General features: G+C 40.0%; 5 protein-coding genes across 7 annotated transcripts; 1 reads left to right on the top strand and 4 right to left on the bottom strand.

Annotated features, from left to right (window-relative positions):
• Positions 1-13,136: 13,136 nt before the first annotated feature.
• Positions 13,137-20,511, bottom strand: ruvbl2 (RuvB-like AAA ATPase 2). Its single transcript, XM_031310709.2, has 14 exons — positions 20,246-20,511; positions 18,984-19,038; positions 18,824-18,879; positions 18,368-18,509; positions 18,063-18,192; positions 17,912-17,978; positions 17,068-17,174; positions 16,873-16,966; positions 16,422-16,640; positions 16,221-16,339; positions 15,862-15,981; positions 15,650-15,779; positions 15,368-15,482; positions 13,137-13,500 (listed from the first exon to the last, which is right to left on the bottom strand). Exons 2-14 carry the CDS (start codon positions 19,036-19,038, stop codon positions 13,475-13,477), a joined length of 1,380 nt encoding a protein of 459 aa, XP_031166569.1. The 5' UTR covers positions 20,246-20,511; the 3' UTR covers positions 13,137-13,474.
• A 4,275-nt stretch (positions 20,512-24,786) lies between these two features.
• On the bottom strand, positions 24,787-31,135 carry ftr83 (finTRIM family, member 83). The gene is made up of 7 exons (XM_031311060.2): positions 30,469-31,135; positions 29,344-29,439; positions 28,923-29,156; positions 28,111-28,270; positions 27,915-27,971; positions 27,219-27,305; positions 24,787-26,317 (listed from the first exon to the last, which is right to left on the bottom strand). The coding sequence occupies exons 1-7, from the start codon at positions 31,042-31,044 to the stop codon at positions 25,791-25,793; spliced, it is 1,737 nt and encodes a 578-aa protein (XP_031166920.1). The 5' UTR covers positions 31,045-31,135; the 3' UTR covers positions 24,787-25,790.
• A 4,980-nt stretch (positions 31,136-36,115) lies between these two features.
• ftr82 (finTRIM family, member 82) lies at positions 36,116-42,073 on the top strand. Its single transcript, XM_031311020.2, has 7 exons — positions 36,116-36,934; positions 38,416-38,511; positions 38,700-38,933; positions 40,054-40,213; positions 40,312-40,368; positions 40,584-40,643; positions 40,741-42,073. The coding sequence occupies exons 1-7, from the start codon at positions 36,344-36,346 to the stop codon at positions 41,259-41,261; spliced, it is 1,719 nt and encodes a 572-aa protein (XP_031166880.1). The 5' UTR covers positions 36,116-36,343; the 3' UTR covers positions 41,262-42,073.
• Positions 42,074-45,358: 3,285 nt separating this feature from the next.
• Positions 45,359-49,508, bottom strand: atp5l (ATP synthase, H+ transporting, mitochondrial F0 complex, subunit g). Its single transcript, XM_031311077.2, has 3 exons — positions 49,290-49,508; positions 48,726-48,886; positions 45,359-45,563 (listed from the first exon to the last, which is right to left on the bottom strand). Exons 1-3 carry the CDS (start codon positions 49,339-49,341, stop codon positions 45,465-45,467), a joined length of 312 nt encoding a protein of 103 aa, XP_031166937.1. The 5' UTR covers positions 49,342-49,508; the 3' UTR covers positions 45,359-45,464.
• A 489-nt stretch (positions 49,509-49,997) lies between these two features.
• Positions 49,998-58,404, bottom strand: pdzd3b (PDZ domain containing 3b). 3 transcript variants are annotated; one of them, XM_035991030.1, is made up of 12 exons: positions 58,323-58,353; positions 54,377-54,474; positions 54,117-54,144; positions 53,077-53,141; positions 52,786-52,997; positions 52,506-52,710; positions 52,251-52,387; positions 51,864-52,068; positions 51,576-51,772; positions 51,175-51,369; positions 50,817-51,032; positions 49,998-50,714 (listed from the first exon to the last, which is right to left on the bottom strand). In XM_035991030.1, the coding sequence occupies exons 4-12, from the start codon at positions 53,096-53,098 to the stop codon at positions 50,679-50,681; spliced, it is 1,425 nt and encodes a 474-aa protein (XP_035846923.1). In that variant the 5' UTR covers positions 53,099-53,141; positions 54,117-54,144; positions 54,377-54,474; positions 58,323-58,353; the 3' UTR covers positions 49,998-50,678. The 3 variants fall into 3 exon arrangements, with proteins under 3 accessions (XP_035846923.1, XP_031166939.1, XP_035846924.1); XM_031311079.2 differs by lacking the exon at positions 54,377-54,474 and having other exon boundaries at positions 50,862-51,032; positions 58,323-58,404; XM_035991031.1 differs by lacking the exons at positions 54,117-54,144; positions 54,377-54,474 and having other exon boundaries at positions 58,323-58,349.
• Positions 58,405-61,946: the final 3,542 nt, after the last annotated feature.

Raw genomic sequence — 61,946 nt, 5'->3', positions numbered from 1 at the left:
TTGACAGTTGTAAGTTGTTCCTTTGCATAGCAATGAGTAAAGCCATCTACATCACAGCACCTGGTGAGTGGTATTCTTATTTCCTGAGCTAATGTTGTACTTCAGCTCGCGCTGCTGTCTGGCCAGTTGTTTACTTTGACCAACAATTGAAGTCAGTCGTTGCTAGTCGTTCATGCTTTCTGCAACATTGGAATGCTTTCATTACATCCCACTTAGAATATCGTAACTCACTGTATTCCTGTCTCCCTCATTGTCATACTCAAAATGCTGCAGCAAGACTACTCACAAATCCAATAGCAAAGTGCACAACATTACTTTGAACGCACGTTTGGCAGTGGCCCCTGATCATATCAGTGCCCATTTACTAACCCCTCATCAGCCTGAATGCAGCCTGAGATCCTCTGGCTGAGGTCTGTAATTCCCAGATCAGGACTAAGAACCAGAGGAGGCCGAGCCTTTGGAGGCAGGGCCCTACATCTCTGGAGCGACCTGCCGGAGGAGAGCACGAAGTTCTGTTTTGTCTTTCAAATCGCTCTTAAAAACATACTCTTTCAAAGTGGCTTTCTCTTGAATTGGGTATTCTAAAGTTTACCTTTTTTTTGTTTTACTGTGTTTTCATACTTCATACCTTGCTTGTTACTGTGTCAATTCTACTTTTAATTATAGATTTTCTGGTAAATTCTCTTGTTTTTATGTCTTTTTAAAGCACTTTGTAACTTGTTTTTTAAAAGTGCTATATAAATAAAGTTATTATTATTATTATTATTATTGACACATTTATGGATTAGACTTTAATATTAGAACTATTGAATGGGAATGGAAAATGCCGATTACTGTAGATAATAAGCCACTTTTGTTATGTTGCTTGTAAAAATGTTTACTATGTACTGTGCATTTCGGTTCCCAAATTGATACACTTGCCACTGATATACACCCATCAATATCTAAAGTCTACGATTCAGAGCAATTGATTTGTTCCTTACTCACCTCTTAGTATCTAACCCGTATGTTGTCTACCTTATTGCAAAGTGTTTCAAAGTCATCTATTGTTTTTAAATAGTTTATGCACTTCACGGTTCATAGTGAAGACACACAAGCATGAGTTTGGTCAAAGGTATTCATGCATAAACTATTTTATTTTAAAATATGCACCACTTTTGAGAACTGGATACTATTTTTCCTCCTCTCCTCATCTTTGCAGAGGCTTACAAAGTCTTGATTCTTATCACAGTGAGAGAAGGCCAGAGTGAGTCTGTGAATGAACTACTGTATTGTTCAGGTGCAGTCAGCCAGGCCTCTGTGAGGCTCAGTTTGTAAAGTAATCTTGCAGTCCCCAGAGTGGTTACAGACGCACTGACACATCACAGACATGACACATCCGTGCTGTGGATGCAGTGAAAAAACAACATCTATTTACCTTCACAGGAAGTGAGGAAGTCCACAGCTAAAGGCCCTCTGTGTGCTGACGTTCATTAGAAAGCCAGAGTTACCTAACATGGTAGCTAATAGCACTAATGGACTTGTCTATGACAGGGCTGCACAAATACAAAGAGTAAGTATACAGTGCATTTGTGACAAAAGAAGACTTCATGTTGGCTGTGAGGCCTTTAATTAGGCAGAGCTACATTTTAAACGGATCATTCTATCTGCTCAGTTTAAAGAGGGCAAGATTATAGAGGAGCCAGAGGAAGCTCAAAGTGGAGAATTAGTGTTTGGTCTGTGGATGACCAGGAGAAACCAACACCCTTTCCCACAGTCAGACCAATACGTACCCCAAAGTCAGATGCTCCAATCTCAAAGTCAACACACCTAGTCATGCAGCAGGCAGGAAACACTGGGGCGTAGACAGGAAAAGGGGAGCCATTCTATCGAGAACTGGAATTTCCATTTGCACTTTGCCACTTAAACTCACAGAGGACAAACTTTGTACAACACGCAGGGTAAATTTAGGTTGAAAAATAGCCGCCGGTGAATGTGAAGCTTTAAAATGTCAGCTTGTCAGGGGTTTAAAAGCAGTATTGTTTAGGCCATCCATTTTTTTTTAAATGTTACCATGCGTTATGAATCACAGTGGCTTGTTGTTTTGAAATGTACTTATGAAGAATAAAGTCAGCTTTCAATTCAACATGTTACACTTGAAAATGTCATTATTACTTTGAATGTGTCCATGTGTTATGTGAAATGGACATCTTACATTCAAAATGATAAATAAAATGCCATGTGGTCAATTCAAATGTCACATATTTCAAGCCTGTAAAGATGTGTTGATGTTGATAATGTTTCTAAACCTTCATCTGAACTACATTTTGACTTATGAAATCAATATTCAAAAAAACTATCTGTATTAAATACAATTATATTACATTATGTTAGTTCATATTAGTAAATCCTCACACAAAACTCTAACACTAAGTAACTTTCATGGACTGCCAGCATTAAACACACATTCTTAAAAACTTGTGATATATGTAACAGTTTAAACTGTAACCAGCTAAGAAAAGATCTCCATGGAGAAATGTTATAGTGGTGAGAACAGAAAAAAGAGTGTTGAAAAGCTAAACGCAGGTGGCGAAAAACTAATCTCTAGGTCCATTATAACACCTATAAAGAGAGACTTCGCATTTATAATTTGGAACTAAGGAATGCAAGGCGATCCTTCTTCTCTGACATTATCGCCAGAAACAATAATAATTCACGTGCTGTATTTGCTACTGTCGATAGGTTAACAAACCCCCCAGTACCAGTAGCATCTGAACTGTTGTCTACCAAGGCTTGCAATGAGTTTGCCTCCTTCTTCAAAGACAAAATTCAGAAAATTAGACAAACTGTCAGTGCTTCTGTATCAAGTACAGGGTGCTGTCACAGTGTTCACGCAAAACAAATTCCAATATGACAAAATTTCATACGATCAACCATAAAAACCTGGAGGACATTATACAACATCTGAAAACCTCCTCCTGTTGTCTTGATATTCTACCTACGGGTGTTTTCAAAAATGTTTCAAATTGTTTGGCTTTAGATCTTCTACAGATAGTAAACGTGTCTCTTCTCTCAGGTATCTTCCCACAGGCCCTGAAAACTGCAGTCATCAAGCCACTCCTAAAAAAGAACAATCTACACATGTCACTAATGAGCAACTATAGGCCGATATCAAACCTTCCATTTTTAAGTAAAATCATTGAAAAAGCGTTTTTTCAACAACTCAACCTTTTCTTGTTACTAAACAACCGTTTTGATGCCTTCCAGTCGGGTTTTCGACCACACCACAGCACTGAGACGGCTCTTGCTAAAGTCTTTAATGACATCCACTTAAACACAGACAGTGGCAAAACTACAATCTTAGTATTACTTGATCTCAGTGCTGCATTTGATACGGTTGACCATGACATATTACTAGACCGATTAGAAAACTGGGTTGGCATTTCTGGCTCAGTACTAAAGTGGTTTGAATCCTATTTAAAGAATAGGGACTACTTTGTGTCTATAGGTAATTATACATCTGAGCATACAAATATGATGTGCGGAGTTCCCCAAGGCTCCGTTCTGGGGCCTCTTCTGTTTAACATCTACATGCTTCCACTGGCTCAGATTATGGAAAACAACAAAATAAGTTACCATAGCTATGCGGATGACACACAAATTGACATAACCTTATCGCCAGGGGACTATAGTCCAATACAACAACTGAATATGTGCATTGAACAAATTAACGACTGGATGTGCCAGAACTTTCTTAAATTAAATGAAGAAAAAACTGAGGTGGTTGTTTTTGGAGCAAAAGAGGAACGATTAAAAGTCAGCACTCAGCTTCAAACGATAATGTTAAAAACAACAGACAAAGCCAGAAATCTTGGTGTAGTCATGGACTCAGACCTGAATTTCCACAGCCACATTAAGACAATTACAAAGTCTGCCTATTACCACCTTAAAAATATATCAAGGGTTAAAGGACTTATGTCTCAGCAGGATTTGGAAAAACTTGTCCATGCTTTTATCTTCAGTAGACTTGACTACTGTAACGGTGTCTTTACAGGTCTCCCTAAAAAATCAATCAGACAGCTGCAGCTGATTCAGAATGCTGCTGCTCGAGTCCTCACTAACACCAAGAAAGTGGATCACTTCACTCCAGTTCTGAAGTCTTTACACTGGCTTCCAGTGCCTCAAAGAATTGATTTCAAAATACTTTTGCTGGTTTATAAATCACTAAACGGTTTAGGGCCAAAATACATTTCTGATCTGCTACTGTAACTTTTATTCTCGTATTTCATCTGTTTTTAATTTTTTAATCTGTTTTCATGTAAAGCACTTTGAATTGCCCTATTGCTGAAATGTGCTATACAAATAAAGCTGCCTTGCCTTGATTAGCCTTAAAATTGTCATCTTTTCGCTCAGTGTGTTCATTTTAAAAAGTGCAATCCAAAATAGAACAACCCAGTTTTAATGCACGGCAGAGTATTCAACTGAAATCTATGGTGTTTTCCTACCTTAAAAGCCTTCCAACAATGTAATAAATCCTTCAAAACTTTATGTTTTACTGTTCCAAAGTGATAGGAAGTCAGTTTCATATTAGGCGGAGCATCTAAAGGGGTTTACGGGTGTAAAAACCCGTAAAAGGCTTAAATTAAAGACCTAAAATGGTTTCTATCATATATCAGTACTGAAACTGGCTCATCTTGGCAGCATCTTATTACAGAATTAGAACACAATAGGTTTATGTTGCGGTGACAACCACAATCACATTTGATTACTCTGTGACTTTAAAATAACAATCTGTCAAGCAACATGACTCACAGCATTCGCCAGTAATTTGCATATTCAACAAGAAGTTTAATCCATTTGATTTATATGTTTCCTCCTGGAATAACGGATTTCAGACAGATGTAATCACTGCCTTTACTCTCTGTAGGAATGTCTAAGTACCTCACAAAAATTTGGTTGCAGGCAAAGATGTCTGTGTGATAAGGCTGACCTGATGGTTAATGCAGATTAACCAGAACAGCACAAATAGAGGTCGAGGTAAGAAAAGGAGACGTGATTATTCGTCTGTATGTAGTAAAAAAAAAAAAAAAAAAAAAGCCATGAATAAGAAGTATCTGCAGTATCACATCTCCACTGTGAATCTCTCACCTTCTCTCTGTTGACACCCACCGACTTTTCCAATCTGCTTCACAGTGTGGAAACACAGTAACCTTCACTAAAGCAAGTGTGGTGGAAACATTACAGAAGTGTCCGATTGCACCTGGTGAGAGGTTTGTCATGTTCCCAAAATCATTTGATGTGAAATAGTATCATCTGTATGTGGATGTGAGATAAAGGATCTATTTTCCAGTGACAAATTTATTACACCAAGACCATTTTAGGATGGAATGTATTTGTTTTTAGTTCACAGTCAGTTCACAGCACTTGAAACCACTTAAACACGGATGAAACATTGATGAAATGAGCAAAGACTTCGGTACACACTGTATCGTGTGAAGACAAAGATGCAAACCGACAAACTAAGTCATTCACTGGCCCATGTAGCACATATTTCTTGCTACCAACGCGATTGAACACGAGGGATTAAAGGGAGAAACAGAGATTAGAGAACAACAAATGACTCTCCAGGCTGTTAGTGCAATCGAGGGGAAAAGGCAGAAATAGCTCTTTGCTTCATTAGAAGGTTCAGTTGAGGCGGGGACGTGCTCAAGTCTTCAACCACTCTTCAACCACTGTCATTACAAGAAGACACGATGGAGCTGACAATTGAGTGACCTCACATCACGCTGGTGGCAATAAAACACCACCTCTGAAAATGTAGGAAACCAGGAAATGTGACTTGCAGACGCAGAAAGAAGTCGTGTTTGAGTATGTAGTATTTTCATTGCATGTAAATCCTGAGTCAAATCAAAACACTTTCTGTCTATATTAAATTATACATGAAGACGAGAAAACCTCTTCAAACCTCTTCTTCTGTTGTACAAAGTGAGAGCTGCACATTGAACTTTACAAATTACTGCAAAAGGACCATACAGTATGTCCTCCTTTTCAATAATAATAATAATTATTGTTTAGTTTATATATAATCTGTCAACACAGAAAGACCATTTGCTTTTAATGGGTAGGAAATTAAATTACATCACATGAAAAGATATAGCCTACTGTAAGTTATCCTAAGAATAACCATGTAATAGGAGTAAAACAGTAATATCTGATTGGGAAGAATGTTATTACAGGTCCACAAAAAAGAAATAACTAATAATAATAATAATAATAATAATAAATAAATGATATCTGCAAAAATAAACTAGTTAAAGAAGATGCTTCGACCAACTTATTTTTTGGTGTAGTGTTTTGTAGTGAATTTGGGGTCAATAATTAGAACCTACATTTTATCAGTTTGCCTATAAAAATACCACAGTTAAACAATTAGCGTGGCCTGAATCACTAGATTTTTACTTAAATGTATAATAATAAATAGTATACCTAATAAAATAAAGAAACCACATGATCACATATAATTTGTCCTAACTGTAATGTGTAGAGTGAGAACAGAAGAGGTTCAAGAACTGATCCTTGAGGTGCGCCACATATTAATAACATAATCAACAACAAAAGATGTTCTTATTGGCAGATTAAATAGTATTACTAATAAAAGGGACATGACGTTCATTATCTAATGTAGATATTTTAGACAGGAAACCAGATTAACATGAAAGCCAATACATAAACAGCTGATTTAGGAGAAAATGACAAGGATAATTGACATCAGCAAAAGTATTGCACAGACAAGGTGCCAGATGTGTTACCCACACTGAATGTCATACAGCTGAGAGATTTTCCTCATCTTCTTCCTTTCCCGTTGTTGAGAATCTCTTCTGTAAGCATCACTTCTTTCATGTGTGAATGGACTACCAAGCCCGAGGAGCCAACTAACCCTCAGCTGTCAAAGTCTGCATTAATACACGGCTCTGCATGCGTTACTGTCATTAAAGAAAACGACACATGTTCCAGAGGAAGCATGTCTTCTTCCTCTTTACTGTCTGCCCATGTGGAATGAATAAGAGATGTGCTTCACGGTAGGCTGAGCAATGTCAATGAAGGAACCAACGCCAACGATTCAAGAAGACATAAATGGTAAGTAATGGTCAGGCCTGCTGTCATTGGAGCCACAGCAGCAGAAGACGTCATTACCCTACAGCCAGTTATAATGATCCCTCCTCGTCTCCCATCAGGCCTTGAAGCAGGGCTTCATTTCAAACTATACAAGTGAGGTCCCCAATGCGATGAGGAATTAATTTGATTTGCATGCTTACTAACAAGGATGTAATGTAAATTGACAGTGGAATAGTGTTACCGCAACTGTGCTTGTTATGTGCCGCAGTGGGTTCAGGGTGGGTGCAGCAAGTGTGAGTTATGAATACCAGAGTTTTATGAATTAAACATGAGCTTATGCTTGACTTGGCTAAGAGTGAATGATGTTAGTTGGCTTTAGTTGCTGTTTATAGCTCACATGATTCCATATTTAGAACTACCGTTTCCACTGCAGCATAACCTGGTTCAGAAATACTTCCAAAGTCTATTTATGCATGTGTCCACAATAGCATCTGCATTCATGTGTCCCACACATGAAGCAGAAGCTGGGAAGGAGCTTTGTGTGCGTGTGCGTGTATGTGTGTGTGTGTGTGTGTGTGTGTGTGTGTGTGTGTGTGTGTGTGTGTGTGTGTGTGTGTGTGTGTGTGTGTGTTTGGAAACAGCTCTGTATAGATGAGCATGTATGTATGCACATACAGTACACAACAAATAGCCATCTCTTTTAGGTTATACAGGTGTGTGTGCAGCCCAACAGGCCACAAATACACTGATGCACATTGCACACGAATAGATCAGCCCACACCCACAAGAACACACACACACATAACTTTGGATGCACACAGGAAACCACTCTTCTACAAGAGAACAAGAGGTCAAGTGGGTTAATTTCAGCATTTGTCGTCATTAAATATGGAAAGATAAAGAAATGCATTCAGGATATTCCGTTACATTGCGCTGTGTAATTAAAAGTGCTTCAATTCAGGAATACATTACACACACACAGCTAATATTGCACTTCCCTGGGTAATTAAGTGCTCTCCAAGTGGGCTGAATCAGTTATGCTCTAATACCTACAGCACACAGTAGTCTGAATACCTGCAATGCACACAGTCCAATTCTTCAAACCAGTGTATCATCATTACAGCTAAACCTCTTGGTGCCTAAGTCATCCATCACTTCGGTCCTGACTGAAATATCTAAACGATCGGATAGATTGCCATGAAATTTGGTACAAACATTCATGGTCCTCAGAGGATTAGTCTTAATGACTTTGTGATACCCTGCTTTTTCATCTAGTGCCACTACAAGGTTGACAATTGGGGATGTCAGTAAAATGTCTCAACAACTATTGGATATCGGATTGCCAGGAACTTTGTACAGACAATCATGGTGCCCATTGGGATTAATCCTAATGTCTCTGGTGGTACTTTGGCACATCAGCAGGTCAAAGTCCTCACATAGGCAGTACAACATCTCACACCTACTGGCTGGATTGGCACACAATTTTGTACAGACACATTCCCATCAACCTCAACTGTACTTTGTGTTTTCTAATTAGCAATGCATGCTAACAAAGCATGCTAACATGTTCAGGAACTAAGATGCTGAAAATGGTAAATGTTTACCTGCTTAACATCAGAATGATAGCATTTTCCTGGTAAGCATGTTAGCATGCTGACATTAGCATTGCATTGTACCTAAGTACAGTCTCACAGAGCTGCTACTGTGGCTGTACACAACATCATTTACTATTTAATGTCATGTTTTAGAGTATTCCTAAGTCATAGAACTGGCACACGGAAAGTCATTTCCATGCATGATGTTCAAAAACTACACACTGACAGTGTGAGTACAGATTAAATAAATGATCTAACTTTTTAGGATTTATTCATTACTGATTTGTCATCAGAAAGCAAATGAGTGAAAAAAAAACACCTCACAAATTAGGGCGTCTGTTGTTTACCAGTAAAGCATCACACATCTAAATACATCCTAGACCAGCATTGTCTTGTTCTTCCATTTTTGGTTCCTCTGTCATTAAACACAAGTCTCTGTCTTCTAACCTTTATTTAAATCAAATATTATCCGGAATTACTCTTGCCAAAACCTTAGCTGAACTAAGATGATTTGCCTCACTCAGGCTTCTTTTCACCCTCTGCTCTCTTATATCACCTCTTACACAACCAGAGGAATGAGAGGAGGGAGCTGCTAACCACAAAAGAATGAATGTCATTGAGGGAGCACTCTGAAATGACGGGGTTGATAGATTATTCATGAAGGTACAGTAGGTAACCTAACATGCACTGCATTCTGTCAGACAGTGATGTTGAAAATGTTGACTGTGTTGCCACTCAATCGTCCGATTAGTGCACCCAGAAAGGTTGTACATTGTCATCTGTGATGGTTTATACAGTCTGAAAAAATTTGCATCAAAGTGGAATGACATGTGAACTCATAACTTAAGTGCACTGTGGCAGCCCACTATTTTCTTTTCAAATAATTCCTGAATTGACTTTCTATCGGATCTAAAATGTAGCGTTGTGTCACTTAACCCTGTTTTTCAAAAATCTAAGAATATACACATTTACTACAATATAGTAAAGCACATAGAGTGTACTGTATGCACTTCCATTGACCTCATTCTCTTATGTTACCACAGGAATCACATGCTCGGCCCTTCACATATGGCAAAGAGAGAGAGGATTTATTTTTTCTAGGGAACCTCAGGAAATGGACTCGAATTCTATCCATTCACAAGCACCACATTCCAAATGGTGCGTACATCCTAAAATCCTATTAAGGAACATGAAATCAAAAAAGAAAATGTGGAAAGAGAGACACAATAAATAGTATAGGATAGGACTAGGAACACGGACAATATGCTAAAGGTGTTGGTAGGCTACCATATGGAAATATCTGATTCTTATGGTAAATGTCTATTCTTTGTGTTGCTATAGCAGTCTTTTTGCATTAAAAGCTAACTTGACTTTCTGCTCCTGACCTCCGTGTGACACTAAAGTCATCTCTGCTTTAAGTAGTACACCTCGCATAAACACATAGAAAGGTGCTTGAGTGTAAAGTCAAGTGTAACTCCAGATAGATAAAAAGAAAAGAGCTTCCAGTGTAATCAGTTCCCATGCTAAGTTGCTTTTCAGCCGGGAGCATCATCATGCCACATTTAAAGTCATTGCTTATTTGTGACCACATATAGTAACAATTAACTTAAATGTGTGATACGCAAATTGATTCACGTAATAACGCAATAGCTAACATTGCTACTTCAGTGTGTTTTTGCTTCAACATCCTGGCCATATGAACAAAAATATTTAAATCCTATAGATATTGGCAACATCTTTGATTCTGCTATTGTGACAATAGGAATTTCAAAAGGACTCTAATTGTGGTCAAAGATGAATGTCATGATCCTAGCTGACAATATCTTAAATCAATTCAATTGATCAACAAGTCAATTCATTTCATGAGTGATGGAATCGATTTTGATATGGATACGTACATTAGGCTAATGACATTCATATTGAACGCCTCATTAGACTGAGAATGTCCAATGACCCAGGTGAAAACCATTAGTACTGGCTGTGTTTGAAAGGTCCTTCCCTCATTTCTATTTCCTATAGAACGAAATTGTCTGGTGATAAATCTTCACCTTAAGAGATGGGAGGGTAGGGTTCTATGATGGGGACATTTGCAGAATGATAACATGGCCTGACTGTGGTGGAGAAAGGGCACCCAAATCTGTGCAGCAGGCAAAATGCCACAACATGTTAGCATGCTGTGCAGCTTTGTAGCCTGTGGACAGTGGTGTGTAGACAAAGAGTGGGAACCAATCCAAGAAACCCTGCTCTCATCCAGAGGGCCTGAGCTGAATATGATCTGTACACAATGCTTCAGACTCACAGCGACACTGGAGAAAAAGTAATGTCTTCAGGTCTTATTCAAACAGATATTAGATACATTGAGACTGGTATGATTGTGCCCAGAGGTATTGGGGGTTAGATTCTCTATGTGTTCTCTACATTCTGATTATCAATGTGTATGAGTCAGAGTCAGAAAATGGGTTTGTCCTAAGAGAGGTAGCGCACACACCCTGTTCAAACAACTAAAACTTAATTAAGTTTATTCCATCTTTAATCCAACCAGTGAATCCATCAGATGCGGTGGTAGGCAGCAGCCAAAAGCAGCCTTGTGGGACTGAGCGGGATTTATGGGATGTAGGCAGCAGGGTAATCCACGAAGAACTCTCTCCCACCAGCACTAAACATCAAATATTAATTTCCACGTATGAGACCGTCTGTGCTGTGCTCATACTATATGCAGGTACAATTGATTGATCTGCCCTGGTTATGATCTAAAGGTAGCTTCTTGGTAGAGGACGGTATGTAATATTCATCACTGAAAGTACAGCTGTGGTTTTACTAGAATTTAGAATAGATATAATAGAATACAATGTGTGAATGTTATATAATGTGAAAACTGTTATTTGTCAGTGACATTTTCAATAACATTTTCTCAATTGTGATTGAAAAGGCAACCGTTTGCAGATGAATTAAACACATGATAAACCTATAATGGAAAAACACTGAACAAGGTACTTGCGGAAGGAAGCATCTTATTATTGAAACACAGAAGGATCTAGGTGTGAGGAAATCTGTTCCAGTGTGTGTGTGTGTGTGTGTGTGTCAGAGCTGGGTAGCACCTGCAGTGCATCAGCCCTGGGTGTGAGATTGAGGTGTGGACTAGCTGCAGTCATTTACAGTACAAGCTCCCACCCATCATACAGAAAGGCATCTTTTTTATTTATTTATTTTTAGGCATTTCTGCCATTATTTGATAGGAAAGCTGAGATATGAAAGTGGAGAGAGAGGGGGGGAAGACATGCAGGAAAACCGTCACAAGTCAGATTCGTACCCTGGACCTTCTGCGTCGAGGAATAAACCTCTGCATATGTGCGCCCACTCCACCAACTGAGCTAACCGGCCACACGCAGAAAGGTGTCTTTAATCAACTAAATGATGCAAAAGAAATATATTTTTAGGCTGTCTGCAATGCTGTTTGACTTGCACGTTCAGGGCTTCCATTGATTTTATGACAGATTGCACAGTGGATTTGTTGTAGAAAACATGTCTAGAAGAGTGATCTTTGGGCTCCACCTTGTGGCAACAATTTCAAGCTACTACAAACTTCTGTCTGATGCCCATAATCATATACAGTATGTTCTGTTAACCTTGATTCTGCTCCTTTTGTTAAGGGTTGTTTCAAAAGTGTCTCAAGCCTCATAAGCCAAATTAATTTAAAGAACAAAGACAAGCAGACTAAACAATTAAGCCAGGATCTTAAAGGATGGGTTCATATTTTTAAGTCCATACTAAAACAATACTTACATGCCAGTATGTACATTGAAAGAGGTTTTGGTTGCTGTAATCTTTCCTACTGTCCAGAGTGGCAGTGAAGAAATCCCTTTGAAACACAATTCTACTGTAAGAAATGAGGGACAAAATCTACAGCCCTTAACCAAAAATGCATTCTTTCTCCAGGGGACAGACATATCATGTAGAACTCACTTTTTCTGTGCTTTTGCACATACATTTGGGTATCTGGAGTGCCTACCAACCCACAAACCATTAAATAAGACAACCCAGTCAGTTTGTTGTGGGCTGCCTAGAAAAAAATGGGATTTAACCAGCCATTCAGATCTGGCGTCCCTTCCTATTTTGTCTACTACGCACAATAGCTTTAAGTCTGAAGGGGTTCTTGCAAGGCAGTGTTCAAAGGGTTTTTCTAACCATATAAAATCTAGGGGAAATTATTTTTTACTCTAAGATTTTAGGGATCATTGTGTATATGGGGCAGGACATCGGTCTTGCAATAGTTTGGGTTTGATATGGTTCTAAGAACCTCAACTGAGTGAGGTTGTTGGAACTGGTACTAGTCATATCAAATAATTAAAAATGAATCAAAACTTGTGGTTTGATGTTCCAATTAATGTTTTCTCACCGATAAAATCGGTTTTGTAGCGTCAAAGACTGAGAGACAAGAACAAATCATCACAGTGTGCTTAGGAAAGCCTGTTTAATAATTTTCATAAAAATAAACCATGTAAAGGAAAACACTGACGGAATAGATATTCCAGCCACAAACAAGGCCTCGATGAACAGAAACGTGGTGAATTCAGAATTAAGTCAAATTTCAGTGAATAAATTTGATTTCAAACAATGAGAATTAAAGCTGAACAGAGAAGAAAAATGTAAGGAAATCAGTCAAGTTACATTTCAATGCTGAATTCAAATTAAAGTAAAATCCAGTTTTGAATTGACTCTGACCCCAGAGACGATTCGACAACATTAAAACTTCAGAGTGTAAGAAAACAAAGCAGTCATCTTCATTATGAGGTGTCCATTGAACCCGTTTCTGAAATGTAAGAACAGATACATCTTGCTTATTCACCATGTAATGTAAAATTTGGATAAACTGTGTAGCAAATTTATTCACCTTATTTTAAAATCTGCATATCACATTCTGTTTTGCATTTGCAAGAAGACTTTTTATTATTTCTTTCAAATGACTTGATGGGAGAGCTGCGCCTACTCACCCCTCACATTTTAGTAAATATTTCATTATATCTTTTAATGGGACAAAACTGAAGAAATTACACTTTGCTACAATGTAAAGTATTAAGTGTACAGCTTGTATAACAGTGTAAATGTGCTGTCCCCTCAAAATAACTCAACACGCAGCCATTAATGTCTAAAACCGCTGGCAACAAAAGTCAGTACACCCCTATGTTAAATTCCCATAGAGGAAGGCAGATTTTGATTTTTAAAGGCCAGTTATTTCATGGATCCAGGATACTATGCATCCTGATAAAGTTCCCTTGGCCTTTGGAATTAAAAAAGCCCCACATCATCACATACCCTTCACCATACCTAGAGATTGGCATGGTTTTATGTTGGTTAGCCTAATACCTGGTTTGATTTGCATTGAGAGATGATTTTATGGAAAGTACCCCATGCCAATCTAATGTTTCCTGCAGCACTTTCCAGTTTAGGCGGCCCACCTTAACAACACGCGCCTGCCGCCTTAATTAAGTCTTCAAAAAAAATTTAAATATCCGCCGTGTTACTCTGTCCTGTTTGAGTGGCTGTAATGTACAAGTTGCATCAACACAGTCACAGGAAAACAAGGTAACGGCGAGTTGTCAAGATACCACCAATCACAACGGAAAGAGCATTTGCTGGCGGTGACTAACTGTCGTTTATTCACATTTAAAGGGATAAATCGCCATTTCACCATCGCATGCGCGGCGGAGTTTGTCAACAAATGTGCGGGCAGCTGGGGCATGCCCGGGCAGAGACGGGGTGAGTGGACTTACCGGAGCGTTGGCATATGGCAGGCAGAGAACATTTATATATGTATCGCTGTCCTGTTCTTCACATCAGTGAGGCTTTCTTCTCTTGTTTCAACGAAGTGAATACATGACGAAGTGGCTGGAACTATCCATGACTTCTCGCGCGTGGATTCTCAACGTCCCGGCTGCTGCCCGGTCTTTGAGACACAGCTGTTGTCTGTTTTTTTTAATCACTACACGCGGTTCACAACACACGGTTAGTTAGCGTAGTTAACACTACACACAGTGAAATGACGTGTCTTGTTTTTATTTCACACATACTATCTGCTTTGAGTGAGTGAATCTATGGGCTGAGCTATTATCACAGAGCTGTTTGTTTTGGAGAAGAGTTGTCAGGTGAAGTGGAAGAGTGCGTGTCACGGAGGATAATGGGAGTAATGCCAGTTATAGCACTTTTTTTTTTAATAGTTTAATGAGCTTAAAATTGCACATTTTTGAAAAGCTGGTTATTTATTAATTATAAAATATTATTGAAATGTAATACTTAGTGTATTAGTGTAGTGTGTAGTAACCAAGCTGTACACTTAATAAATTTACAATGTAGCAAAGTGTAATTTCTTCAGTGTTGTCCCATTAAAAGATATAATGAAATATTTACTAAAATGTGAGGGGTGTACTCACTTTTGTGAGATACTGTACATATATGCTACAGAAACTACAAACCAATTGCCGCTATGGAGAGGCGTTTTAGTAAGCATGTAAAAACGGAAATATTCTCTTATGACTGCAGCAGATCACCCAGGTGCCCCACTGTTTGACTTTTAGTAAACTTGTGTGAATGCAGCATCAATGTGAACTGTTGCTGTGTGGGGTCCAAAGCCGAGGACTTTGGCCACTACCAGAGACGGAGAGGATGAACAACGAACTCACGTGTTTCATTGAAGAGGAAGGAATCCTGATACTCCTTCATGTACTGAGAGGATCTGGCCTCATCCAGGAACAGAGAGTAAACCCTTTTGATGTCCTCCACCTGGACTTCTGTCCCCTGAAGAAACCAAGACACAGAGATGACATCAACATAGAGACTACAGGAATTCATGACTAAACTACTGAAATATAATCCATCCAATGATTTAAAAAAAAAAAAAGTTGCTACTTTTTGCATGTGTTACAGCCGCAGCAATATAATCTGCTTGTCCAGACTGAGTTTACCTTGCGTTTGCGACACACCAGTCCAGCTGTGCTGATCAGCTGGATGGCGTAGCGCAGTGACGTCTCCATGCCGATGCGAGTCAGGACGGTGTGGGCCTCCTCGCTCAGATCCACGTCTTCCTCCTCACACCTGAAATGAAACCATGCGAGTTTGTAAACACTGGGAAGAAGCAAACCTAGTCTGCTGACAGATGATGAACGCAGATTCTCACCGGATCTTGAGGATCTGCCTCGTCTCTTTTTCGCTGTAAGGGGAGGTGGCGATGATGAGCAGGCGATCCAGCAGGTCGATGGGGATGCCATGAGGGCTCTGATAGTTTGTGCCGCGGATACTAAGATATAAAAGGAGATTCAATATTTAAAAATAATTTAAAAGAAATATTTTTTCACAGAATTTTAAATACCATAAGTCAATAGTTTACAGCAGTCTGTCAAACAGCCAGATATACAGGTTATAAGAAATTAAAATTCCCCCCAAAAAACGGTATCAGACATAAAAACCATATTTGTATATTCCTAAAAAAAAAACCTCAAATGATCAGATGGGAGGAAAATGTAGATGCAATAGTACCGAGTGATGCCTCTGTTGGTGGCCATAATGAGAACTGGGGACAAGTCACTCTCCAGGGCTCGGTTCAGGAAGGAAAAACACTCCATGTCCAGCATATGGACCTCGTCAATAAATAACACCTGAAACCACGGACACAGAAAATTAGTCCGGTACAATTACAGCAAAATCTAATATAAAACAAACACACACAGTTGCACCTACCCCAGGAATGATCTCGGCCTTGCCCTCTTCCCTCCACTCACACACTTTGGCATTAATCTGCTCGCGGACTTCAGACTTGATCTCCCCCGTGTCTCCGGAGAAGAGAGCCAGGAAGCCTTGTGTGCGGCTGTTGATGACGTCGATCTCATGGAGGGACACTGTGTGGACCACCTCTTTCCTCTTCTGCAGCTCTCCCTCTGGACACTGTACAAACTGTGTCTACAAGGATAACACAAATGCAATCTAATTAATTTCATAAATACGTCCCATTCAATTAATTACTATTCTACAAGGAGTATAGTGATATTAGGCAATGAATTTCAAACACGTTCAGGCTAATGCATTGTGTGATTTGACAAAGGCAAATGTCCGTAAATATCTACTGTTGTTTGGGAGTGTGAATTAGTGACTGCAGTAGTGAAATGATATTGATGGGACAGTTACAGCATACCTGGGCTCCCATGGCATCATAGTCTCTGGCTCTGGTGAAGGAGCGGCCCAACTTGCTGATCTTTCCAGTGGCTTTGTCAATGGTAATAACATCTCTGAGAGAAAACAAAGTAAGACAGTTTAGATCACGTATGGCTATCCGAGCGGCCTGAGTCATCCTGATGTGTAAAAATCTATGAACATAAGATTAACTCACCCTGCTTGAACCTTCTCTTTACTGAGACTGTCGATCATCTTGTTGCCCAAGTCGTATATTGTCTCCATCTCAGTAGTCTTTAGAGTCAGCTTGCCCACCTTGGCACCCTGCGAGACAAAGTTAAATATGTATACATTTGTCTATATTGAGTGTGTACTGTTTTACACTTGTTTCAATTTCCTTTTCCCTGTAATAACAGTAGTGACTGCCTTCTGGCAAATCAAATATTATGTTCTGGCATTAAAGGTCCCATGGCATGAAAATTTCACTTTCTGAGGTTTTTTAACATTAATATGAGTTCCCCCAGCCTTCCTATGGTCCCCCAGTGGCTAGAAATGGTGATAGGTCTAAACCGAGACCTAGGTATCCTGCTCTGCCTTTCAGAAAATGAAAGCTCAGATGGGCCGATCTGGAATCTGCTCCTTATGAGGTCATAAGGAGCAAGGTTACCTCCCCTTTCTCTGCTTTGCCCGCCCAGAGAATTTGGCCCACCCATGAGATAGAGGCATCATGGCTTGCAAACAAGTAAAGTGGCAGTTGGTCAAGGCCACACCCCCACCCTCCACCTTGCCCCCCCCCCCCTCTCCTCCTCAATAGCATTTAAAGCTACAGATACAGAAATGGCACATCCTAAGGAAAGCTCATTGTGGGACTGGCTCTAGTGGCTGTAATTCTGCACCAAGGCTGAATTTCTGGAAAGAGACTTCAGATACAGTATTAGGGGACCACTAAGGTCTATATAAAAGCATCCAAAGAGCACCATGTCATGGGACCTTTAAGAATGACTGTGACAGACAGGCACAAAGTTATGAGTGCACTTGGAGCCGACGCGTAAGGAGCTTACCGTTCCAGTGGCTGGTCTATCAATCTGGATCTCCACCACCTCTCCTTCAATAATCTCTGTCTCTTCTCTGTAAGAGAAACACACTATGAATACTTCATTCATTTCAAACAATGAGACTCACAAAACACAATTATTGTGTTTGCTCACTCACTTGATCCTCACTCCGATAGCTTTTCTAAAAGCCTGGCTGAGTGCCTCGGTCTTGCTCATCTCCAGGGAGAAGATCTCACTGCCGGCCAGCGCTGTGAAGGGTGTATCAGGGCCAAGAGACTGGGCAATGCCTGCATTAAAAAAAATAGATCTCAGCTGAACCGATACTCAGCTAGTGAATCTGGGAAAAGGAACTTGTGCTTTAATGAAAAAAATAACTTAAGCCAATTACAACAACAATATGACTTCCAGAGGATGATGATGAAATGAGATTGTGTTCTGGAAAGCCTCCAAGATGGCCCTTACCCATGGCGATGGCAGTCTTTCCTGTGCCAGGTTGGCCAGCTATCAGTACTGCTCTGCCAGCTATGTGGCCATCTTTGATCATCTCCAGAATGATCCCTGCTGCTCGACGGGAGGCCAGCTGGCCAACCATCCCCTGAGACACCTGCAGGTGAATAGGAACAGGTATTACTGCAGTCAAACACACATTAATGCTCATCGGCACATCATTCTGTACTGCAATCCAATACATCTGGTAAATTCACAACATTTCTGCTTATAATTATTTACTGAGCTAGTCTTTCAATTACTTGATAAACACTGGAATCCAAGTAAATGGGATTTCCTTACAGGGTTATACTCTAAAAAAATCTATATATATATATTTTTTTTTTTTTTTTTTTTTTTTTTTGATAAATGCCAACTAAAGAGGGAACCAGTGCTACAGCCACATACTATGAACTTAAGACTTTACGCTACCTGTCTTGGCTCCAAAGCATCATCCAAACCAAGGCCACGAATGTGAGAGTGTGCTCCTAAACACAAGATAGATATGATCACATTCATATTAAGCACATTAGGAAGAGTTACCTCTTGCATCAGCAAACATTCTGGGCCCACTGTGAACGTGGATGCTTACCGATTCTCTCGATCCGCGTGATGTCACGAACCTCTGGAACCTTTGTAGTCGCCATCTGTATCAAGTTAAAAGCAGACAGCAGAGATAACTTCAATGTTTTAAAAAAAAACAATAATCAAATAATTAATACTACTCCTGTTGGCAAAAGTGGGACTCGATAAATGACACTTGGAAGTAATCATGTGAAGTCAGCTTGCAACACCGAAATGCTAACTATTATTACCTTAAAAAACGAAATATCATCTTACAGAAATACTGCCATAAAAATTTGCAGTGGCCTACATCATCTAAAAAGGCATCCGGGAAGTGAAACTGATAAAGAAAAATGTGGCTAAAATAGATCAACAAAAGAATCAGTAAACAGGTTTATTACAGAAGGCTGGCTGCACCTGATATTAAATTGGAGTGAACAAGGCTTCTGCCCCAAGAGTACAGAGGAATACTCCGGAAGCTGGGCTGAAAGCTATTTTATACAGTCTATGGCTGAAGCAGCTCAGACACTTTTATTCATCAAAATAGTGCAAAGAGGATGTTGAATCTGAGTTTGATTTTTGGTTTATTCCTTTTCAATAACATTAAAAGTCACAGACATTATTCAATTCACTAATCCAGATTCCGAATTTATATTTTCCACTTCTCTCTATAATAATCCCTGAGATTTTCAGTGTATGTGTAACGTTACTCCAGGATCAGTTATTTCCTTCCGTGCTTTGTACCTCTATTTAAGCTAATGAAGTTCTTTTCTAATTAAATAGCTAAAAGCCCCAGGTTTTACACCAAGTGTCAGTGCTAATATTAAGCTAGTTAACCAAGCTGGAGCACATACAATTAACTGCAGTCTGTCTTGTCCAGTCGGTTGTCATAGTGACAGTTGTAACGCATGCCACACAACACAAGAATATGAGAGCATGTGGCTTTAATTTGTCCTTATTGTTGTTTTTATAAAAAAAAACACCCATGCCAGTTGTCAACGTGAGCTTGAGGTAAACAACATGCCGAAGAAATAAAGCTTACATCTCTTCTCGACAGCGCTAATAACATTACATCGAGATATAGCGTTAATGCTAACGCTAGCTAATGTTATGTTAGCAAACTAGCTAGCTCCATTCATCGGTTTTCTGTAACGTTAGTTACAACAAGCCAAGGACTTGATAATACAGTGATTTGAACGATAGCAAATATGCTACGCTATCAGGAAGTGAAAGAACAAGGTATTATGTACTATTTTTTTATTTACAGTTATCGTATGAATTTAAACTCACCTGTGCAGCCACACTTGAGAAATGTGAGAATGCGGCGCTTCTTTCTAATAGTGCGCAGGGTAAATGTGTCCGAGGAGAAACAAGTCCTTCTTTTTCTATGTCAGTTGTGAAGTTGACTGCCCTCTATAGACCATAGCCAGGGTGGTCTCTTGATCGCATAAAAACATTATAAGCAGTTTAGTAAGAGTGGTCGTGCTGCCCGTTTGTGTAGGATTGGATCAGAGACTGTGTATTTTAGCCTATTTAAACCATTGCAGCTTGCCTCATATGTATCCCCATTTGGTGTCCCCAGGAAAGGTAGGCTATTTAATGTATTAGATTTGTACATACTGCCTCGTCTCCTGTTCGCTAATTAACAAAGACTTGTATCTAAAAACTAAATAAAACCTGTGACTACATCAAATGTTACCTTTAACTTTCCTTTACACATTGTAGGATTTACAAACAAACTCGTAGGCTAGCTACAAAGTACGGAGATAGGGTGAATTTGTTCAGGGTGGTAGCCTGTAATATGTTGTTGGAAGTAGGCTAACCAATCCCATAATGAAAAGGTCTGTAAATTGTAAGACATGGATAAGCTGGAACAGTGCAGTTTAGCCAATGACAGCTTCTTTGTTATACCATACTTGCACTGTTACAGAATGTGTTGTATCTCCAACAGTGAATCACTTCCTCCCCACAGAAGCCCAGAGTGAGGTGACAGTGGCCGCTGACAGCCTTGGTGAGCACTGTGCACATTTCTCAAGGCTCACAAGTGATTTGACAGGTTGAACGAGTTCTGTGCAAAGCAGCTACCAAATTACAGCAAATTGACACTGATATGATGACGCTCAACAGATGAATTTCAACAATATACCAATATTCTTCACTTTTTATATGCTGCCTGTCACCAGCTTTCCATCTGTAAAATAAAATAATAGGTCCACACAATGACAATTTTAGTTTTTGGCCTTGCTGTATTTGTATAAAGCAGCAGCTAAAAAACCCTTTAATGTGATTTGAGTAGATGGAGATATTCTCAAATACATAGGGATCAATTGATGCTTCTCTCTTAAGTAGCCTACCATATTTACTAAAATTGCAAATTGTAAAAGCACTAATTTTCTAGAGCAGTGGTTCTCAAACTTGTTTCAATAATGTACCCCCTGTGAAACATGCTATGAGCCAAGTACCCCCTGGCCAGCGCAAAGCATTTTTTGGTAGAAATAAAAGGCTATATAAAGTGGTACATTACAGCGCTGCACCACCACTGTCTGATTGACTCCTCATGGCATGCTTCTGTCATGAGTGACAATGCATGGCGCTTTTCACATATTATCCATATTAGTTATTGTAAGCTGAGCGAAGACGTCTCTCCCTCAGTTTCTGTAGGTTCCTATCTTGGTCATATGCTCTACCGTGGTAGAGGCTTGTTCTCCATTGGTCACGATTCTGTGACAGTGTTGTCCAGCTCTCAGGTTTTATGTCAAAGTCTATGAGATCTCTCTTTAACACGCCCTTGAAGCGCAGTTTAGGTCTGCTCTTATGCCGAGTTCCCTCCTCCAATACTCCATGTAGTACTGATGCGAGACAGTGGCATTCTGTTGACATGGCCTGCCCATCTCAGACAATTGAATTTCAGCCTTGAAGACAGGGGTTCAGAATTTGTGACAGTTAACAGTTTTTCATTCGTCATCTTGTCCTTCCAGGTCTTTCCAATAATAAATTGCAGGTTTCTAGTGTGGAAAGCACTGATTCTACTCTCTTGGGGGCGATATGTAGGCCAGGTTTCAGATCCATATAGGAATATACTCAGTACACATGCTTCTACACTCTTTTAGTTCACACAGATAGATGTATATTCCTCCAGACTCGTTTGGTTAGACCAGTGGTTCCCAACCTTTTTTCCTTGGCGCCCCCCCTACTCATGTCTAAGAAAAGCTGAGACCCCCCCCCCCGAAACCGAAGTGGAGGTAACTCTCGAGATAGAGCCTTACTTTCTTTTTTGATACAGAGGACTTATCAGCACTTTTACGTTTCTCCGCCATGTTTCATTCATAAAATAGTGATGCTGTGGTGGCAGGAAAAACGAGGATGATAGCAGCTAACAGCTAGCAGCTGACTTGATGACAGCAAGGTCCACAGGTTAAGAGGTCCCGGAGGTTTGGCCTACTAAGTAGCCTGCCTACAATTTTAAGCAAGAACAAAAATACATAGTTTTTATAGGCCTACAGACTTTTGTATACATTATATATTCTAGTATATTATCATAATTTGTTTAACGTGCAAATATTTTTTTTGTTTTTACCTCAACCTCAAACCAGATAAAGACTTGCGCCCCCCCTGTGATCTTTGCCGCCCCCCTGAGGGGTGCCCGGACCCCAGGTTGGGAACCACTGGGTTAGACGACCAACAGTAGAGGCTGCTTTTCCTAAACGAGTGGATATTTCCAGGTCTAGTGTGGTGTGGATCCCAGATAGGTAAACTTTTTCACATCCTCGAGAGTGATATCATTTATTGTGAATGGGTGAGAGTCAGCAGCCTGTGACATGGTGACAGTTTTCTTTAGGCTGATGGTAAGCCCGAACTGGTCACATGATTTAGCAAAGCTGTCAAGTAGGGTTTGGAGCTGTTCCAGAGATGATGCACAGAGAGCAGCATCGTCAGCATAGAGTAGTTCTCGGATAACAAACTGCTGTGTTTTGGTTTTCGCCTTGAAGCGGGCCAAGTTGAAAAAGTTTCCATCATCTCGGGATAGTAATGAGACTCCTGTGGTGTTATGTATATCTTTGTAGGCTTTCTGGAATACATATGAAAAGTACATGCCGAAGAGTGTAGGCGCCAGTACACACCCTTGCTTTACTCCTCTCTTGATTGAGAAACTCTCAGAAAGCTCGCCATCAAACTGTACTCTACTCTACTGAAAAACACTTAAATGCTACTTCAAATGTTTAAAATCCATGACTTAATTAATTTATTATTATAGTATAATTTTTCAGGGAATTATGCATGACTGATATTTTTAAAACGTATTTAAAGAAATCTTATGTACCCTCTGCAGTACTCCAAAGTACCCCTAGGGGTACACGTACCCCTATTTGAGAAACACTGGTCTAGAGGGTATCTTTCAGTCAGACCCCTGTGTTCAGATGAATTGTGGAATGCAATATAACTGAAAAATGGCAAAGCTCTCCCACTGACTCAAGGATTCTGGAGGACTTTTTCATATCCTCTATAGTGTATCTTCAAAGTTTTCCCTTAAGGCCGCAGTTTTAGGATTCCCCAATCCAAATTCAGGATACTGAAAGTTAGACAATTAGAACTTAAACAAAACCTTTTGTTTGTCGATGTCATCAGTTGTGATGTTTGTGGTGTCTAATCATTGGCTTGTGTTCGATGTTATGTCCTACACAAGTGAGCTGTTTGATGTTCAAGACACAATTTTTGTTAAATAGTTAATGTCAAGTTTGTCAGAAAAGGGTCAGAAGAATCAGATATAGAGATATGTAACTGACAAAATGAATGTACCAGAGTCCAAATGAATTATTTGGATAATTATTCTTCTAAAATGTTGCCAGTGAAAATGAAATGACAAAGAATACAGTCTAATTTTGCAGCTTAATGAAGATAAGACCGAAGTCCTTATTGTTGCTCCGGATACTACAGCCTCCAAAGTTGTTAATCTTTTGGGGTCCCTTTCTTCAGTGGTACAGTCCAATCTTAGAAACCTTGGTGTTATATTTGATCAGAATATGTTTCTTGACCAACATATCAGGTCACTGACCCTTACATGTTTCTTTCAACTGAGAAACATTGCTAAACTTAGGATCGTGGTTTCGTAAGGTGAACTTGAGATGATCATTCATGGTTTTGTTTCATCACGGCTTGATTACTGCAACTCCATTTTCACTTCATCCCAGGACCGTCTGCAACTAGTGCAGAATTCAGCTGCTAGGCTGTTGACCAGGTCCACCAGAATGTCACACATCACGCCTGTGTTATCCATGTTACATTGGCTTCCAATAAAGTTCAGGATCCAATTTAAGGTTCTAGTTCTTACATATAAAGCATTGCATGGTCAGGCGCCTGTTTATATCTCTGACCTGCTCCATCCGTACATCACTAACAGGTCAATCAGATCTTCTAACCAGGGACTACAGGTTGTCCCACGCGCCCGTTTAAAGACTAAAGGTGATCGTTCCTTTGAAGTGGTAGCTCCGACCCTGTGGAACGCCCTTCCTGTTAACTTACATTCTGCAGTCTCGGTTGACGCTTTTAGAAAGCAACTGAAAACATACTTGTTTCAACTGGCTTTTGTCTAATGTTTGTCATTTTGGGTTTTATTCTTTTAATCCTCATTGGAATTGCATTTGTTGTTGCTTGTTTATTTTCTGTTTTGGATTCTATTGTATTTTAATCAAATGTCTTTTGTGTGAAGCACTTTGTGACTCTGTCTGTGAAAGGTGCTATATCAAATAAATTACTAACTTATTATTAGGCCATTTTGACATAACAAGCCCTTAGGTCGATTTTTAAAGAAGAAAAAAATGGCCACTAGTTTAAATTGCATATATTTTTATTATCTCCTACAACAATCAAGTCTAACTCCACTTTTACAGCCACTTTTGTAAAGAAAAAAACCTCAGACGTGCTTCATCACTAATACTGTAACTGCTTGAATCCAGATTGTAATGAATATCTCAATAATAAAGGTCTTCAGAGTCAGACTGGACCAAACCTTCGTATAGCATACCACAAACATTTAAAACTGCTGATCGATGAGACTCAGCCATCTGTAAACCCAGCAGCCTCTCAGTTGCACCTCACCTACTCCTGCACAATTCCTCTCGAAGCCTCTCAGACCTCCACCAAACCAACGCTGCTCTCCACCGACAATGCATTAATCACAACACCAACACATTCTTTCAACTCGTACTGTCTCACAACAGATGTTTTTTATTTTGCTTATTTTGAATGTTGGTGATATTCATAATACATTTCTAATATTCTTTATTCTTATAAAGATGTGATTTTTGAAACCCATTAAACACTAGAGGATAGCATTGCATTTTAATAAGATAACGCTTGAATTAATGAATGAATGAACAATTTACTTTCATCTCGAGCTTCATATTTTATGCCCAACAGGCAGGTTGAGAGGACATTAGCCTGTGAGGGGAACGTTTGAAGTAAAAAATGCAACAATGATATCACAGTTAATTTTTGTTAGAAAATGTTGATTGATTAAAATAAGTGTATCATAACCTATATAAATGATTACATGACATATTTCAATCAAGTACAGCCTTCATTATTTGAAATTATAATTTAAATGCTTTCACTTTATTCACCTGATCTTCACACATGTTGATTTGCAGAATATATTTACAGTCATCAAGAACAGTTCCCCTGATACTCAACACATAGTATATATAGTCTAAAAAAAAATCCAATCTTGTATAAAAATTATAACATATCATCAGAGAATAATAATGTTTTTGTTCTATTAATCCATACCAAAACTGAATCACAGTTGTACACTGATCATTGGAGGTGTGTTATTTAATCACTGACGGATGATGGTGATGGCTGACTCATACCAAACCCAGAAGCCTGGATAGACAGCCTCACTAAAGGAGGCCTTGAAGCGGTGGATGAGAGACATGGTGTCCCCTACAGCGTAGAAAGAGAGGGTACCTCCAGCGTGGTCTAGGAACACCCCTATACGTGATGAGTAGGGGGCTTTGATCTCTAACTGGTCTTTGCTGTGCCGAGCTGAGTAGCTGGAATCAGAGCAGAAGAGGCTCCAAGACTTGCGGTTGTAGCCGATGCGGCAGGTGTCTCCGTAACCCGTCCTCTTGATGCCTTTGTAGGTGACTCCGATGGCAGCCCCCTCCCCGCTCCAGTCAACCTCCCAGTAGTAAGCTCCTGCAGAGAGAGCGTCCTTACACAGGACCTGGGGCAGGGAGTCGAACCGGGAAGGGTGGTCACCGTAAGCCTGGGGGTCTCTCTTGAGGGTAGCTTTCCTGTTCCCTCGAGACAAGTAGAGCTGTCTGTAGGCTGTGTTTGAGTCCAGAGTGAGGTCGCAAGCATCTGGGGAGACAAATTGAACATTTACGTCACAAGAGGAAGCAGGGTTAAATGTAAATGAGGAAACCCCAAGATGGACAAAGCCTCAGTTTCACAGCAGCACCCCTCAACACTGCACCATCAGCTGCAAGCCATTTGGATTTCTAGTTCTGTTATATTGAACGTATTTAATTAGTAGTATTACTAATACGATTTAAAGGAAAAGTGTGAGACCCTCTGGCTGGACACAGAAATCAAAATAATAACTGGGGTTGGATGTCACCTGCCTGCTGTTTATCTCCACCTTTGCGGGTCACAGTTGGTGGGACACACGGTAGCCTCTCCTAGATCTGCTCGGCCTATTATCTCCCGGCCTATTATCTGGAATGCCAGAGGTATCAACACTTTGTGAGTTTGACCACAAACAGAAGTCCATCTACCAAAGTGCATCTTTAACTGTAACTGACCCACAACCATTGTCCCCCTTCTCCTGTGACCGTAAACACTACGCGGTTGTTTTAGTTAAATACTAGTAACAACTGACCCCAGGCAACTTGCTTAAAACAGAATATTCTTATAATATCAGGAAAAACGATAATTACTTCTACTCTAATCTGACTGGTTAGTGAACATCAGTTTTTCGTGCATTCAGATTAAACAAGGAGGGCGCACATCAACTGCAAACTTAAGTAAAATCACAAAGCTGTGTAAGAGCCAGCTAATATATTTGTAATGAGTCAATCCCAGTCTCTGTCAACACTGTGGGACATACAGTAGGTACTAAAACCAGATTTTCTGGTCAACCACAGGGTCTGACAGAGAACCTCATCAGCTTTTAATTTGCCTCATGCACTGAAACGAGCCGGGAGAGCAGTGATCTGTGTCACTGCATGCAGAAAACCGTATCAGAGAAGCTGAGACTCACATTTCAGGAAATCGTTCCTGTGCTGAGGTTCCTGGACTGGGACAGACTTGTAGACTTGTACAGTAGCACTTGTTACAGCTTCCTCACCTGTGAAAGTAAATACATGTAATGTTAAAATAGTCATAGTGACATATTGGATTATACAACTTTGAATTGTTTTTATTTTACTGATCTGAAATTACTTTCTATTACATCATGCTATTAAACACAGAAAATGAATCAACAATAACGGCACAATACATGTGCTATCCATATAAAGACTGGTAGAAAATAGACATAATGTGGGTGCTGTTGATATTCTTGTTATATTAACCCAGATACTGTCATCATCAATGAAGCTGATCTGAACTGCAACTTAGCCAAATTATATTTCAGAGGAGTGTGCTAATGTAAACTGGCTGGCAGTTTGACATCCTAACCAAAGTAAACATTTAACCATGTGGCAGCTAAGTAACCTACCTTCTAATAAATAACATCAAACAGGACTGCACAAAGCCCCATTAAGGACAAGGGAAGTTGTAAATCTATCTAACTGTTCCTTGTCCAACGATGCTTAACTTTATTTCTAAATACCAAAGCTCTGCTGGCTTTATGGATTGTCTAAAAGTAATTTGGTACTTGCATTAGTACCACTTACTTTGTTGTCCACATACATTCAATAACAGGCAAATCATTTTTCTTAAATGGCTGACTCACTTTTTATCGACTGTCTCTTTTTGGATTCATCCAGTTGACAGAAGGTCATTTTGTTAACTGCAAAAACAAAGAATCATGAGTTAACACGGCAACAATGGTAACATGTTGATAACATGTGCATAGTGATACCAGAGATTTGAAGATATAGCTGAATATTTAAATTCACTTTTTAAGTTTTCTGTGTTTTTGAACTCACCCGCCTTGGCTACCCTAACCAGTTCGTCATTGCTGAATTCATTCAGGTGCTGTTTCATCTCAGAGACGGCCTTAGTGACTGGGCCGAAGGTGAAGTAGGGGTTGACGCTCACTGTGGGCAGCTCCTCAGCCTCCGTCTGGGCTGTCAGCATGTGGTAGGTCTAATAAGGAGAAAACAAAAAAAAAAGAAACGCAGTCATGATAATGTACACTCACTGGCCACTTCATTAGGTACACTTGTTCAATCTATTGTGATCCAATGCAACAGCTCTGCCATAAACTCTGCCTTTACTAAGATGATCATGTTCAGTTGTGATTGACACCGTCAGAGAGATATTAATAATCAAACTGCATGTTTATTATTGAGGTTGTAGTTTGCAGTGGTGTTGAACTACTGCATAATATTGAGAGGTGTTTCTAATATTTTGGCCACCTCATTTACATACATGAGAGGGGCAGAATATTAGAAGCACCCACTAAGACCTTAATAATAAACGTAGAATCTATACCTTTTTGAAAGTGTCAACAAAAACTGAAAGATTATAAGTTTCGTAAAAGTAGAATTCATGCCAGAGCTGTCATGTTGGATTGCATCATACTGTACAGGTGAACCCAATGACGTGAAGTTCTCTGTTTTACATTTACAGAATGGGACTGTATGTTATACAGTGTATTAGATACGATATTTTGTAACACAAGTCTGTTAGCAGATGATGAGGTGATGAAAACCGATGAATGGATGGTGGTCTTGTGTCAAGACCATATCATTAAGTGGATCTAATTCATGCCTCTGTGGTAGTGGTGATCAGTTACCTGGATGAAGTGGATGTGGTCCTCGGTGCGGGACAGCTGGGTGATCTCGCTGTCTCTCCTCTTCAGATCAGCAATCTCGTGGTTCAGACGTTCCATGTGGCCCTCTGCGTTGTTGAGTGCTGCTCTCTTGTTGGAGGAGATCAGCTTGGTCATCTCTTGCTGCATCCTCTCAATGGAGCGCATCATGTCGGCAAACATCTTCTCACATTCCTGCAGTGCTGTGTGGGCTGAGTTCTGCACAGGAAACAAGGACGCATGCCATAAATCCACTGGGTGTCACACTGGTTCTGCTAGCACACTGACAGAAGCTGTCATCAATACTACAAAAGAATGTTGTCCGTGTTGGTAGTTAATTTTAACTTCCATTCAATGTATAGTGGTTATTCTGGTTGTATCTGTATTAGATGATATTGGCACAAACCTTGAGTGAGTCCACTGCTTGTTTTAGTTCCTCCATCTGCTTGAGTCGGTCATGAATCTTTTCCTGGATCTCAGCCTGGGTGGCGCCCAGCCGTTGCTATGGGGAAAACAATAGATGTTGTTGTTGGTGATGACAGCAATTCCACAAATCATATACTCAACTTGACAAAATCATCTAATTGATTTTTATTTTTATTTTTACTTAAACGTTAGACTTTATTCTAACAGTGTACAGCTCAAAGGTGACAGCGGAAGCTGTACATGCATAATGGGCGTGTTTCATCTATTGTAAGCTGCTTGTAAGTCATTCATTACCTGCAACTGTGTCACTGGTGCAATAAATCATGATAGGTACATGATTCACAAATAAATGTTTTTTGTACATCAAACGATACTTGTGATTTTGAGCTAAGCCCATTTTAGCATTCCTAGTATACCTGTTGCTGAGCTGGTGACAGTCTGTATAAGGAGGTTTTCCATAGTCAGTGTATTAGCTACAGTAGATGGCGGTTGGTCCGACACGGAAGCTAAGCAATGTGCTGCTGTTGACAGGGCAGCAAGAAAAACGTATTTTGGCCAAGTTAAAAGAGTCCAACCTAACAAAAACAATATCTGTTTATGTGTACGCTGTATTTAGAATATTTTCAACGCTTCACCTTGCCATGAGACAGCTTTTTCCTTGCTCTTTTTCTTTTTCCTTTTCCTTTTTTCCTTTGGCACAACATTTTCTCAAGCGCAACTTTACTGCACAATGTAGTACGCCTGTCACGTTTGGGTCAGACTTTCAGTGATCATAGCATAGAATACACAAATACAAGAAAATTAAAAAGAGTGATTATGACCGCAACGACAGAATGCCTTTCACTGTGGAGACGAGGATACTTTCATGAGCCAGAGTATGCCGAAGAAGAACTTTGGCAGAGGGAGACTAGGAGAACTGGCTAAAATAGGTTTTTACTGCTGCCCCCGTCCACAGCAGTACTTTGCTTCGCTTCTGTCTGCTTCTCCAAACTGGGGGTGTGCTGACTGCCATCTACTGTAGCTAATACAATGACTGTGGATAAGTACCTCATACAACCCCACTTCAAAGTATCCGAACTATCCCTTTAAGTAAAGTAAAACGTACCTGCTCATCTGCCCGCTCCTGCTCAGCAGACACCATGTCGTGACCTTTGTGTTCTTTCACTGTACACAGCACACAGATACACATCTGGTCGGTGCGACAGAACAGCTCCAGACCTTTCTGATGCTGGGGACAGATCTGTCTGTCCAGGTGGCCGATTTCATCCACAAGCTTGTGTCGTTTAAAAGTGTTTGACTCATAGTGGGGCTTGAGATGCTTCTCGCAGTAGGACGCCAGACACATCAGGCAGGTCTTGACGGCTTTGTGCTTCTTTCCAATGCAGATGTCACAACCTACATCCTGGGGTCCTGCAAAGTTGTAGTCAGGGGACGGAGGTGGAGGCGGAAAAGATTCAGTACTACGTTGAATGGTGGAGAGCCGGGAGCTTCCCATGCGTCTCGGGGTGGGCCTCTTGTTGTAGGTAACCTTGCACTGTGGGCAGAGGTACGAGCCTGTGTGGTCAGCATGGTCCCAGTATGTCTTCAGGCAAACGGAGCAGAAGATGTGGCCACATGGGATGGACACGGGATCCCTGAGGTATTCCTTACACAGGTGGCAGTTGTCCTGGTCAGATGACATTTTAGTGCTGTTTCCTCGAATGCAGTGAAGATGCTGTGTAGACAGTCAGTGGCTTGTGTCAGCGGCACAGTGGCAAAGTGACTCAACATGTACTACGGACTCACGTTATATAGAGTAAACAGAGAGGGTGGCTAAACTGGTTAAGCCGAAACCAGTCAAACAAGGGCGGGGCAAGAGAAGGACACAGTGAATGCCTTCATCAGTTACAGAACGTAATAAAAATAAATGGACTTTGTGATCATAAAATACAAGGGTTGGCCTTGAGTGTTGACAGCCAATGTGTAATTCTTCAATGCTTTTTTTTTTATTTCATGTAGACACATAAAATAAAATAAACAAGATAGGCCTTGAGGGTTTTATACTTTTTTTGAGCAGGAAATGGGTTCAGACAGAAAATAAATGTACTGTTTAGAATAATGTTAGTAGTATTTGCATGCCATGAATAGATGAGTAAAAAAAAAGTACATTCCAAAGTAAATAGTCATCTATGAAAGTGCAGTGTAAAGAAACACAGGCGTGTAACGCTCTACAGTTGAGTGGCCTCTAAATTGCTGAGGGATTGCCCAAAACAGTGTGTTCCCTCTGACCATGTGATGACACCCAATCAAGTCACAGTACAAACTGACAACACACTAAAAAGATGATGTTCTACACTTCTTCTTCAGCTCTTTGACGAATAATAATACAACTGCTTTTCTGGTGGACAACTTCAATGTCTCATCAGTAGGACTGTCAACCAAACCTTTGTTCACTTCAGTTGGTTTGGCCTTCTCGAGCCTGTGAGACTTCCCTGACCTTCACCTCACCTGTAACCAGTTAATGATCAACTCTGGGTTACTTTGCATTTGTTTACTGAGGTTTGACAGGACGTCTGCAGTCTCTGTAAGTCAACGCTGGAACTATATTTCTGTGGCCTAAACTCAACCGTAATACTATCTCAAAGAAGAAAAATGTGCTCCTTGAAAACCAATTCTAAGAATGTTTCCTCTTCTGAGCTAAATACCTTCCTCTGCAGATTTCACCTTACAGTGAACACACCTCCCAGCCAACATGGAGTTTCAGGGCTGTTGAAATGGAGATAGGAATGCAACTACACTTGATAGCCCAGATAACAGGAGGGCCGAGCAAGCCTGCTTAAAAGATTCCATTGTGTTAGAGCCAGCAAGGGCCCGAGCAGAGTGCCAGGCATTATAGGGTCTGTTGTCCGTCAACAACAGTAACTACTGCTGACATGCAAGACTAAATGTAGCATATTATTTGACCACAAAAAAACATGACATGGCCATACTCTTTTGTGCAAGTGCTGCAACACTAACTTGATGAAGGGATGATGATGATAATAAGATGAAAACTATCAGTGTTAACAAAAACATATATTTACAGTTATAAAGTAATGAAAAGATCCAACTTGATCTAGGCGATGTTACCAGTTTGCAAGAATGACTTTATTATGATTTATATAATTACATTTTATCTCACAGTTTGACAAAGTTAATGTAGAGATTTAATATTTATTGCATGTCCTTTGCATGTGAATGAAATAAGTTCAAGGTTCTTTATTTGTCAAGTGCAACAATAACAGTAGTAGTAGTAACAAGTAGTCATTTGCAATGGAAATCTTAGCCACCTCCAACAATGCTCGTGAAATAACAAAAAAACACAAAACTCACAAGTAAAAGCTAAATCTGAATCTAAGAAAAAGAAAAAGAAAAAGAAAAAAATATATAGGGCTACAATAAAATATGAATAAAGTAGTATAATTATATAATAAATAAATTTGTGTAGACAGTATTGCAATGAATAAGACTGAATGTAACAAGGAATGTAGTAATAAATATATGCAAAATTACATAATATATGTATTATATTAGTATTATAAGAGGTGTAAACTGACGCCATTTATTTGTTAAAGATTATTTTTTGGGGCATTTTCCCTTTATTGTAAGTGGATAGACTGGAAACGGGGAGAGAGATGGGGGATGACACGCAGCAAAGGGCAGCGGGTCGGATTCGAACCCGCACCGCTGCAGGACTCAGCCAACATGGGGCGAACGCTCTTACTGGGTGAGCTAGAGGCCACTCCATGACGCCATTTCTAATAGCAGTGACTAATACAACAGAAAAACATCAGTTATAGGTGAAAGTGGTTGAGTCACTGTAACTTGACTCTGATTACAAATGAAGCCAGTACCAGACTGGAACAGGCCTCTAAACTGAAACTAAAATAGGTCTTGATTCAATTTGGATATTTTATTGCTGTCTTGCAAAGCATGTTTTCTTGTCTGTACTTTGTTCTGCCAACCTAGCTGGCCCTTTAACCCTGTTTGTAGCCAGAAGATGGACTTTGCTTTCATAAAACAAAAATATAGAAAATGTATACGTGCAGAAGAACCTGTTGCTCACACATAAAGGGGAATGTTGGTATTTTTTCAACCTGGAAAGTGTCTAAGTGACTAACGTGAACAAAAATCTTTGAAATAGGACAAGAATTGAGTGAGAACGCTGCAATGTAAACCTAAGGGGAAAATGCACACTGTCAATGTACATCTACTAAAAATGCTTTTTTTGCCACTAATATATTCAGATTGTTATTATAAGTATCTGCCTATATTATGGGGATTATTACCATGTTTACAATTTTAAAATAAAGAATGATATACTACCATGTAGGGCTGGGCGATATGGAGAAAATCAAATATCACGATATTTTTGACCAAATACCTCGATATCGATACCGCAACGATATTATAGCGTTGACTATTAGTGCTTTCAGAAAATATTTACACAATGAGATTTTTGATAAATAATCACCAGTAATGTGGATATTATGACTAAGTTGGTAAAGGCAAATAATAGAACAGTTACAACAGTCTGGTAAGTTCAGAAAATGACATCACTTTACTGTATTGCAGCCTTTAAAACCAGGAAAAGACAACACTTATGCAATATTACGATATCCAAAATCTAAGATAATATCTAGTCTCATATCACGATATCGATATAATATCGATATATTGCCCAGCTCTACTACCATGCACTTGTGCACACATTACAACACTTCACAAGTCTTACACAACACCTCCCTGGTCTCAAGTGAAACCAGTGTGGTCATGTGTTGTGCACTCTCATTGTAGGTTTATAGGCTATTCCCAACCCTAAAACACAAACATGCTTTCCTTGAACTTCCCCTGAATTGTTTCTAAGAAAAGGGCTGACCCTTGTTTTGAAGTGTCAGTTTGACTTAAACTTCCTATCATGCATATTATTATCATGACACCTTAAAAATATGGGAACACTATTTCGGGATTATTATTATTATTTGGATGCAACTCTGACAGACACTTCACAGTGCCGGTTTTTGCTCATCCCCTGGCAGAGGTTGTCGTGACAACAGTGATGCTTACTAATGGTGTGCTGCCTTTCCATTCCAATTTTGTCTGTGTCTGTTTAAGTACTCTTCACCTTTTGTGTATCTTCCAGCATCAACAAATGTGTCCACTGTTTTCCCAGAACACATTTTAACATTGTTTTTTCCTGTTTTTATTACTCACGCTCAGTGAAGTGGGTCCTTGTTTCCTCTAATCAACTACCCATTTGTGTTATCCTGCACTTGCCCCGCAGAAAGCGGGTTGACCTTTTTACCTAAACTTGGACTGAGCTATAGATGACTACCAAAGATCACTGGGACTTGTAACAGGCAAGCTACTCTTATTAAAGAGTTTACTACAGATTATTAAATCTGATTAAAGTGTCTTGTGTCATAAACATTTACATGCTTCATAATAACTTTCTGAAAGAAACAGACATCTTTGGACCTGTGCACAAGTCTTTACTTGTCTACCTATACCCTATTCAAAGTTTTGTCCACTGGCAGTGGTGCTCGCCACTAACAGGTAGTTAATCTGTAAACACAGAGCGCTCCATTTACTCTGCAGGAAGGAAAGAAACTGGCTTATCAGAAACCTGACCTAATATGGAGAGGTGAAACTGCCTGGTGTATGAAGTAATGCAAGATATGAATTGAAGGTGCAGCCAATATTTTTTACAACCTTAAAGTAACATGAATTATTTTTTACTATATGATTCTGCATCAGGCAGATGATTCTAAGTAGACTACAAAAACCTTTATTTCAAACGAGCCTTTGAACAAAAGACTGACAGAAAAATACTGAGAATGGAGCATTATTATTAATGGAAACCAGTGGACGAGGCTATGATGTCAGCAGACAGAAGTTTCTCCCCTTGCTACACTATGAGAGGGATATTTTTAGGAATTAAAAAATGCAACATAACCTGTGATGAAGCATGCACATAAATATGTAAAACATCCATTGCAACAACACACCTGGACCTGACAGGACTGTGCACGCGCACTCGTGCATGTGTGTGTTTCCATTTGGTGTCTCAATATTTTCTTGCGCAAACATTTACACATGTACAGTTACAAAATGACTTGTAAAAGTACACAGACTGGTCCGACTGGACAGTGTGAATACTACAGCTCTGAACACGTGCTGCTATAGGACAAACTCCCTACAGCAAGTTAAACATTTAACACGTTTTGGGTGTTGGAAGGAGCAACAACATCCCTGGTGTTTGAAATTACTTCGAAACTCTGCATGAGTTCAGAGTGTCTCTGTTTGTTCATTGGGTGGTCCCTGAAATTCCTACAGTACTTTAGGCTGCATTTGTGTTTGTCGGACTATAACCGGTTTGAGACAATGGCGATTCTGTCTGACAACAATAGGTGGAAATACAGCTGCAGAGAAGTGTGCACACAATTCACCCGCAGATGAGCCACATGAGAAAAATTGAGAATAAAGGAAACTGTGAGGTAAATAGAACGGATGCTTTTTCTGGCACATTAGTTGTCGCTGTGTGCTTTTTACATTTCATTCATTCTCTTTCTTTCACTCTGTTCTCTCTCTCTCTCTCTCTCTCTCTCTCTCTCTCTCTCTCTCTCTCTCTCTCTCTCTCTCTCTCTCTCTCTCTCACACACTCTGTTCTCTCTCTCTCTCTCTCTCTCTCCTGTCTGCCCGCCCTCTCTCCCTCTCCCTCTTTGCTCAACCTGCTTATCTGAACTGGGCAGGGCTCGATATACTCACAGCACAGGGGGAGGGCCTTGTCTGCTTTCAATCAATAACCTCTGGAATTCAGAAATACAAGTAAGTCCTGTTTCTGGCAGGCTGTACCTAGCTCTTGAGGGCGGGCTCCCAGGCACACTCGACGGAATTTCTATCTGCTCCTGGCACTCTCTGTCTGTTTTCGCAGATCTGACTGTGTTTTGAGGCCCATCACAATGGCTGATCACACTTCTCCAGATTATTTCAGCTGCTCCCTGTGTGTGAACCTGCTGAGGGACCCTGTTGCTATCCCCTGTGGCCACAGTTTCTGTATGGACTGCATCAGTGGTTACTGGAATGAGGCTGACTACACAGGGATTTACATTTGTCCCCAGTGTAAGATCACATTCACCCAGAGGCCGGTGCTGCGGCCCAACGCCACTCTGAGCATGGTGGCTGAGAAGATCAAGAAGAGCGGTCTGAACCTCAACATCAACTTTCCCCAGGGGAACTTCTACGCCGGACCAAGTGACGTCCCCTGTGACTTCTGCTCTGGGAAGAAATTAAAGGCTGTGAAGTCCTGTCTTAACTGCCTGGCGTCCTACTGCGAGAAGCACCTGAAGCCACACTACGAATCAGCTACATTCAAAAGGCACAAGCTGGTGGACGAGCTGGGAAACCTGGACAGGAAGATCTGCCCGCAGCACCAAAAGCCCCTGGAGCTCTTCTGTCGAACAGACCAGATGTGTATCTGCGCTATCTGCACAGTCAGTGAACACAAGGGCCATGACATTGTTTCTGCTGAGGCAGAGAGGGGTGAGAAACAGGTAAGAAATCCTCCTGTCTCTTTTGATGACTTATTTTATTAGATTCAATAGTCAAAGGCACAGGAAAAGTGCTGTTGGAAGAAAAAAAACTTCTTCTCAGAAAATGGAAAGTGTGATTGTGAATGGAAAGTGTGATTTCCTGTCAGAAAGATAAGCAAGCGAATTCAGTATGTATGAGAGAAACCACAAGCTGAAACTCCTAATTCAACTGTAGTATGGTTTACAGACACAGATACACTTTTAAAAAGAGGCACATTCTTGATACATTAGATTTATATCAACACTGTATTTTGAGTTAAAGCCAACAGGGTGTTTTTCCCTACTCCGTCTCCTGGTGCATGTACTTTGACCCATTTCACCAAAGCTATCAGCTAAACTGGCAGCCACTCACCGCCAAAATAAATCCAGCTCTCTGATTAGCTGTATGGAAGCCGGGGGAGTGTCTTACAGTTATCGCCTCTGAAAAAGCTGTTTTTTCAGAGAATGTGGTGTTCCAGCTGTGGGAGAGATAACACAGAAACTGTCTGACTTCCTTCTGCTGCATTGGTTCCCACATGTGGGAGTGGGTCTGTAATGATACTGGAATGTCAGGGAGTCAAGGCCTTCAACACCTCATGATCACAGCCAATCACAATGTTGTAACCACGATGCACATTCAAATGAATAACCAATCACATTGCCTGTAAAAGCATGTAGCGTAGATAAGAGCGTCAACAGATACCGTGGTATAAATCGGCATCTTTCACAGCAGTCTAGCTTGTTATGCGTGATTCATTTAGGAGGAGTGTTTTTTTTGACAGCCAGGAATATGGGTTAAAGGATTTTTAGGGCATGATGAAGTAATTAGTCATCCTATTGTTTTCTTTACAACATGGGGAGTCTGGTTTCTCTCATCCAAAGATTTACAACCTGGGTTTCACACATCTCACACCATCTCCCGCTCTCTCCCCTCCCCCTCTCATGTTCCCCCCCCCCCCCCCCCTAGATTCCCCACATTCCTCAAGCTTATCTTGAAGAATGGGTTGGTGGGCTTGAGTAAAAGCTGAATTAGAAGCCCTCTATTCTGCATGTCAGTGCTGCGTGCACCTTGAAACATCTCTTTAAAAGTCAGGCAGCGGTAGATTCACATTCCAAACATGGCCAGAATTCCATTACAGATTTTTTCCCCCCTCTCCCTCTGAGATAAAAGCTGGCCGTATTAAGAAGATTCTTTGAGCGGGGTTTATTAGACATGCCAAAGGGCCTCCCCACATATTCCTTGATGAGAAAGAATGCTTTTACTGAGCCAACGTATATAAGGCGTTATATCTCATACAATAAAACAGCATGATATTCAAATCTGATTTAATGCAGCTTTTATGATCAACTTTCTTAACACTGCATTATAATTTAAAAGAAGTCAGTGCAGTCAGTCAGCATGGGAGTGCACGCTTAACAAAACAGTGAAATAGATGGGTGTGTAATCTGCCTTTATCCTGCAGAAACTCCTGGGGGTCTCCCAGGCTGAGATTAGACAAAAATGCCAGGAGAGGGTGAAGGAGTTGGATGAACTGAAGACTGCTGTGGATTCATTGAAGGTAAGATTTAAATGTTGATAATATCTTTAATTTCATGTATTTCCATACTCCCTCCATGACACTGCAGTGAGTAATTTTCTCTTTCTTCAAGTCCTTTTAATTTCCATGCAAAAGAGAGACGTTGCTGTAAGACGTTCACTACAGCAGTGCCTTGTGTAAAACACTGACACCTTGGGTGCTCTGTCCAGAACTCGGCCCAGAGAGCCATGGTGGACAGCCAGAAGATGTTTGAGGACATGATCCGCTCCATTGAGAGGATGAGGTCAGAGGTGACCAAGCTGATTGGTATCAACGAGAAGGCTGCTTTCAACCAGTCCGAGGCTTTGATCGAGCGACTGGAACAAGAGATCGATGAACTGAAGAAAAAGGAGACCGGCCTCAAGCAGCTGTACAGCACTGAGGACCACATCCACTTCCTGCAGGTAACATACGAGCAACTGTTTAATAGGAAATACATGGAGTTCTGATTTGGGCCTAAAGCGTGAAGTAATTACTATATGGGCAATTACTCAAGAACTGTACTTAACTTGAGTATTTCCATTTCATGTTACCTTACACTTCTACTCCACTACATTTCAGAGGGAAATATTGTACTTTTTACTTCACTACATTTATTTGACAAATTGAGTTACTTGTTACTTTAAAGATTCAAATTATGAATACAAAATATTATCAAAAGATAAGATATATTATTAAACTTTTACTTGAAGTAACTTGTAAGGTTTTAAATGCAGGACTTTAACTTGTAACATACTATTATATAATATCATATATATATATATATATATATATATATATATAATAGCATAGTATAGCAATAGTAATAGCAATAGTGCTCCATGTGTAAAAGTACATTTGGGCTACGTTCAGACTGCAGGCAAAAGTGGCCCAAATCTTTTTTTGTGACCAGGTCAGACTTCTTCAGAAGTAGTGTGAACACTCAAATCTTGCCCAGATCTGATTTGTTCAAATCAGATTTAGACCACTTCCATATATGTGGTCCTGAATCAGACCCAGGTCTGATTTTTTTCAATGCGACCGCAGTGTGAACAACCAAGGCAGATTTGATGCGACTTTTACGTCGATCTACATCGACATTTGTCACAATTATGCGCCGGCGGGAGTTAGCCCTAGACACAGACAGTAACATTAAAAACTTGACTAGGCCTACAAAATGGAGAACAGTGATGGGGCAAGTCAATGGAGGGAGACTGAGGTGCTAGACCTTTGAAATAAAATTGAAAATGCTTACTCTCTCCACAACCTCAACTTTAGTACAACAGCGTGCTGCGTCTGATGTCGTTGCGCATACGGGTCAGTTCGAAACCCTAAACAGTTCACACTGGAATCTGATATAGGCCACATTTTGAAAGGTAATGTGAACAGCCAAACAAAAAATCGGATCGGAGCAAAAAATCCAAATTAAGCATTAAGACTTGCGGTGTGAACGTAACCTTGGTCACCTCTATCTGTTACTCAGATGGTTTCATGTTGATGTACAGTATATTCGTCCTCATCACGACACTTTTCTTTTGCCATCAGAACTTCAACTACCTCTGCACCCCCACTGATGACGGCTTCATACCGAAAGTGGTGTTGAACCCTGACTTCTCCTTCGGGGCTGTTAGGAAAGCTGTGAGCGAGATCAAGGAACGCCTGGAGGAGTTTGGCAAAGAGGAGCTGCTTAAGATCTCCAAGTCAGGTGTGAGCAGCCGAAACACAAGACTTCTACACAACAGGCATAACACGCCAAAAAACAGACACGCAATTTACTAAATATGAATGTGTTCTGTCTTATAGTGAATGAGGTCCCAGTGTACACTACGGAGAGTCGAACATTGGACAGAAGGAGCAGAGGTGAGTGCTGTCATGTCCTTTAGTGATATAAGACTGAAGGAGGGTCATTATTATTGAGGTTGATAATGTAGTCGCCATTAATTGCTGGAGGCAAAACACAAAATGAATGAATCATAGAGTCTTTAGTTACACATAACACACAAAAGAACTAAAGGCATGTGAGTGTGGGTGTATGCAGGTCATATTGACCTTACACACTGCTTCTTTATGTGCAGGCAAAGAAATGGTGGACAACACTCCTCCAGAGCCGAAGACCAGAGCCGAGTTTGTAAAATGTAAGTATCTGGTGTACCTGAAATATGACAATTTAACTCACTTTAGTTGAACACAATTCTGTAACTAAATGTATACTGTATGATGTTTCTCTTCCAGACTTCTGCCAGCTGAAACTGGACTCTAGCACAGCCTACAAGGAGCTGTACGTCTCAGACAACAACAGAAAAGTCATCCGCACCAGGGACCTGCAGCCCTACGGAGACAACCCAGAGAGGTTTGACAGCTTCGCCCAGGTGCTGTGCCGGGAGGCCCTGTCCGGAGGCCGCTTCTACTGGGAGATCGAGTGGAGTGGGGAGTTCTCCATTGGAGTGGCCTACAAGAGCATAAGCCGGAAGGGCAAAGGCTCACTGTGTCTGCTGGGCTACAACGACAAATCCTGGAGTCTGCTCTGCTCTGACACGGGTTACTCTGCCTGGCACAACCGGGTGGACAAAGCTGTCAGCGGCCCCCACTCCCCCAGAATAGGCGTGTACCTGGACCACAGTGCTGGTGTGCTGGCATTTTACAGCATAGGCAATACCATGACCCTCCTGCACAGGTTTCAGACTACATTTGTTGAGCCTATCTATCCAGGCTTTGGAGTTGGAACCTCAGTCAGGATCTGCAATATCAAGTGAACACCGGTATTTAAGCTCTCAAGTTTGAAAATCTGGAAATATTTTCCACATGTTACTCATAATACACAGCAATGGTTTTGGAATATATATTTTTGCTAAATCTCTAAACTGTACCAAACCACATTAATTAAGTTTTTTTGTTTGTTTTTAAATGCCCCCCACCCCCCAATGTGTATAGACTATATTTTTTTAACACTACACATCACATATTACGTTGTTTTGTCAAAATACATTTTCACTGTAGTTTTATAAAACATTACTGAAATACATAATTACTACATAACCACACAAGTACAATATAAAGTGTTATCACTTCTGGATCATAACTTCTGGATAATATTATGACATGTCACTATGTGAAAAATGTGAGCTACACCTGTGTTCCCACAGATGCATTAACTTCATAAAATAAAAATTAAAAAAATATACCCTGGGATAACCTAAGATCATTATATGAGGTCATTACATTGTTAGCCAATAGTATTGCATAGGTCATTTAAAATATATTGCTCCCTTATGATCTTTATGACTAATACAGTAACATTCACATTGGTGCATTAACAGGTATTATTATGGTTTCAACACATTCAAAGGAATATTTTATTGTCACTTCATTTTGTCATGTTTTGATATTATTTGATAGTTGTCATCAGTTGCTGAGTTTTTTTTTCACTTGAACTAACCCCTATTATTTAATTTGTATGTAGGTTTGCTTATATAAAAAACAGAATATAATTGATATCAAGAAAATACTTGTTTTGTAACAAAATTATTTTATTGACAGTTCTAAATAAAGAGCTATGTGAATGAATTGATTTTTGTGTTTTTGAGATTATTTATCTATTTCTACATTAGGACCAGAAGTTGTTATATCTATATTGCCAAATTAAAGGTTTATTAGATTAGAAATAATAGCTCTGCATGCAGGGGCGTAGCACAAAATTCTGGACCCATTCTGGAGGCATTTTCTATGGGCCCCTCCCAGCTATTCATTCTAGCATCTTTCTCACATGAGGGCCCTGGGTACTCAGTCCCCTTTTTTCCCCCAGTCCGACGCCCCTGTCTGCATGATATGAATTTAAATGAGAAGATAGAGCTAATTGTTTGATTCCTTTTATCGTTTGTGCTTTCACAAAGGCAAGTTTTAAAACATTTCAAAAGTACCTGTATCAGGGATATCATTTGAACTTTGAAAGATTTAGCTGGAATGTGAACCTTTCAATGTATACACACATTCACAAGTATCTGTGAATAACCTAAACACCTGCTCTGAAACAGATGACAGCACCAACCCTTCTTAAGCACTGACGATGCTAACAGCCCCCTCTGTTGGTTGATTACAGGAACTGAACTGAAAGAAAAATCACCAGTGACTATGGGTATAATCATCATTACAGTTTTTCTCAGTCGCTTTGGCACGTCTCAGATCAGAATTGAACAGCAACCACATGTTTAAACTAGTCAACAGAGTATACTCTGTATAACGTAATACAGTTCAACAGCACCACAAACTACGTCATCCAAAATGATCACAGAGTTGAATCAACACCACTACAGTTTCAACAAAATCTGTACATTATAATCTTCATGAAGGGAGGATTTAATGCAGAACTGATGTATTGAACAGTTTTAGTTAGGGACACCTAATAAACAACTGAGACTAACTAAGTAATAATTGTTAGCCTACTCTTAACAGTCACAGCTGTACAGAACAAACACACTATTCTGGACTTTGTCCTGCAGCTCCAGTTCAAAACTCCAAAAGAAAAATGGTGCATTTTAGAACTAAATATAAGGTGAAGCTGTCGACTCTTGTTGCTCAGTTGTGTTTACTTGTTAAGAGATACAAACATGTGGGGCGACCTCTAGCTCAGTGTGCGCCCCATGTAAGCTTTGCTGCGTGTCTTCCCCCATTCCTGTCTATCACTATCTAATAAAATAAATAAATAAAGATATAAGGCTGTGTGTCAGGGTTTCTGGTGTCAGGCCTAGCTCCAGACATATTGCATGGTATATTGAGTGTGTATTAGGGCTGCTTAACCTTCCCTCTCGTTCACCTTTACCTGCACATCAGCAGCCTGCTGTAAGTAAGACCCTGGTTGACCACACACATTCTGTGAATGAATTTCACTTATCACGTTACATGTTGGATGTCAATCCAAAAAAGTTACGCTGCAACGCCGTTCTGTTTTTTATCTTCAAAGGTGCTTAATGTCAGAAAATATGACATTTACTTTAGATCCATTTTAACAAAATGCTTCAGATATTTCTGCACTAATCTACAATAAGACAGCAATATACTGTATTACAATACATACAATGTACTGTTATAATTGTCCAAACAGCAGCTCACATCAATGTGTGTCTAAAACCAGCTCCTTATGTATATATTTATCTTTGGGTGTACAAAATCTAAATTGTTTGTCACTGCATGTTCAAGACAAGTACAAATCGAAATGAAGTCATTAAGGAAGATATGGGATATGAGGGCCAGGACAGTACGTGGTTTATTCATCTATCAATCTATGGTTTTCAAAGCAGGAACAATTGTTTCTATATTTTTTATATGCATACTGTTCCATAAAGTAAAACACATTGGAGGTTCCTAATAATGATACCATTAAGCTATGAGCCTGTTTCTCAGAAGACAGACACAGGTGTTTTCAGTTATCTGATTAAACCTCTTCCCAGGACTGTGTGGGCGTGTAAAGAATTTTATTTATAGTATCAAATCATAACAAGAGTTATCTCAAGACACTTTACAGATAGAGTAGGTCTAGACCACACTCTATACTATAATATACAAGGACTCAACAATTCTAGTAATTCCCCCAAGAGCAAGCATTTAGTGCAACAGTGGTGAGGAAAAACTCCCTTTAGAGAGAAACCTGGGACAGACCCAGGTTCTTGGTAGGCGGTGTCTGGCGGTGCCGGTTGGGGGTGTGATGAATAGTGGAGATAATAGTCACAATAAAGATAATGGAACAGTGACTAGAAATAGTAGTTGTAGTAGTTCATGGCATAGCAGGGCGTTACAGGACGTAGCAAGGCACAGCAGAGCATAGCAGGGCGTAGCAGGGCACTGCAGGGTACCGCAGAGCGTAGCAGGGTGTAACAGGGTATAGCAGGGAGTGCAGCAGGACCACGGCAACAGCTGCAACCATGATTTTGGTGCCACCTTAATCCAAGGAAACATGCTGGGCGGAAAGAAACATAAGGACTCTGGGGAATAAGCTCCCCATAGCAAGGTTAGTAACAAGCATTTCTGGGACATGGATGCACACAAATGGAAAGAGAGACAAGGGAGAAGCTCAGTGTGTCAAAGGAAGGAACTTCCCCGGCAGTCTAAAACTATAACAGCATAACTAAGAGAGACAGGTTAAGGAGAGGAACCTGGTCGGGCTAGAACTCTCCCCAACCGGATCGGGCTGTACTGGCCTGCCTCCCTCTACTCTACTACTGATTATATGGTAAACGAATCTGACGACTATGACAAGAAGCAAGTGGGCCGGGCTAGGCGGACGCTGCAACGCCTCACTCCCTAACTATAAGCTTTATCGAAGAGAGTTTTAAGTTTACTCTTAAATGTGGTGACGGTGTCTGCCTCCCGGGCCCAGACTGGGAGCTGGTTCCACAGGAGAGGCCTCCGGTCAATGTTGTTGCACGTGATAGGGAAGGACCAATGACACCTTTATTATTCTTACTGGTAGATTATTTTTGACCTAATAACTCAACATCAACACTCCGGCCCACATTCAACCTGAGCGGTGGTCTGATTAGCCAGAATAACTGAAAACAGCGAGCCAGCACCCACAATACCAAGCTCTTAACACTAAAGGAGGGACATCATAAACTAATTTCATTATTTACCCCTAAGCTTTTCTTCCTGTGGCTGTCAAAGTGTCCTCTGTGAAGAAGGACCAGTGTGTATAAACTACACCAAAACACATTAAATATGCTGGATAGAATTGTTCTACATGGAAAAAGGACTTCAGACTTTTATCACTCCTATTTCCTTCAGCTGTATGCTTACATTTGTAGAATACATGCATGTTATACAAAAATCAAGGAGTCAGAAAACAGGTCTTTTTTTTTCTTTTTTTTTTTTAACAATAGACATCTTTATTGGTTCCCAGGATTCTTATAGGAAGTTGAACGTACAACGCTCAAACGAAGAAAAGAAAAAGTATGACAGTCCAAATTTCAGACAGCATAGCCAACGATGCCTCCTTTGCCGATGCACTCTCCAATGTAGAACCACATCAACACTTCAGTGGCCACCAGTCCATTCCTTAAAGCATCCTGTAAGGAAAAACACTTTTTAGATTTTCTTCTGGGAAATGTATCAAGCTAGAGCTGGGCGATATTCCAATTGTATATATTTTTAAATATTGCTAGTGTATTATTGAAATTTTCTATTATTATTCTATTATTATTTCATGTTTCATGTATATTTTTTCCTATTATTTAATGTTTACTCTGTACGTTTACTCTGTACGTGTGCTATGTGTCTTAAATTTTGCTGCTGCTGCAACAATTTTATTACCCATTTTTTGGGATTAATAAAAAAATATATCTATCTATATGGAGAAAATCAAATATCACGATATTTTGGACAAAACACCTCGATATCAATACTGTAGGGTTGACTATTGGTGCTTTCACAAAATATTTTCACAATGAGATTTTTGACAAATACTCATCAGTAATGTGGATATTATGACTAAGTGGGTAAAGACAAATAATAAACACAGCTAGAATAGTCTGGTAAATTCAGAAAATGACATCACTTTACTGTGATGTAGCCTTTAAAACCAGGAAAAGACAACACTTATACCATATTACGATACACTGATATCAAAAATCTAAGACGATATCTAATCTTGTATCACGATATCGATATAATAGATATATTGCCCAGCCCTATATCAAGCACGATGTTACTGTAAGTCTTTTCCTTGTGAATTGATTTGATCCAAGTTTTTATTTTGTACAGCAGACAATGAAATGAGAATAATACTGATGAATGCAACTCACTTTTAGTATGCAATGATTATTCAACAATTACTTTGCCATGTTCTGAGATTTAAAAACATTCTACCCAGTCCCTTAAGTTTATGACCTGTCCTATTAGAGGTTTCATATGTTCATTTTGACATTTATTTGTGTCAATAATGGGTTACTGTGTGCTGTTGCAGAGACCTGTAAATGACAATACATTTTCAAATTCCCTTCATCACTGACAGCGATCAATGATGCGATTCTGATTACATAACCTCCCCTCGAGTACTACTCTATGATACACATGAACAACCAATAATCAAAACTGGCCAGTGCAACCCACCCCAAAAACCTATTGTAATTTGCTTTACATAAATAAAGGCATTTGCACCATAAATTGATGCAGGAAAGGCACAAACTGTTGCAGAAAAAAAGCTTTTTTTGAAGCTTTATGTAAGTATATGCTAACCCCTTATGTAAATAACTGCAGTTGATTTGCCCAGATTTTGTGAGCTGTACTGCTGAGACTACACTCGTATCCATAAACCTCACTAAATGTTTTAATTGTAATAAAGCTTACAAAAATATATCAGTGAGGCATGTGACTAGACTTTTTTTTTTTTTTATATATTTTAAAAATACAATTCACATTTTTTAGTGGTGGGATCACTGGATACAACGGCATTTCAAACTAAATTAATTTGCATGGTTTTGCCATCAAATCTAACCTTTAAGATGAAGGATATCTACAATGATTTTGGTCACTAACAGTCAAACCTTTATGGCAACTTAGTCTTCAAGATTTTTCCTATTTTATTAGGATATCAGAAACTGTCCACTTCTCGTTTGTTTTCATGTATCTTACAGCTACCACAACATAGTGTGTGCTGTCAATTACTCTAGATAACAAGTTCTGTGAGACCTGAGGCCTATACTACAAAGCAAGATTTGGCGTTAACGAGGTAACTTCAGGTTCAACCCAGGGTTTTGTGTACCACGACGGTGGATCAGTTGTTACCGGTTTAAATCGCCGTGGTAACTTATGCTGAACACCTAACCTGGTCGGGAGCAGGTTACGTTGGAGATTAGAGATCAACCGGTGTAAAAGCACCGCCTACTGACCAATCAATACTCTGTCGATAACGGCATCACCGTTCTTAGAAGATCAGGTGGAGCTCGGTAGAGAGAGAGAGAGCGAGAGAGAGAGAGAGAGAGAGAGAGAGAGAGAGAGAGAGAGAGCGAGAGAGAGCGAGAGAGAGCGAGAGAGAGAGCGAGAGAGAGGCGCTCAGAAAAGTTAAAACATTTAGAGACCGACAACCCTGTTAACATTCCTTGATGGGTATCTTTATGAAAGATATAGATTTTAGGGAATTACATATAGGCTATTTATCGGCTTGTTGAGCTGTGTGTTGCCAATGCGCACAACGGTTTGAATTATGTTTTTATATTTTTTATTTGCTCTCACGATCGCTTACCACTGCCAGGGTTGCAACTGAAATAATAGGCTAAAGCACTGACAGTTTATGGAAAGCACAAGTGTAATTATGGTCAGATCCTGTGTCTGACTGATGGGGAAGTGATATTGAGAAGCGTTGTGATTTACGCATCTACATCGTCGGCTATTTTTTTGCCAGCTTTCCTTCCTGCGTTTTGCCTGTAAAACCGTGTCTGTGTTCTTCATATTTATGTAGAATTATAGTTAGCCTTTTCTTATGTAAAATATGCAGCTCTGGTAGATGTTTGGATGTAAATAGGTTGACGAGGAAAATATTCTCTAGGATAAACACATTCTTGGTTCTTGGTCTAAGGATATATGCAAATTGTTTTGTAACTATGGGTTTGGTGAGTTGTTCCTTAATATTGAAAACTGAATATTGGTTTGTTTAAAGAATCTGTGTTTGCTAAAGACAAAGAGCAGTAGGCCGACGATATATGGGCTAAGCCAAAATTGCACACATACATACATATACATATATATTAGAGGTGAAACGATGAATCGATTAGTTGTCAACTATTAAATTAATCGCCAACTATTTTGATAATCGATTAATCGTTTGAGTCATTTTTTTATTAAAAAAAAAAAAAGATTTCTCTGATTCCAGCTTGTTAAATGTGAATATCTTCTAGTTTCTTCTATCCTCTGTGAAGTAAACTGAATATCTTTGAGTTTTGGACAAAACAAGACATTTGAGGACGTCATCTTACATTTGCTAAATAAGTTTGTGGTACCTTGTAATCCCATGTGGGACGGGCCAAATGTTTGGCATGACAGAAATAAAATTAAACTTAAACCAAGTATGGTATATCACAATAGTTTAACAAAATACTTGATACATGTTTAACCAACCATTGGAGAGTTCTCTTTATATATATATATATATATATATATATATATATATATATATATATATATATATATATATATATATATATAGTCTGTCTGTCTGGCAATAACACACGCACCTTCACTGTGGTTTGACCGAGACGTCCTGACTGGACACCCTTGATGAGGTTTGTGGCCCCCTCGATGGCCTTGGGGATCTCGGCAGGGGAAGGGGGGACAAGTTCAACACGGGCATAGTACCAGAAGGTTGCTAGCCGAGGTTTTGAGTAGGTGACAGCGGCTACGAGAAAAGAAATAGTGAAATTACGAGTCTGGTGCAACTTTCTTAGGCTGCGGCTAAAGTTAGCTGCAGGGCTCATTGCATGTTGATTGGTAGCTTTAGCCACTTTAGCTATATGGTGTAAGCTTGAGTGTAAACTATACAAATCACGAGTGCTAGCTAGCTAAAAACACCTTAGTAAGACAAATGAAAGCAACATGAAATCACAATTCGCTGTTTTCTGCGCCGAATAGCATTAGCTAATGTAACATCCACTTCAATCAATTGATGGCTGGTTCTCGGTGCAACTGACAGAAGCGGCCTAGCCAACGTTACGTCTTGTCAATAAAGATGTCACAACCTGCAATTCAGTGCCCCATTATTCGATACATGTTATGATTAATAACACAATAAATGTACTTACCGCCGAGCAGGGTAGGTACTTTAGCGACCAGTTTTTGCACTGCCTGTGCCATGTTGAAGTGCTTTGTCGATGCTAACTTCACCCCCGTTTCCTGCTAGCCGACTGAATGTCACCTCCAGGAGAAGGACCTATCACAGCAGCTGACCACACAACTGCCTGTACAGAAATAGCCTGCTCTTCTATAATTATGCTTTAACATTATGACGTGTTTATATGGCGCAAAGTACTCAATTGAACGTTTCCAGAATTTCTATAAAATTTCATTCTCGCTTTATCTACAATGTTTAACATTACAGTCCAGTAACAGAATTAAAAAAATATTACGATAGCTCACTGTTAAACAGCTACATGTGTGCCATGTGGCCAACAGAGGGTGCAGTGAACCGTATTATTGCCCATTAGATCACAAATTAGGCAGGATCTCAACACTGCCAAACAAGTATCACAGTCAATCAGACTCAGACCAGTTACATGAAAATCTTGAGGTATGGTTACATGAATTCTGCTGAAATATTGTGAACACCACCACTCTGACATCTGTCTACAAATTGAACAGTGTGTCATGCTTTCATTTATTTTCACGTGGCTCTTTAGTGTTTGTGTTATGTAGGCTTTGTGTCATTTTTGGAAGTTCAACATTGCAAATGGTTAGTAAATATCTAGAAATATAATAAGTAAGTTTACACTTAAAAATGCACAACATACAGATTTTTTCCCTTGCTTCTTTATTTGCTGTCAATAAACATACACTCTCTGCAGCAACAAACATTTTATAGATTTTATACATCATAGCCTACATACAACACAAAGTCATAACCCTCCGTTCCACCTAAAACAATAAAATTAACACTTTTATATTACATTAAAGAGCCATAACAGGGTTTTTTTTATTCATCACAAGTACTTTTAAATACATTACTGCTTATCATTTTCTAAGCTTTTTAGATTTCTGATTCCACAAAGCCACTGGTTTTCATTAATTATTAGTATAATAATACTTTTAGTTTATAGAGATTATGGTCCTTCAGGATGTGTTGAATTTTATTTATTCTGTATTTTATCTCATTGATATCATATGTTGCAATTGTTGGCTGAATGTTCTACTGTCCATCACTAGAGGTATTATACGGTACCAAAAGACATTACATCATTACATGTTACAACATTGTGGTTTGTACAACTGACACTGTTACAGATTCATTTAGCTTATTTTATCGGTTTCATATTTTGGATTCCTTTGTGAAACCCTGGTATTAGATTAAGGCAATATTGGACAGTAAAATAATAACAACAGGCAAAAGTTTTTCTTGTTCAACTCAGTTTGAAGTCTCTTCAGTAGACATATGGGATGGGGGAATGTCTTCAGAGTTGTGTGAGTATCTTCGTTGCTCACAAAATTGTTATCTCATAATTGTCCTCCTCCTGCTGAGATACAAACAAGAAAATATGGTAAATATTGTGGTCACTGATGAAATGATAAATGTGCAAACACATTATGTAGTGGATATAATCTTTCTGGATTTTTACCTCACTGTCGGTGATATCTCTATTAGGTGTGTCAATCTGCTTCAACTTGTTGTAGCCAGTCTTATCCATGACTACCAGGGAAAGGAAATGTCCTTTTTCCTTCAAAAGCAAAATCACGTCCTCCAGGTACTTCTCCTCCACATTTTGTCCATTGACTTCTATCAGCATATCCCCCACACATAATCCTGCACTCTGCCCAGAGCCCCCAAAAGCCACCTAAAGAAAAAAAGTAGAATCTAATACCACATTTTGCAAAGAATAATAACTTCAGTAATATCCGGGCCTGCACTATTCTTGTTCTGTTTGCCTCAGTAACAAGGTTATGTTAATTAAGTGCAATGCAGTATTTCATCCCCACCTGGCTGACGAAGGTCCTAGGACTCTGTGGAACATAGCCCAGGGTAAAGCCAAACCCCAAAGGGCCTTTTTGGAGAGTACAGTGCTTGTACAAGCCATCTATTTCCTTTTGTGGTGACTGCTCGGCTGCAGAGGCTGATATGCTGCTCTCATTTTCTCTCTCATCCTCACAGAAGAGAAGAGGTGAAAGACCCAACTGCAGAAACGAAATAAAGGAAGGAAAAAAAATGTAAACACTGATCTTTAGCTGGTTGTTAATTATGTTCAGAGATGGCTTCCAAATATTAAAAGATAAAACTATAAAATATAGATTTTTATTTATCTTGGACCAAGTTACAGTGAGCGCCATCCGATATATAAAAAATGGTGTTTTGGAAAAGACATGTATCCGGTGATGCCCACCTTGGTGTAAAACTCCAGCCCTTGGAGAGTGATGGTGGTGAGGGAGACCTGTTGTCCACTCAGTCTCACTCTGGCCACAATCTCCTCATGCTTCAGGGACTCCACTAACTCTCCATTGACCTCCAACAGCAGCTCTCCGTCCCGCATACCTGCCCTCTCTGCTGGACTGCCGCAGTCCACCTCTCGCAGAACATGAACTAGTATTAAAAAAAATACACAAATATTTAAGTCAAGAACTAAAGTCTAGAGTGCTTATGTTTGACTTTTGCACTCTATTTGTCCTCTCACATGTGCGTCCTGATGGCGTCTTCTCCAGCCGAAGGAGGACGCCGTACCCCGACGGCCCAGACACCAGGTGGAGTTTTCTGGCTCTATGGGGAAGGTTATGTGGAACAGCCATGGTGGGCAGGATGGGCATCCTCTGTCGCATGTATTCCTTCTCACTCTCGCTGTCGATCACTAGGATAGTGATGCGATCGCCACATTTTTTCATCTACAGCAAAACATTATTTATTACTGCTAGCGCGAGGACTGGACATAATAACTTCAATCTTGTGTTTGTAAACACCTTTTAATAACCAGTTTCGGAGTAAATGACAGCAAAGACAAAGTACAGTAAAGGAGTTGTGACTTTAATTTTTTCATGTTAAATATAAAAACAGGCTGACTTCGTACCATCCTGCTGAGTGCGGAGTGCGTGAGATTGGACACTGTTGCTCCATCCATCCACACCAGGTGATCTCCCTTACACACCCCGGCCTTTTCAGCTGCACCTCCTGTAACCAGGCTCACAGAGAAACGCCCTTTCGCTCCTACAGAGCAGAAACAGGAGGAGCAACTGAATAACACTGCACAGACTTCAACTCAACGCCCTTCGTACATCTAATCTCAAACCTTGGACTTGTTGTGATAAACCAGAAGTAGTGTTACCTTCCAGAGGGGTGAAGTTGATGCCCAGGCCGGAGACAGGACCTTTGGAGATGTGGCAGAGTCTGGGTGCTTTGCAGCCCTCCCCAGTGTGTGCTCTGGCCAGACCTCGGAGGTCTTGACCTCGGGACACAGCCTGCTCATACTCCTCCCCATCCAACACTAATAAACACAGCTGGTGTCCACTTAGCTTTATCTTCCTAGCCACCTGAATCATAAAAAAGGGAAAGTTAGAATCCCATCAGCCCTGTCAGTTATAATGTAATTTGGAAGCTCATCTTACCTCATTGTGAGGAACATCGTCAACATAGCAGTTGTTGACTTTCAGAAGCCTGTCTCCATCTTGAAGGCCACTGCACCCCCCCACCCCTCCTGACACTACATTTCTGATTATGTGACCCTGGCGCCCCCTCTCCACCCGCAGATAGAAGCCAAAATATTCCCCTTCTTCTCGTTTAAGGACACACAGACGTGGGCTGGGTGTCGATGCAGAGTCTGAGCCAGGAAGAGACAGAAAAGTGCTGTCATACCTTCTCAGAAGATAATTACCGTAGAAATGTGTATGCAAAGATACCTGCGTCTTCTGTGATGACCATCACTGGGTTGTCTATTCCTTCTTTAGGATTAAACGTAAATTTTCTGCAAACGGAGAGATGAGAGATATTGGACTTTAGGGTTAAGTTACAAACTATTGACTATTAAATGTGGTAAGTTGGTAGGTAGCCTGTTGGAAGAAGAAAAAAAAAAAATTTAATCTGCAATATTTTCCTTCTCTAAACTTTGAAACTTTGATTTAGTTTTCTAAATTTTAATGAAAGTAATCAATTAATTGAATCAATTACAATTACATTATCTTTTACTGTAGTGCAGATTAGTTGCACGACCACACCTGTTGTTAGAACAAACTCATTTATCTGTGAACAATAGGCCCTATCTTGGGCCCAAAGTCTCAAAGATTACGATGTTCCAAAAGTCAACATGTCGTGGCGAGGTTGGCTCAGTGGGTACCGCAGGCGCACATATACTGAGAGGTTTATGCCTCGACGCAGAGGTCTAGGGTTCGAGTCCGACCTGTGACGGTTTCCTGCATGTCTTCCCCCTCTCTCTCCCCTTTCTCACCTAGCTGTCCTGTCAATTAAAGGCGGAAAAGCCCAAAAATAATCTCTAAAAAAAAATTCAACATGTCAAACCCACATTTGCTCCTCGACGCAGCCGGCCCGGGTTCGGCTCCGACCTGCGGCCCTTTGCTGCACGTCATTCCCCCCTCTCTCTCCCCTTTCATGTCTTCAGCTGTCCTGTCAATTAAAGGCCTAAAATGCCCAAAAATAATCTAAAAAAAAAACAAAAACATGTCAAACCAAGTCAATTCCCTCTTTTAAAACTGCTGTCAAGCTGTATATACCAAACATTAGTGTGATAGTTTTGGGGAGACATGGATGTGTAATTCTGTTTTTTTTTAGGCTAAATGTCCAATTCTGTTCTATGCCGTGCCTGATCATGTTGACATTATTGTTTCAGTAGTATATTGTTCAGTTTGAACTGATGTTGAAATAATGAGGGTATTTCAAAATGTATAAACATTGGTACAAACAATTAGATGAAAAGCAGACTTACTCTGTCAACCCTATGATTTCCACCGAACCTTGAAAAACAGATATATGAATTTAATAGCTTTAGCAACATAACATTCAGCTAGCAGAATTCAATATTCACACACTTCTGTAAATATATACCATATTTACATAAAAGTGATATAGTTACCATATTCATTTCAATCACCATTGATACCACACACAATACCACACACACAGATCAGATTTTGCAGTAACACAAACCAGACATGATCATTAACAGGTATATGAATTTGAACTTACAGCTAGGTGAACATCCGGTGGTTCAGTCTACTGTGAGGCATCAGCTTAATGTTAACATTTGTGTTTGAGCCTTGGATGACATATGTGCTGACTTTCAGCTGAGGCACAATAAAACAGGGTTTGACTTTATGTAATTATCTTTAGTCTTTGCCCTCTCGAAAACGGGGAAGAAACCAAGGAACATTAAGAAACCTTAAAGTTGTCCAATGAATATGTAACAGATATAGAATTGAAACTTGGCATGACCTGGCACTTCAGTCAATCAGCATTTTTACATAAATCATCATTTGTTTAGAAGTGGATTATTGCATCAGGACAACTGAGATACTGATATTTTGTGAGAGAACATTTTAAATATAAGCCTTTAAAGTGCTCATATTATGTTTATATTTGTTGTACTGCACATTGCTGCAGCTCCTCTTTTCGCCCTGTGTGTTGAGCTCTCTGTTTTAGCTACAGAGTGAGGCCTCTCACCATCTTTGTTGGCAGTCGCACATGCGCAGTAAGTACTGCTAGCTAGTCAGTTGCAGAGTATGAGGACGTGCCATGCTAGCAGCTAGGTGAGCATTATAACGTGTGTTACAAAGTGACGCACGTTTGTCTCTGAAGTAAAGGCTGGACTACAATAGAGCTGTTTGGAGCAGTTTGTGAACAGTGTTTTCTGTTGGAGATGGTAAGTTCCTTTGGGGTGGACTTTGGGCTTTTTCACTTTGTAAACCTATAACATGCACAAAAAGATATATAACACAATAAAGGAAAGGGGAAAAGCCAAAAAGCACAATATGAGCACTTTAAGAACAATGTAACTGTCAGTTCATGATACCTCATGGGTTTATAAAACACTCTGATACATACATAAAGGGGTATGACTGTTTCATTAATTGAACAATTCATTCATTTTCATTTCATTCCTTTTTATCTAGTGTGCTGCAGCAGGGATCCGCCCTGTCCTGTTTACCATTTATGTAAATGCGGTGTAAAATGTACTTCTATGCAGACAATACTGTTATATACTGTGTCACTGCTTCTGTTCATTTAACAACTGTTAATGTAATACACTGCAAGATGCACATATTCATACTAAAATGGCATTTAAATGTCCTATGAAATGCTGCTTTTTGGATGCTTTTATATAGGCCTTAGTGGTCCCCTAATACTGTATCTGAAGTCTCTTTTATATAGGCCTTAGTGGTCCCCTAACACTGTATCTGAAGTCTCTTTTATATAGGCCTTAGTGGTCCCATAATACTGTATCTGAAGTCTCTTTTATATAGACCTTAGTGGTCCCCTAATACTGTATCTGAAGTCTCTTTTATATAGACCTTAGTGGTCCCCTAATACTGTATCTGAAGTCTCTTTTATATAGGCCTTAGTGGTCCCCTAATACTGTATCTGAAGTCTCTTTTATATAGGCCTTAGTGGTCCCCTAATACTGTATCTGAAGTCTCTTTTATATAGGCCTTAGTGGTCCCCTAATACTGTATCTGAAGTCTCTTTTATATAGGCCTTAGTGGTCCCCTAATACTGTATCTGAAGTCTCTTTCCCGAAATTCAGCCTTGGTGCAGAATTACAGCCACTAGAGCCAGTCCCACAATGAGCTTTCCTTAGGATGAGCTATAGAGAGAGGATAGTTGAAGCAACTTTGCTCTCAGATCTGGATAATGCCTCCACTCCCTCATTTATCACTCTGCTCTCATGTTCTTTACTTGTGATAATTATAACACTCACTGCAATCTATATGATAATGTTGGTTGGCCTTTACCTGTCTTAGAGAAGTGATAACTTGTGGCACGTGTTTATCTACAAGCCCTGGTTGGTAATTTGCTCATGCACAGTTGCCATAAAGAGGAAATGTCTACAGCTGACACTAAACCGTCACTGTCCTCTACACTGCTTATCTGCTTGGTTTATCATGTCAGTGATACTGAGTCCTTGTTTCTATGACACAGTGTAATACAAAACAAACTGTTACAATATACACACTTAGTAACTCTCTGCTCAGATGAACTCCATCCCTCACATCACATCTACGTGGCTAGCAGCCCCTCTCCTAAATAGCATACCACAGGCACTTCAGTGCAGCTAATGGGTCACTGTTTGCTTTCCTCTGCCATAAACCTTCTTTTTAATTTCCTAGGACATAGTGGTCCTCTGTATAGACACACAAAGACAAGCTGCTGGAGCTTCATGAGATGAGAATTTTGAGTTGTGAATTATCACAGTTAGAAAATATATGTTGTTGTTTTCAATCTTGGAAGCAAATCCAAATGGATAGATTGAATTTGTTCGAAAAGTTAAGATAGAAATCAAATTTCTATTTAAAATCTATATTCCCATAGACATATAGACAATGGTTGTTAACACCATTGTCTAAATTTGATCCTAAATGCATCACAATAGAATAGAAAGATAGCACAGGCACTGGGGTGGTTTTAGTGATTTGGAGGCCCCACGCAAAGACCAATGTGAGGCCCTTCTCCATTTTAAGCAAATAAAAAAAACTATTTGGAGGCAGTTGCAGATGCAGTTAACAAAACAACAGCTAAAGGACAGACCCAAATGAGAATACTAACAAAAGAACTTCAAATGATGCCACAAAATGAAGTAACATATACGGGGAATCAAACGCTGCCAGTTGGGAAGCCAAGAATGATGGAGAGCAGGCAGGAAGGTTAAATATAAAATGGTTAAAAGCCATTTAAGCCATCTAAATTTTGATTTATCAGTATAGATGTGAAACTTATTTCACCACTGAGGGCAAAAGCCAATGAAAACTCACCAGTGTTTGATGTTTACTCCATATTCATATTTTAGTAACACTGCAATTGTACAAACCACAGCTGAGTGTGTTGAACCTTAAATTTACTGCAAGCTCCACTGAAAAACAAAGACTCCAATACAGTCACCAAGGGAAATATTTTTTTATAATAAACCTGCAGCTATTTCATTCAAACAGCAGAGAGGGGATTTTTATAGATCATAGATTTTCGTTGAACAGTTTATAAACACTGTTGCCGGTTGGGGTTTATCCAACGAAGTAGGCTCTGTATTTCACTCTTACTTTTGTCAGGCATAAAGTCACAGAACACAGCCCTCAGTGGCTGCAAGCAAGCGAGACACACACACACACACACACACACACACACACACACACACACACACACACACACACGCACACAAACACCACTTACACATAGAGATGCACTGCAAGCTGGCACATCAACGTTACAATTATTTGCTGGCATCAAACTTGGAGAGGAGGGGGCACAAGTTTACCTGATTGCTGTTCCTACAATCCATTCGCAATTTCTGTTTTTTCTCTCTCGTTTTGTCAAAGTTGTACAGTAAACGAGGACACTTGCGTGGGGAGCGTATGGGCCGACCGGCTCTAGGGACATTTCAAGCGCTCTTAGGGCCCCTCTGGTAGCCACAGTGCTCTAGCCGTTTAGCTTATGCGTCGGGACGGCTCTGCCCAGTATGCTAAGCCGGGCTCCCTGCTCCCCCCGCCCGGGCCACCCCGCCTGGGTCTGTGTGACGGCATAGGCGGAAAAAAAATAGAAGACAAGCCAAATTTCTTGGAGACCTGTTTCCGCGCCTGATTGAGCTGCGCTGCGACAGGTGTAACACTATTGAGTTATAGAGGGCTAGCCTACTTTTTTATTTTTAAACGAACACACACACACACACACACACACACACACACACACACACACACACACACACACACACACACAAATTCACGAGGCCCTTTGGCGGACGGGGCCCCATGCAATTGCCTATCAATGCCTTATGGTAAACAGCCTATGCACAGGTATAAGAAATACATTGAAAAATTGAAAAAATATGAAATATAGCTTCCACCCAAAAACGACCACATGAATGACACAGCTCATTTTAGCCTGAAAAACAAAGATTAGGAAATGTCGAAAGATTTTAATGTGTTACCTGTACTTGAGCTCATGTTGTGTCTAGTTCCTGCAGCAGTCACCCACACAGAAAAATGTAACAGTGCACAGTAGCCTAGGTGCAAACATTTATTCTGACCAGACTCCTCCCTTTGAGGGACAACACTCACGTCAAGCTTAATGTTTACGTAATCTGTGTGTAAAAGTTTGAGCACACATGCTTAAATGTGTAGCCTCTGCTCGCATTTTATCATGGACTGACAGTACGAAACACATAACAAGATGTCCCTTCTGTCTCAATTAATGACTTTCATCTTGATATTTTGTATACAGTAAGTTACAACTATCTGTGCATGTGCGTACTATATCAGTGCCATGTTCCCATGAGAATAACATCAAAGAGTGAATGTCAGTATCAAGGCCAAAGCTCAGTGACAAGTTACACAAACAGACCAACATTCCCATAAAAATAACAAAGTACTGATTTTCAGCTGGGGCAGCAGAAGGGATGGTGCTGATGCACATGGGTGAGCATGACTAATGAAGGAGACTGATGAGAAATCAAAATATGATTCATGGTCATATCTATTTCACTTGAAGGGTTCCGGGAAGCCATACAACACTTAGAGACACAGTACTGGAGATACTGTAAGAGGTGATTAACTGGGTTCATTTTTATCAGTTCAACATATTTTTCTTTTTTTTAGATTAATATATATTTTTGAGACAGCATTCAACAGTCAGCCCTCATGTTTTTCTGGAAAAAACAGGAGATATGTTGTTATAACTTCCAGCACCTTTAATGTTCATACATGAGCTCCAGATTTCAGAAATGATAATAGGTCAAGACGCTCAACTCTGATGTGCTTTTCTGTGAGCTAAAACTTGGAAAAATGCATGCCCCAGATTTTAGTCATTACTTATTAATAATTTCTGACCAATACAACTTGTAACAACCCAAAACCATAAACTGTGCCTTCCACTGCACACACATGCACGTGACATGACCCATCACCTACATTTGTGTCTCTCATGAATTTGGGCAGTGAGACAATGTGCTTGTATGTTTGAACAAAAACAGGTTTTATGTGGTTCTCAAGAGTAAATGTTTTTGACATGGGAGCATGCTGGTACTCAAGGTGACTTGTCAAACAAGTCAAACTAACATTGTCTTCTTTGAGCATGGCAAGTATTCAGATGTTGTTAGTGAAGTACTGCATACATGGATGTGGTCACTGGTCGAAGGATTACCAAGTGCCACTCTCTGTGAGTACATGGCAGTAGAGGCTCAACAGGTGGCACTGCAGCATGTCTAGAATACCCTTCTGCCAGAAAATGCCATTACTTTGTGTACTAATACCATTATAAAATATGGACATTTATTGTTAGGGGACTGCTGTTGCTCCCCATTAAACTGCACAAAAAAACAGTTCCTATGATAGTGCACACTTATTTGAACATGATAGTAGATGCAGTACTCAACAAATTTGAACTGTATCTGCCAACAATGTCTAACTGAGGCCTCGGCCCACTAGATGGCAACAAATTCTAACTCAAACATGTCTGCAACAGTTTTACCATTTTTATTTGAAATTACATATAATTTCAATTTAAATAAAATAAAGTTGTACATGTCTTTACTTGGTTGTATTCTAGTATTTGTAACAAGCTAAGGCAAACCATAAAAGTAAAAGTAAAACTTATTTGAACTCCCTACTGCAGGTTTTGAATCCTGGTATTTAGTAAACTGAGGGCAGCTGACTCATACATTAAACCAAATACAGCAACAGGTCCAAACTTTCAGCAGTTCACCAATCAGATCTTACATCAAAATTATTTGGCTTTATTAGTCCCTCCTCAGACTGGTATTTGTAGCCAGTGACAAGCTATTCTTCCACATTGCTTGCAAGGTGCAAAGGCCCACACACAGTCAATTAGTAACTTCACCTCCACTGACGTTCAAAGATTAGGCTACAATATACTGTGAGTTTGTGAAAATGAAATGACAACCTAATGACCCAAGATGATTTGTGCCAGCATTATTTAGCATGTGTTTTATAGTTAAACACAGACAGACAGAATGTGTACAATCAGAATCAGAATCAGATTTATTGCCAAGCAAGTTTGCACTTGCAAGGAATTCACTTTGGTGTATTAGGTGCACAATAAACAATAAACATATTGAAATAGGTATAAACAATACAGCAAATTACTGCTACAGTCAAGAACATAAATACAGAATAGATATATTACAATAAAAATTATGTAAAAAGACTATATGTGCAATATAACTGTTTTAGAAAGGAAAAGAAGGCTGTATGGTTTGTGCAAGGTGTGCAAAAATATTGATCAGGAGATATGCAAAAGTTCACAGTATATATAATATGTGCAATGGCCAGGGATAATAGTCCAGGATGTCTTCCGGAAATCCACAACTATCTCCACTGTCTTCAGAGTGTATAGCTCCAAGTTGTTCTGACTACACCAGGTCATCAGATGGTCAATCTCCCACCTGTAGGCGGACCTAACCCTTACCAGAAATGAGTCCAAGGAGGGTGGTGGGCGCCTGGATAGCTCAGTTGGTGGAGCGGGCCCTCATATGTGGATGTATGCTCCTCGGCGCAGCGGGCCTGGGTTCGACTCTGACCTGCGGCCCTTTGCTGCATGTCATTCCCCTCTCTCTCTCCCCTTTCATGTCTTCAGTTTTCCTATCAAAATAAAGTCTGAAAAATCTGATCTGCTGGCCACTGTATAGCTCAAGGGCACCTCAGTGATGATATACCCATAAACTCTTCTTAAAAGGAGAATGATAGAGAGAGACAGAGAGAGAGAGAGAGAGAAAGAAAGAAAGAACTGAGCCAATAGGGCTTCTATGGGACTTGTCAATCCTGGTTCCGTATCCAAGTGTCAGTCCTGCTCAGTCGTCCCTGATGGGATCCTCCCAGCTACAGGAAGACATCTGTGCCTAAATCCTTGCCAAAGCACTGGAGTGTACTAACGGTCAAAAATCTGTAAAGGAGACAGTTACCTTTTTGTAAGCATGCTCCCATTGACTGCACATCTAGTCCAAGCATGGCTGCTCTTCTGTGGACCGCACTTGACTCCTGGGAGATGACTGAGAATCATTAGAGATGGGGGCATCTTTTTGGAGAGTCTATAGGGAAAGACAAAGGCAAAGGCTGCAGAACCAGCAGCGCTGCCCTTCATTTTGCATGCAGCCTGAGGCTAATCTCAGCCTTACTGGGTCTGTGTGACATCCTCGCAGAGAGTCCAAAGGCCACCCTTTTTATCGTGACACACATGGCTTCTGTGTTAGTGTCTGAGTCTTGCGTTTCCTTGGTCTGTGAATCCATGGCAACAGCAGCGTGAATGGTCTATTCAGAGCGGCCTCCACTACACCCTCTCTGCTTCTGGGACTATAGATTAGCAAATGAAAATTGCATAGTTGGTTTGGTCCAGGTTTATTAGACTTGGTCCCAGGTGGGAAACAAAACGCATCAATTTAATCTCTGGAAAAAAGAATAGGGAAACTGCTGTTTATGCTACATGCAATCCTCTGTCAACACAGCAGTGACTGGCCTCTCTGAAATTCGTTCATTTAGTTTATTTATATTTTGATTCAGAAATCAAAATATACTATTTTTAGGGGGTTTATTCATACATT

This window comes from Sander lucioperca, chromosome 13, assembly GCF_008315115.2.
Source record: "Sander lucioperca isolate FBNREF2018 chromosome 13, SLUC_FBN_1.2, whole genome shotgun sequence".
Classification (NCBI taxonomy): Eukaryota; Metazoa; Chordata; class Actinopteri; order Perciformes; family Percidae; genus Sander; species Sander lucioperca.
This window is presented reverse-complemented; position numbering and strand designations above follow the sequence as displayed.

Bases quoted from the DNA above. Each gene is read 5' to 3' on its own strand.
- ruvbl2 (XM_031310709.2), bottom strand. From the start codon at position 19,038: ATGGCGACTACAAAGGTTCCAGAGGTTCGTGACATCACGCGGATCGAG. The intron at 17,979-18,062 runs GTGAGTGAGCAA...TTTCTCTTACAG, and splicing joins GCTATCGGAGTGAGGATCAA to AGAAGAGACAGAGATTATTG. The intron at 16,967-17,067 runs GTGAGTTAATCT...GTTTTCTCTCAG, and splicing joins AAAGAGAAGGTTCAAGCAGG to AGATGTTATTACCATTGACA.
- ftr82 (XM_031311020.2), top strand. From the start codon at position 36,344: ATGGCTGATCACACTTCTCCAGATTATTTCAGCTGCTCCCTGTGTGTG. The intron at 36,935-38,415 runs GTAAGAAATCCT...TTTATCCTGCAG, and splicing joins CAGAGAGGGGTGAGAAACAG to AAACTCCTGGGGGTCTCCCA. The intron at 40,644-40,740 runs GTAAGTATCTGG...TTTCTCTTCCAG, and splicing joins CAGAGCCGAGTTTGTAAAAT to ACTTCTGCCAGCTGAAACTG.
- pdzd3b (XM_031311079.2), bottom strand. The intron at 52,998-53,076 runs GTATCTTTGCAT...TTCCTGGCTCAG, and splicing joins GGTCATCACAGAAGACGCAG to ACTCTGCATCGACACCCAGC. The intron at 51,370-51,575 runs GTGGGCATCACC...TCGTTTCTGCAG, and splicing joins GGCTGGAGTTTTACACCAAG to TTGGGTCTTTCACCTCTTCT.
- atp5l (XM_031311077.2), bottom strand. From the start codon at position 49,341: ATGGCACAGGCAGTGCAAAAACTGGTCGCTAAAGTACCTACCCTGCTC. The intron at 48,887-49,289 runs GTAAGTACATTT...CTTTTCTCGTAG, and splicing joins AGTACCTACCCTGCTCGGCG to CCGCTGTCACCTACTCAAAA. The intron at 45,564-48,725 runs GTGCGTGTGTTA...TTTTCCTTACAG, and splicing joins TCGGTCAAACCACAGTGAAG to GATGCTTTAAGGAATGGACT.
- ftr83 (XM_031311060.2), bottom strand. From the start codon at position 31,044: ATGTCATCTGACCAGGACAACTGCCACCTGTGTAAGGAATACCTCAGG. The intron at 27,306-27,914 runs GTGAGTCAGCCA...TTACTTTCACAG, and splicing joins AAAGAGACAGTCGATAAAAA to GTGAGGAAGCTGTAACAAGT. The intron at 26,318-27,218 runs GTGAGTCTCAGC...TTGTCTCCCCAG, and splicing joins CAGGAACGATTTCCTGAAAT to ATGCTTGCGACCTCACTCTG.